This window comes from Mesoplodon bidens (assembly GCF_964165515.1).
Source record: "Mesoplodon bidens genome assembly, contig: HAP1_SCAFFOLD_227, whole genome shotgun sequence".
Taxonomy (NCBI): domain Eukaryota; kingdom Metazoa; phylum Chordata; class Mammalia; order Artiodactyla; family Ziphiidae; genus Mesoplodon; species Mesoplodon bidens.
The window spans coordinates 657,050-729,138 of NW_027671685.1; the positions used below are offsets into that span (position 1 = coordinate 657,050).

The window sequence follows — 72,089 nt, forward strand, 5'->3', positions numbered from 1 at the left end:
GATACTCTATATAGAAAACCATAAAGACTCCACACAAATGCTATTAGAACTGATAAATGAATTCAGCAAGGTAGCAGGATATAAGATTAACATACAGAAACCTGTTGCACTTCTTTACAGTAATAATGACATATCAGAAAGAGTAAGTAAAAAAACAATTCATTTTATAATCACATCAAAAACAAAAAACAAAAAACCTAGGAATAAACCTGACCAAGGAGGTGAAAAACGTATTTGCTGAGAACTGTGAAACATTGATAAAAGAAACTGAAGATGACTCAAAGAAATGGAAAGATATCCCATGTTCTCAAAGTGGAAGAATTAACATTGTTCAAATGTCCATACTACCCAAACCAATCTACAGATTTAATGTGAGCCCTATCAAATTACCCATGACAGTTTTCACAGAATTAGAATAAATAATCCTACAATTTATACAGAACCACAAAAGACCCAGATTTGCCAAAGCAATCCTGAGGAAAAAGAACAAAGCTGGAGGCATAACCCTCCCAGAATTCAGACAATACTACAAAAGCTACAGTAATCCAAACAGTGTGGTATGGGCAAAAAAAACGACATGGATCGATGGAACAGAATACAGAGCCCAGAAATAAACGCACCCTCTTATGGTCAATTAATCTTCGACAAAGGAGGCAAGAATATACAATGGAGAAAAGGCAGTCTCTTCAGCAAGTGGTGTTGGGAAAGCTGGACAGTCAGCTGCATGTAAATCAATGAAGTTAGAACACTCCCTCACACTATACAAAAAAATAAACTCAAAATAGCTTAAAGACTTAAATATAAGACATGACACCATAAAACTCCTACAAGAGAACATAGGCAAAACATTCTCTGACATAAATCATAGCAATGTTTTCTTAGGACAGCCTCCCAAGGCAAAAGAAATAAAACCAAAAATAAACAAATGGGACCTCATCAAACTTATAAGCTTTTGCACAGCAAAGGAAACCATAAACAAAACAAAACTACAACCTATGGACTAGGAGAAAATATTTGCAAATGATGTGACCAACAAGGGCTTAATTTTCAAAATATACAAACAGCTCGTACAACTCAATAACAAAAAACCCAACTACCCAATCAAAAAATGGACCTACATAGACATTTCTCCAAAGAAGACATCCAGATGGCCAACAGACACACACAAAGATGCTCAGCATTGCTAATTATTAGAGAAACGCAAATCAAAACTACTGAGGTATCACCTCCACCAGTCAGAATTGCCATCATCAAAAAGTTTACAAAAAATAAATGCTGGAGAGGGTGTGGAGAAAAGGGAACCCTCCTACACTGTTGGTGGGAACATAATTTGGTGCAACCACTATGGAAATCAGCATGGAGGTTTCTCAAAAAACTAAACTAGAACTACCATATGATCCAGCAATCCCACTCCTGGGCATATACCCAGAAAAGATGAAAATGAATTCTAATTTGAAAGGATACATGCACCCCAATGTTCATAGCATCACTATTTACAATAGCCAAGACATGGAAGCAACCAAAGTGTCCATCGACAGATGAGTGGATACACACAGACACACACACACAGACACACACACACACACTAGAATATTACTCAGCCATGAAAAAGGAATGAAAAATGGCATTTGCAGCAACATGGATGGACCTAGAGGTTATCATACTCAGTGAATAAGTCAAAGAAAAATATCTTGATATCACTTATATGTGGAATCTAAAAAGATGATACAAATGAACTTATGTACAAAACAGAAATAGACTTACAGACATAGAAAATAAATGGTTACCAAAGGGGAAGTGGGGTAGGGATAAATTAGGAGTTTGGGATTCACAGATACACACTACTATATATAAAATAAATGACAAAGACCTACTGTATAGCACTGCGAACTATATTCAATATCTTGTAGTAACCTATAATGGAAAAGAATCTGAAAAGGAATATATATATATATATATATATATATATATATATATATACACATATATATGTATATATATATATATATATATATATATATATACACATATATATGTGTATATATATTACTGAATCACTTTGCTGTATACTTGAAACTAATACTTCAATAAAAATAAAATTCAAACCTCATGATAAAAAAAGGAGCACTGTTTTTTTTAAGTTAAAAAACCTTAATTTTCATTTATATCTGTAATGGGAAACATTTTAAGCCACTGGGAGGAAGGGGTGCATGGGAACTCCTCCAAATCTACAATTAATCTTTAATCTCATTACATGTAACTGCTGTTGATAGTATCTAAAGAACTGGACCTATGAGGTGTCTGCTCCTTTGGGATATTTAGGATTTAGGATTAAATATCCCAAAGGGACAACAAAGTGTCCCTTTACAATTAAATCTATGCTAAAGTCTTTTAATTATATATAACTTCTCCCCAGACTTGCAACATTTAAAAACAAACTAAAACCAGGAAAGGAGTGAATATAAGAAAATATATCTGAATAGTTGACCATTCTTGATTGGTTAAAAAAAGAAAAATTCTTTGAAAATTCTTTGAAAATTCTATTCCCCCTTTCAGTTTCAGTGAAATGTCACAATAAAAACTGCTATGATAGAGAGTCAAAAGTAGAATTCTTGGGCTTCCCTGGCGGTGCAGTGGTTGAGAGTCCACCTGTCGATGCAGGGGACGTGGGTTTGTGCCCCAGTCCAGGAAGATCCCACATGCCGTGGAGCGGCTAGGCCCGTGAGCCATGGCCACTGAGCCTGTGTGTCCGGAGCCTGTGCTCTGCAACGGGAGAGGCCACAACAGTGAGAGGCCCGCGTACCACAAAAAAAAAAGAGAAAAAAAAAGTAGAATTCTTGATAGTTTTGTAATTCCTGGTGCCCTAAAGAGGAACAACCAACATTACTGGGAAAATTAAAACAACATGAAGTCACCTGGGTTAAAGCATTTATAGAAAGCAAAGTAACTGCTATTTACTAGGGGTTAAAGCATTTATAGAAAACAAAGTACATAACTGCTATTTACTAGTGGGTCAACTAAAAGCCAGGTAATCTGCTAGATTAAAAAAAATTTAAATTTTTGGCTGTGTTGGGTCTTTGTTGCTGAGTGCGTGCTTTCTCTAGTTGTGGTGCACGGGCTTCTCACTGTTGTGGCTTCTCTTGTTGCAGAGCACGGCCTCTAGGTGCATGGGCTTCAGTAGTTGCAGTGCGTGGGCTCAGTAGTTGTGGCGTACGGCCTTAGTTGCTCCGTGGCATGTGGGATTTTCCCAGACCAGGGATTGAAACTGTGTCCCCTGCATTGGCTATTAGATAACAGATATTATCCCTCAGTAATTCCAAGTAAGGAAATACAGTTACTTTAAAGTAACTTACTCCTCCAAACACAGAGAAGACCTAGGACTAAAGTTGAAACCATGCTAGTAAGAAGTCTGAGCTCTTTTAATTCATTGACCTGCTACCGCAAAGAATTTACAGACAGGTAAGAAATGAACAAAAAGAATCGGGATGCTTCTTTGTATTTCAATTTCAATCTACAGGCTTGACTAGATCCAAGTTCATTTTTTTTTTGTTTTAAAGGCAGTGATACCCCACAGGTGCTGTGTATTTCCTATTGCACCACCTCAGACGCATATCAACACATCTATCTGGTTGCCAACCTGAGGTTCAGCCTGATCCCTTCATTTTAAAGTTCTCCATCAGTTTTCCCCTCATGGTTTTAGCATCCACTGATGATTGGTGCCCAAATATAGTATTTCATAAAGAGTAGCAACACAGTGTATTTCTAACATCCCTTCTGTATTTATCAGAAGGAATACTATAAAAAAACTTCACTATCAGTTTACAGGATAAGTGGGGACTAGAGGAAAGGACACCACTCCAATGAAATATTGAATATGGGAAATTCTCTAAAGACAAATGACCAAGTTTCAATTAGCAAAGAAATAAATAGAGGAGAAAAAGGCACATAGTGATTAAGAGATCTGAGACAAATTAGCTATGTGTGGACCCTGACTCGGTACTGATTCAAACTAACTTAAAATAACTCTTTAGACAATCATAAAACTTTATAGACCCTACCAGATAAGGAATTATTTTGTTAGGTGTGATACTCGCATTAGAAACTCATGGTAAAAGATATACAGTACAGAAATATGGATGAAATGGTAAATGACATTTGTACTTAAATGCAACAGGAAAATAAGTTGGGGAACTGATGAAACAAAATTTGCAAAATGCTTTTGATTTTTTAAGCTGGGCTATATATATTTAGAGGTTCATTATTCAACTTTTGCATTTTATTTTTAAAAATCACTAACATAAAACTGGCCACAAAGGCTAGACTGGCCAAGGAGTTGTAAAGCCAACCCGACTTAAAACTTTACCTTCCCTCTATGAAAATATGGAAAAAATAAAACCAATTAACCAACTAATTGGATCAACTCTTTTAAAAATTAAAATTGTTTCTACCTATATATTTGCAAACGTGCAATCTACTAAGCCAACAATTACTGATGCTATTAATACTGTTAGTGACTCATGAATTCTTCTGTTCTATTTGGAAAGGTTGCCTTTTTTTGTTGTTGGCTGCTTGGCATGTGGGATCTTAGTTCCCTGACCAGTGATTGAACAAGTGCCCCCTGCAGTGGAAGCAGAGTCATAATCACTGGACCACTAGGGAATTCCCTGAAAATGCAGCTTGTTAAACAATGTACTAGATGTTCACATTTACAAATTTTTTAAAACTTATTTATTTTTGGCTGTGTTGGGTCTTCATTGCTGCGTGTGGGCTTTCTCTAGTTGCGGTGAGTGGGGGCTACTCTTCGTTGTGGTGCGCAGGATTCTCATTGCGGTGGCTTCTCTTGAGGAGCACAGGCTCTAGGCATGCGGTCTTCAGGACTTGCAGCACATGGGCATGCGGTCTTCAGTACTTGCAGCACATAGGCTCAGTAGTTGTGGCTCTCGGGCTCTAGAGCTCAGGCTCAGCAGTTGTGGCACACTAACTTAGGTGCTTCTGCCATGTGGAATCTTCGTGGACTGGGGCTCAAACCTGCGTCATCTGCATTGGCAGGTGGATTCTTAACCACTGCACCACCCTGGAAGTCCCTGGATGTTTAAATTTAAAATACCTTACTTGCACCAAATTTTGTGGGAATCAGAAATTTCAAACTGGAAATGAGTTAAAAAGCCAGGCCACTAACTGACAAAGTGTTTCTTCATTCCAGGATGTCAAGGTAAGTTTAAATATAGGTTATCTGCCTATCTACTTAAAATAGAGTATATTTTCAAATTATCATACCATTTTAACCATTTTGATGGTTGAAGCTATGTATCAACTACTAAAGAAAAACATGAGAAAAATGGAATCCAAGTAATTAAACTATTAGCCATTACATTCATTTCATCCCATTTCACAGAACCATGAACAAGAATCAAACTGAAGTTTTTAACTCAGTAAGGTGTATTATCACAAGAAGGCACAATGCTAGAATCTAGGATACCTGAGTTTAAGTCACAATTCAGCCGCAATTATTAGGAGTCGTGGCTGAGTCATTTCTAATTTCTCTAGCATCAAGCCCTTCAAGATTATTCAGAGGAATAGTTTTCAGCTGTACGAACTACAAAACTCCACTGCGTATTTTTCTACTGTCAACTGCATAAGTGAATTTTATTCGTCTACTCCAAAAATTTTGATGAATGCATGGATGAGAACACCTGAGCAAATAAGCAGTAGCAGAAAACACTGGAAATAACCTATTTAGCTGCACTTTTAAAACTAGGTTTGACGTCAATGGAATTTCTAGAAATAGTAAACTATGAGACATCAAATCATGAAGGAAAATACCCAGTTACAAATGATCCATATTTATACACTGGCCATTCTAAACCTTTCCTGTTAGTGCTGTAGCTCCCAACACTGTCAAATAAAAACCTGGTGCTTTCAGAAATTGAGTCCAGAAGTACAAGGAAAAAGGCAAATAAGAGTAGGAACCTGAGAGTTCACAGAAGATGGGAAGGAAGGTTAGCAGGAGACACTCATATGATACCAGAGGTACCATCCTCACCACTAAACTTTTCTTCTATCCTACCTAATTCACTGAAGTTTCACTTTAATTCCTAAACTTCCATGAATTGGGCCTGGGAACTAGCAAATGCCCTTAGTGAAGAATGTAAATACTTTTCAGCAGGGAAAGGGGTTAGCAATCATTAACTTCTTAGTAAGAAAGAGTGTGGATAGTTTTCTTTCCTCCTATATCCTGAGATCAGCTACTCCAAAGGAATGAGTTTCTGATGGGGGAGAAAGTAAACATTAATTTGGGAACCTGGAGCACTTGTAGGGAAAGGTCAGGAGGCTTCGGTACTACAGTGGCACTAGCAGTATGGAAATGGAGAGGAAAATAAAGGATGGCTGACTTCTTAATCTCTATAACGAGATTGCTGTGTTAAGGAAAAACCTTTTCTTTACATCAAATGCTCCTTTAAAAAAAAACCTTATAACATATAACATAGTTGAACTATATGTGGACTGCATCAGAGGCCTAAGAATAATTTAGGCAGTGATTCTATGGCAAAACTTATTTCAGCTTTCTTAAATTCCTAGTCAACGTCAGGAACATAGCTTTACTATATGTGCAAATGCTACCAGCGGATCATGTAGAGAAACCCACTTGGTATCACCATTTGTCATACCAAAAAATTACATGCATCTTATGTTCAGAATGCAGATGAAACTCAAATTTTTGGTAATGCACTTCAGAAATGGGAGTACTTTTAACAAAAAACTTTATCGGGATAAGCATTCATGAATTCTACAACAAAAAATATTTTTACCTGGCAGACTGATCAATAGTTTTCGGGTTTTTTTTACTAAATTAACATTTACCATGTAGTTTTGTTTGTTTGTTTGTTTTTTGTTTTTTGTGGTACACGGGCCTCTCACTGTTGTGGCCTCTCCCGTTGCGGAGCACAGGCTTCAGACGCGCAGGCTCAGAGGTCATGGCTCACAGGCCTAGCCGCTCCACGGCATATGGGATCTTCCTGGACCGGCGCACGAACCCGTGTCCCCTGCATCGGCAGGCGGACTCTCAACCACTGTGCCACTAGGGAAGCCCCTACCACTTAGTTTTTCATGTGTAAATAGGTAAGCAGAAAAAAATACCTACAGACAAACAAAAAGTTCATTATGTTAACCAATCAGGGTCTGGAAACTTCTGCAGTTTTCTTCCCAAGTGTTCTCCGATCAAATCATCTTTTTTTTTTGTTTTCCAGAAAACAGTAACATAAATACAAATTGTTTAATAATAACCATAAAGTCTCAAAGGCTGAGGTTTAAGTATTTATACTTCATATGGTAAGGAGACAGATATTGGACAATTTCTAGACTCCTGAAGATTTGGCATTAAAAACAAAAACCTCAGTCATCAGAATTCCTATTTCTACGTTTGTGACTAACTACATAAATAACCATTGGAAAACAGGACTTTCCAAGCTAACTTTCCAGTTAGACTTTAATCTTAAACGAAGTGTGTATGTGGTTTTATTAATCTATTACGATGCACAAGTTGGATGTCTTTCCACGAATGCTACTTACCACCACTGACATCAACCAATGAAACAGAACACAATACTTACAATTTATTGAAATTCCAACAGCAAACAGTTCCTATGGGTTTTGGTTTCTAATACCTGCCTACCTAAAGTTAATAATACTTATTACCTGTTCAACAATTACAGAAAAGTCTTTTAAAGTTAAGGAAAGTTTGAGGTAAATAAAGAATATTCATTTAAGAATGAAGTAGTCAAGATTTCCTTTTACTCAAAAAAAACAAAAAACAAAACACAAAAATCACTTCCAAGAGTCAACCTCCATGTACAAAAAAGCAAGATCAATCACTAGACGCAAAGGATATTCCAAAGGTCTTTAAAAATGGTAATTAATCTCAAAAAAGGAAAATTAATTTTAGCTTTTATATTTCATTCATTATCAAGACCATATTTGCTTAACAAGATAATTATGCAATTGATACAAAACATACAGCATTTATACTTAACTGTACAAAATAATTTAAGGTTTATAAAAATATTAGAATGTTTAGAGTTGACTGACACAGTCTTAAATAATCTCTTCTAGAGAAGTATAGTAAAACCACTGATTTCCATTTTATTTCTTTTTTAATAAGTCAAAGAAAGGATGCTGCAATGCTTCATCCAAGGTAATTCTTTTCACTGGATCATATTCTAACATTCTTTGAATCAGGTCAAACAGTTTCTCATGTTCTTCATCATGACAGAGCATAAATTCCTGAGGGGAGAAATGACTTTGTTTAAGAAAGACAATAAAAAATAGTTAAAACAGGTTTTTTTGAGGTTTTTTTGTTTTACCTTTAATGGTTTGCAGTGTCTCGTAACATATCTACCAGCAGAAGTATGTTCCTCCCAATCTAGCTGATTATGATGAAAATACTTCTGTTTCCTATAGGAAAGAGAAGTCTGGATTAAATTTTAAGAAAAAAAGAAACCCCAAACCCACATTCTTACCCTGCCCCAAACAGGGGATTGGGGGAAAATATGGAACCATAGACATCTCTCTATATATACATAAACATACAATTTCTAAAAATCTCAGCAATAATTATATTGGATACCTTATATGGTATTTTTCCTAATCTTGTACCCTCTGAAGTTTTAGTATCCCACCTAAGTTGTACCATATGTGAAACAATGCCAGCTTCAAAAACAGAGGTTCCTAGATCCATTCCTGTAAATTCTGATTTCACTAGATCTGGAATGGGGCTAGAAATCGTTAACAATTCCCTGGATGACTTCTGCGGTGAAGCTATGTTTTGAAACCACTTATAGTATTCTTGTCCAAAGACGTACATGTGGTTTGCAACAGTCTGGAATTCAAATTTAGATAGGACTCCAAAATCAAGCTCGTTTTACTACTCTATGTATTATTTTTAAATCAACCTAGGAAAACATTTATGCAAAGGTTAACCTGAGTATAAAAACACCACTTTATTTACTGGATCACAAAGTAAATATTGCATTACTTTTCAAAAACTTGACTTCATGAAAAATAATTCAAAATCTACAGTCTTTGGAATAAGCAATAACAACAAAGATGGGTTTTCTATAGTTTGAATATAGGCCACTGCATGTACACAATAAGGACTTTAATCTTAAAAAGCATACCTTGTTTTCTGAATCATGTGTGTTGGTATGGGTCCTAATATACGTTCCATCATTGCCAGGTGTTCTTTATCATCATTAGTCTAAAAAAATAGGAAAAAGAAACTTAGCACTTTCCATTTCCCTACATGCACATAAAAGGATAACACAAGAAAACAGTGTGTCCGGGACTTCCCTGGTGGTCCAGTGGTAGAGAATACACCTTCCAATGCGGGGGACGTGGGTTCGCTCCCTGGTCGGGGAACTAAGATCCCACACGCTGCGGGGCAACTAAGCCTGCCCACCACAAGAGAGCCCACGAGCCACAAACTACAGAGCCCACACACTCTGGAACCCACACACCACAAGTGGAGAGAGAAAACCCACGTACCGCAACAAGAGAGAAGCCCACGTGCTGGAATGAAGACCCAATGTAAACCCCCCAAAAAAGTAAATAAATAAATGTTAAGAAAAAAAAAATAGTGTTTCCATAAAAGGACTAGATTAGACATCTGTACAATTTATATTACACTCTACTTCAAAGATGGAATAAAACTGAATGAGCTACACTGATTGTCTGATTTCTGAAATGAATTGGTAAGGTTTGTATAGCTGATTGAGGAACAACTTTTTAAGTATATTTTACTGAAGTACAGTTGATTTACAATGTTCGAATAAGTTGTTTAATGTAAAACAGAACAGTTTTTCCTTATTTGTATTACTTGCACTGTTTAACTGAGGGATGACTGGGAAGATTACCAAAAACCTGGCTACTCATTTTATCGGTTGCTTAACTAACCTCCATTACCCAATGGATAGCAACTTTGTAACACTAATCCTAGACAATAAAAATACAGTCCCAATAATTCTTACAACAACCTTGAGCTAGGAATGTGGGAACATAACTTTCAAAGAGGTTAAGATACTAGCTCAAGCTCATATAGCTCATCAATGAGGAAACCTGAGCTGTGAACCCAACTCAAAACTCATATTCTTAAATTACACAGTAACAGAGCTTTGGCTAAAGTAGAATAAATTGTTAAACTAAATGGTAGACTCCTAAGCGGAGGCTGGAAAGCTTCTTCTATAAAGGACCAGATAGTAAATATTTTAGGATTGGATGGTCACAGATGGTCTCCACCATATATTCTTTTTCATTTTTTTATTTTTATTTTTATTTTTATTTTTTATTTTTTATTTTTTTTAATTTTTTTAATTAGTTTCTGCTGTATAACAAAGTGAGTCAGTCATACATATACATCTGTTCCCACATCCCTTCCCTCATGCATCTCCCTCCCTCCCACCCTCCCCATCCCACCCCTCCAGGCGCTCACAAAGCACCGAGCTGATCTCCCTGTGCTCTGTGGCTGCTTCCCACTATCTATCTACCTTACGTTTGGTAGTGTATATATGTCCATGCCTCTCTTTCACTTTGTCACAGCTTACCCTTCCCCCTCCCCATATCCTCAAGTCCATTCTCAAGTAGGTCTGTGTCTTTATTCCCGTTTTGCGCCTAGGTCCTTCATGACTTTTTTTTTTTTAAATTCCGTATATATGTGTTAGCATACGGTATTTGTCTTTCTCTTTCTGACTTACTTCACTCTGTATGACAGACTCTAGGTCTATCCACCTCATTACAAATAGCTCAGCTTCGTTTCTTTTTATGGCTGAGTAATATTCCATTGTATATATGTGCCATATCTTCTTTATCCATTCATCCGATGATGGACACTTAGGTTGTTTCCAGCTCCGGGCTATTGTGAATAGAGCTGCAATGAACATTTTGGTACATGTCTCTTTTGGAATTATGGTTTTCTCAGGGTATATGCCTAGTAGTGGGATTGCTGGGTCATATGGTAGTTCTATTTTTAGTTTTTTAAGGAACCTCCATACTGCTCTCCATAGTGCCTGTACCAATTCACATTCCCACCAGCAGTGCAAGAGTGTTCCCTTTTTTCCACACCCTCTCCAGCATTTATTGTTTCTAGATTTCTTGATGATGGCCATTCTGACTGGTGTGAGATGATATCTCATTGTAGTTTTGATTTGCATTTCTCTAATGATTAATGATGTTGAGCATTCTTTCATGTGTTTGTTGGCAGTCTGTATATCTTCTTTGGAGAAATGCCTATTTAAGTCTTCTGCCCATTTTTGGATTGGGTTGTTTGTTTTTTTGCTATTGAGCTGCATGAGCTGTTTATAAATTTTGGAGATGAATCCTTTGTCAGTTGCTTCATTTGCAAATATTTTCTCCCATTCTGAGGGTTGTCTTTTGGTCTTGTTTATGGTTTCCTTTGCTGTGCAAAAGCTTTGAAGTTTCATTAGGTCCCATTTGTTTATCTTTGTTTTTATTTCCATTTCTCTAGGAGGTGGGTCCAAAAGGATCTTGCTGTGATTTATGTCATAGAGTGTTCTACCTATGTTTTCCTCTAAGAGTTTGATAGTTTCTGGCCTTACATTTAAGTCTTTAATCCATTTTGAGCTTATTTTTGTGTATGGTGTTAGGGAATGATCTAATCTCAAACTTTGACATGTACCTGTCCAGTTTTCGCAGCACCACTTATTGAAGAGGCTGTCCTTTCTCCACTGTACATTCCTGCCTCCTTTATCAAAGATAAGTTGGCCATATGTGCGTGGGTTTAACTCTGGGCTTTCTATCCTGATCCACTGATCTATCTTTCTGTTTTTATGCCAGTACCACACTGTCTTGATTACTGTAGCTTTGTAGTATAGTCTGAAGTCAGGGAGCCTGATTCCTCCAGCTTCGTTTTTCGTTCTCAAGATTGCTTTGGCTATTCGGGGTCTTTTGTTTTTCCAAACAAATTTTGAAATTTTTTGTTCTAGTTCTGTGAAAAATGCCAGTGGTAGTTTGATAGGGATTGCATTGAATCTGTAGATTGCTTTGGGTAGTAGAGTCATTTTCACAATATTGATTCTTCCAATCCAGGAGCATGGTATATCTCTCCATCTATTTGTATCATCTTTTATTTCTTTCATCAGTGTCTTATAATTTTCTGCATACAGGTCTTTTGTCTCCTTAGGTAGGTTTATTCCTAGATATTTTATTCTTTTTGTTGCAATGGTAAATGGGAGTGTTTTCTTGATTTCATTTTCAGATTTTTCATCATTAGTGTACAGGAATGCCAGAGATTTCTGTACATTAATTTTGTATCCTGCTACTTTACCAAGTTCATTGATTAGTTCTAGTAGTTTTTCGGTAGCATCTTTAGGATTCTCTATGTATAGTATCATGTCATCTGCAAACAGTGACAGCTTTACTTCTTCTTTTCCAATTTGGATTCCTTTTATTTCCTTTTCTTCTCTGATTGCTGTGGCTAAAACTTCCAAAACTATGTTGAATAAGAGTGGTGAGAGTGGGCAGCCTTGTCTTGTTCCTGATCTTAGTGGAAATGGTTTCAGTTTTTCACCATTGAGGACAATGTTGGCTGTTGGTTTGTCATATATGGCCTTTATTATGTTGAGGAAAGTTCACTCTATGCCTACTTTCTGCAGGGTTTTTATCATAAATGGGTGTTGAATTTTGTCAAAAGCTTTCTCTGCATCTATTGAGATGATCATATGGTTATTCTCCTTCAACTTGTTAATATGGTGTATCACATTGATTGATTTGCGTATATTGAAGAATCCTTGCATTCCTGGAATAAACCCCACTTGATCATGGTGTATGATCCTTTTAATGTGCTGTTGGATTCTGTTTGCTAGTATTTTGTTGAGGATTTTTGCATCTATGTTCATCAGTGATATTGGCCTGTAGTTTTCTTTCTTTGTGACATCCTTGCCTGGTTTTGGTATCAACGTGATGGTGGCCTCGTAGAATGAGTTTGGGAGTGTTCCTTCCTCTGATATTGTTTGGAAGAGTTTGAGAAGGATGGGTGTTAGCTCTTCTCTAAATGTTTGATAGAATTCGCCTGTGAAGCCATCTGGTCCTGGGCTTTTGTTTGATGGAAGATTTTAAATCACAGTTTCAATTTCAGTGCTTGTGATTGGTCTATACGTATTTTCTATTTCTTCCTGAGTCAGTCTTGGCAGGTTGTGCATTTCTAAGAATTTGTCCATCTCTGCCAGGTTGTCCATTTTATGGGCATAGAGTTGCTTGTAGTAATCTCTCATGATCTTTTGTATTTCTGCAGTGTCAGTTGTTACTTCTCCTTTTTCATTTCTAATTCTATTGATTTGAGTCTTCTCCCTTCTTTTCTTGATGAGTCTGGCTAATGGTTTATCAATTTTGTTTATCTTCTCAAAGAACCAGCTTTTAGTTTTATTGATCTTTGCTATCATTTCCTTCATTTCTTTTTCATTTATTTCTGATCTGATTTTTATGATTTCTTTCCTTCTGCTAACTTTGCGGTGTTTTTGTTCTTCTTTCTCTAATTGCTTTAGGTGCAAGGTTAGGTTGTTTATTCGAGATGTTTCCTGTTTCTTAAGGTGGGATTGTATTGCTATAAACTTCCCTCTTAGAACTGCTTTTGCTGCATCCCATAGGTTTTGGGTCGTCGTGTCTCCATTGTCATTTGTTTCTAGGTATTTTTTAATTTCCTCTTTGATTTCTTCAGTGATCACTTCATTATTAAGTAGTGTATTGTTTAGCCTCCATGTGTTTGTATTTTTTACAGCTCTTTTCCTGTAATTGATATCTAGCCTCATAGCATTGTGGTCAGAAAAGACACTTGATACAATTTCAATTTTCTTCAATTTACCAAGGCTTGATTTGTGACCCAAGATATGATCTATCCTGGAGAATGTTCCATGAGCACTTGAGAAAAATGTGTATTCTGTTGTTTTTGGATGGAATGTCCTATAAATATCAATTAAGTCCATCTTGTTTAATGTATCATTTAAAGCTTGTGTTTCCTTATTTATTTTCATTTTGGAAGATCTGTCCATTGGAGAAAGTGGGGTGTTAAAGTCCCCTACTATGATTGTGTTACTGTCGATTTCTCCTTTTATGGCTGTTAGTATTTGCCTTATGTATTGAGGTGCTCCTATGTTTGGTGCATAAATATTTACAATTGTTATATCTTCTTCTTGGATCGATCCCTTGATCATTATGTAGTGTCCTTCTTTGTCTCTTCTAGTAGTCTTTATTTTAAAGTCTATTTTGTCTGATATGAGAATTGCTACTCCAGCTTTCTTTTGGTTTCCATTTGCATGGAATATCTTTTTCCATCCCCTTACTTTCAGTCTGTATGTGTCTCTAGGTCTGAAGTGGGTCTCTTGTAGACAGCATATATATGGGTCTTGTTTTTGTATCCATTCGGCCAATCTGTGTCTTTTGGTGGGAGCATTTAGTCCATTTACATTTAAGGTAATTATCGATATGTATGTTCCTATTCCCATTTTCTTAATTGTTTTGGGTTTGTTATTGTAGGTCTTTTCCTTCTGTTGTGTTTCTTGCCTAGAGAAGTTCCTTTAGCATTTGTTGTAAAGCTGGTTTGGTGGTGCTGAACTCTCTCAGCTTTTGCTTGTCTGTAAACGTTTTAATTTCTCCATCAAATCTGAATGAGATCCTTGCTGGGTAGAGTAATCTTGGTTGCAGGTTTTTCTCCTTCATCACTTTAATTATGTCCTGCCACTCCCTTCTGACTTGTAGAGTTTCTGCTGAGAGATCAGCTGTTATCCTGATGGGGATTCCCTTGTGTGTTATTTGTTGTTTTGGCCTTGCTGCTTTTAATATGATTTATTTGTGTTTAATTTTTGACAGTTTGATTAATATGTGTCTTGGCGTATTTCTCCTTGGATTTATTCTGTATGGGGCTCTCTGTGCCTCCTGGACTTGATTAACTATTTCCTTTCCCATATTAGGGAAGTTTTCAACTATAATCTCTTCAAATATTTTCTCAGTCCCTTTCTTTTTCTCTTCTTCTTCTGGAACCCCTATAATTCGAATGTTGGTGCGTTTAATGTTGTCCCAGAGGTCTCTGAGACTGTCCTCTGTTCTTTTCATTCTTTTTTCTTTATTTTGCTCTGCAGCAGTTATTTCCACTATTTTATCTTCCACCTCACTTATCCGTTCTTCTGCCTCAGTTATTCTGCTATTGATCCCATCCAGAGTATTTTTTATTTCATGTATTGTGTTTTTAATCGATGCTTGATTCATCTTTAGTTCTTCTAGGTCCTTGTTAACTGTTTCTTGCATTTTGTCTATTCTATTTCCAAGATTTTGGATCTGGGAAATAGAATCTTGGATCATCTTTACCATCATTATTCTGAATTCTTTTTCAGGTAGACTGCCTATTACGTCTTCATTTGTTAGGTCTGGTGGGTTTTTATCTTGTTCCTTCTCCTGCTGTGTGTTTTTCTGTCTTCTCATTTTGCTTATGTTACTGTGTTTGGGGTCTCCTTTTTGCAGGCTGCAGGTTCGTAGTTCCCGTTGTTTTTGGTGTCTGTCCCCAGTGGCTAAGGTTGGTTTAGTGGGTTGTGTAGGCTTCCTGGTGGAAGGTAGTAGTGCCTGTGTTTTGGTGAATGAGGCTGGATCTTGTCTTTCTTGTGGCATGTCCACGTCTGGTGGTGTGTTTTGGGGTGTCTGCGGACTTTTTATGATTTTAGGCCACCTCTCTGCTAATGGGTGGCGTTGTGTTCCTGTCTTGCTAGTTGTTTGGCATAGGGTGTCCAGAACTGTAGCTTGCTGGTCGTTGAGTGAAGCTGGGTGCTGGTGTTGAGATGGAGATCTCTGGAAGATTTTCGCCGTTTGATATTATGTGGAGCTGGGAGGTCTCTTGTGGACCAGTGTCCTGAAGTTGGCTCTCCCACCTCAGAGGCACAGCACTGACTCCTGGCTCCTCAATTTGGGATGATGTGTTGTCTATTCATGTATTCCACAGATGCAGGGTACATCAAGTTGATTGTGGAGCTTTAATCCGCTGCTTCTGAGGCTGCTGGGAGAGGTTTCCCTTTCTCTTCTTTGTTCTCACAGCTCCTGGGTCTCAGCTTTGGATTTGGCCCCGCCTCTGCGTGTAGGTCGCCGGAGGACGTCTGTTCTTCGCTCAGACAGGACAGGGTTAAAGGAGCAGCCTCTTCGGGGACTCTGGCTCACTCAGGCCGGGCCCGAGGGAGGGGCACGTAGTGCGGGGCGAGCCTGCAGCGGCAGAGTTCGGCGTGACGTTGCACCAGCCCGAGGCGCGCCGTGCGTTCTCCCAGGGAAGCTGCCCCTGGATCCCGGGACCCCGGCAGTGGCGGGCTGCACAGGCTCCCGGAAGGGCGGTGTGGACAGTGACCTGCGCTCGCACACAGGCTTCTTGGCGGCGGCAGCAGCAGCCCCAGCGTCCCACGCCCGTCACTGGGCTCCGCGCTTTCAGTCGTGACTCGCGCCCGTCTGTGGAGCCCCTTTAAGCAGCGCTCCTCTCCTCGCGCACCAGGAAACCAAGAGGGAAGAAAAAGTCTCTTGCCTCTTCGGCAGCTCCAGAGTTTTCCCGGACTCCCTGCCGGCTAGCTGTGGCACATTAGCCCCCTTCAGGCTGAGTTCGGGCCGCCAGCCGCAGTCCTTTCCCTGCGCTCTGACCGAAGCCCGAGCCTCAGCTTCCAGCGCCGCCCGCCCTGGCGGGCGAGCAGACAAGCCTCTCGGGCGGGTGAGTGCCACTCGGCACCGATCCTCTGTGCGGGAATCTCTCCGCTTTGCCCTACCCAGGTATGTGGGGAGTTTCTTGCCTTTTGGGAGGTCTGGGGTCTTCTACCAGCGTTCAGTAGGTGTTCTGTAGGAATTGTTCCACGTGTAGCTGTATTTCTGGTGTATCCGTGGGGAGGAAGGTGATCTCCGCGTCCCTTTTTCATTTTTTAAAGCAGGCATCAGATAGGATATAGTTTGCCAATCCTTGCTCTGAAGAGCAGAGTCTATGTGCAATGCTTTTTAAATCCATTAACTACTGTGCCTAGCACACTGCTTTCAAAATGTTCTTAAGTCATGACAGGAATAAATAATACAAGCTCCATTATCTTCAAAAAGTTCCTTAGTTGAAGACTATTTTGGAGGGTGTAATTAGAATATAAACCACATCTCACACCAAAGTTAATAATCGACGCTTAAGATCTCAGAATGATTTACAATCATAAAACCATCTGAAGGATTTTATATGTGTCAGAATGAAGAAAGCATGCACTGTGCTCAACTTTTTCCTTGACCCTATAGCTTACTACCACAAAACCAGACACCACCCCCGAGAAATGTCCGACAGCTATGTTCTAGATATCAAACTTGTCTACAAACTCAGAGTACTTTTAACAGATCTCTACGGAGTAGACAGAAGTTTGGTGAGGTGCCCCATAGCAGTGAACACATATATTCTGCAACAGCCACCTAAGTGACTTATAATTCATCACAGCTTCCTCCCTCCTCATCCTGCATTGCCATAACCTCAAAGCAACCTTGACAGTATTAGCCAGGAACTTCCTAACCACCCTCACAACATCCAACAACACACCTTGATCAAATCACAACCCTCTTAAAGTTCTCCAATGGTTACACCACTTGAAGCTTTCAAGACTTTTAGTTTTCCGACATAAGCAAAATTATGAGCAAAACAAGTAGAGACCTAAATAATATTTTCTCCTTTTTGTTCTGCCAAGTAAGCCAATAACTATTATCATTTCATAGAAAGAACATTTTAATACCAAAAAAAAAGAGGAGAGATAATTTCTAAATGAAAGCCAGAACGGCAACCCTACAAAATCATTTTCATTTTAGACCGGTCTACATTTGGAAACCACTGACTCCTAGGATAAAACAAATACCTTTCTATGGCAAACAAGTCCACTATGAATCAGTACTTGCCTACTGACACCATTTTCCTATTTATCCAAGACACTCCGGCAGCACTATTCATCCTTCCTCAACTAGAGTAGCTTCCTTTATGCCTCTTGCATTTATGAATACCATTTCTTCCTGATATGGCCATCACACACTCTAGTTTTCTGACAAACTCTTACTCTTCCTTATAGCTTGGATTAAACTCCCTATTCCTCAGTGATGCCTTCTCGAAGGAAATTTAACCGTTCACCTTTTCTGGGTTCCCTTCTACATTGTTCCATTATAGCAAGTATCACATTGTACTGTACGTTTTCCCATGTCTATCCTGTGTATGTCTTCCTTGAGGAGAGAGATGCTGTCTTTTCATTTTTATACACACAGTGCTTAGAAATGTGCCTAGGGTGTCATACATGCTTAATACAACTTACTGTTTCTGAATTCTTTTAATAAAAGTGCAACATAACCAGAGCTGAATTAAAACTGACCATAGTAACACTAATGTAAATTTATGAAGGAGCATCACAATAAAATGGATCATATGAAGTCAATATGAACCACGTGTTTAAAAGCTCCACATGCAGAATGAATTATGACCATTCACTGAGAGTATTTCATTCGACTATGGTTTTAGAGAAGGATGACTATTTTGCACATGGAAGTTTACATCTTAAGAATAATGACACTATGGCAACTTTCCAATATGGAAACAAAAACTTTAACATGCCTTTAACATTAAAGCTCATTATGAATCAGTAAGTAACATTTACTAAATACATACCTGAAAGACTGTGAAACCAAGGTAATATTCAATAAGAATGCAACCTATGCTCCAAACATCACATGGCTGAGACCAACCTAAAGCTATTTAAAAACAAAACCAAACATTTTATTATGCAACCATTTTTAATTGCCAATACACAATATCTTTTCCTATGTGGGTGCTCTCTTTATATAGCCCATTTAGGAGAATATGATAGTAAATTCAGGGTTTACATTTTTAGTTTTATACCAAACATTATTCAGTATGCTTTCAGAGTCCTCCATATCCTTGTATCAACTTACAGTATTTTAACCTGGGGGAGGAGGCATTTTATGGAAAGTAAGAGGGGTTAGCAAATATTCCATAGTCTCTGAATTGCTTGTGCAATGAGGAGCACTGTTATACCCACTTAACGGTTGTTCTATGAAATTTTACATTTTATTAGTGCAAACATAGGTCAATAATTATCCTCAGAGTGTAATTACTAACCCCTTATCAATTACCATCAGCTTGATATCTGAGTTTATTTCTTCCATTAAAAGAAATAGTAGTGTCACATAAATTATGTAAGAATTATAATGGATATTATAAGCAGTGTCACCCATAAGCAGAATTATACAGATATTTAAAGTTCACATAGAGAGGTATCTATATATGTACTTTCAGGTTGTCTATACATGATCATATATTTTCTCCTTCAGAATTCTCAATAGTAACATTATTCAGAAAAGAAAAAAACACCTAGCCTTAAGTCTCTATCTATTTAGAAAGGAAAAGAGTAAACCTAAACCATACAGATGTTTTAACCTTTTATAGATTAAGTTTTTAATAAAAAAATAATGTACAAATAAAACCTACTTTAAAAGACATTTCAATTACTTTCAGTAACATTACTGAATTTAAAGACAAAGGAAGAAACAATATATTCAAGGAACTTGACTATGATTTAGCCATTTTTGTTAACCCTCATGGTACTTATCACTTGAACAAAAGGATAATGGAGCATGGTTTCTACTTACAGTAACACATACAAAATCTGCAAATGATAGAGCTTGGATCTAAGATGAAAGTTTTCTTTTCCAGCTACTCCTGTCTCCCAGTCCAGCTTTCTCCCAAGTGACTGTAAACTACCTCATTCTCTTATGGCTCAGCTCTCATACTCTTTGGAATTTCACATCATTCACTTTTACCAACTTCTGTTTACTACCAACACCCAAGACATGAGACCAACTGCCCTCCTCAGTGGTGGCACCTGACAACATCTTCCTCTTCAACCTAATTCTGCCTTAATCCTCAGGAGTAACACTTCACAAACACACAAAGAACCCTTCTAATCTTCCCATCTGTTCATTTCTCTTCCTAAACACCAATAACCCCAATTTCAGATTTATATCAACTATCCCCAGCCTGGCCACACATGGGACTGTATTATTACTAGGAATCACTGTATCTTACACAATCTAGGAGGAGGCCATTAACTAACTGTAAGATACACCACTGTTTTATGAACCAATAACCAAGAAAAAATGCCGTTTTGTCTTATGTTTCCTCACATGTTAAAATGTGGAGAAAAATCTTCTTCTTAAAATTGATAAAACACAGCAAGTTATCTCTTTTTAAGCTCTGAAAATACCTATCTGTCCACAATCTCCTCCCACACTCTTTTCTTTTACCTTCATTGCAGGCTTAAGTCCTCAACCATGAATACACTTTCTAAACTACTGCAACACAGCAGCTTCTTTCAGACCATACTAAGCAGAAATCCTAGTAACATCACTCTCAAAGATGAGCTCCAAACCTGTGCTATCCTATGTGGTAGCCACTAGCCACATGTGGTTATTTAAATCGAAAAGTTTAATTAATTTAAAATTCAGTTCCTCAGTCACACTGGCTATACTGAAAGTACACAGTAGTCTACGTGTGGCTACTAATGGCTACCATGTTGGATAGTGCAGATATACAACATTTCTATCATCATGGAAAGTTCTACTAGCCAGCACTACAAACTATTCTTAATTTCCTGTCCCTTTTACTAATTCTTTACTCTAGGTAAACATCATTAGTTTGCTCTCACACTCATATTCTCAACTACCAAGTCCTCTTAGACAAAAGGTAAAAAGTGGAAAAGACTGATTCCACAAAGATGTTTTACTATCAACCTCGGTTGAAACTTACTTTTGGCAAAGTAATATGCTTATACCATTTAACTATCTCCCAATATCACCTGATCTGAATTTTTCCCACTGTCTCCAAGCCCCCAAATCCATCCCTGACTTCCTTGCTCTATCAACATGACTCGGTCTCGAACTTTTAAATTTTGAGGCACAAGATGTTCTCTCCCTCACTGAGTTCCCTTTTATTAATATTGAAAAGCCCTGCACCTTAACTAATTTTCCTTTCCATGCTTTCCCATGTCAAAGATGATCAAAGAAGCTCTCCTCTTAGACTAGCCCCTCTTTCTTCTCCTCTTAACCTCCATCCACCCTACATCTAGACGTCTGCCAGCCAAATCTTTAGCATTTTCCCCAGCACCATGCTTTGTGATGAGACGAAAAGAGGTGCCCACATCGCTTCAAAATCACACTGCTGTCATGGACTTAGCCAATACAGCTTGTTCTCTTATGATCTTGTAAGACTGACTTGTTCAAAAAGAACCACCACCTGGAATATCTTTACAGATGATATCACATTTTTCCCACTCAGGAAAAATATTTATAGCAATGTCCAGACAGCTTTTATGAAAACAGAAAACATTTTCTGTACACTGCTAAGAAAATTACAGCTATCTCCCAACTACCTGCCCCCCAATAAAAGCTATAGAGAACAAAAAATCTCTTTTTCAATTAAAATATCAGGAAGTCTGGTATCTACTAACCCAAAATGACCTCTGGAGCTCTGTAATGCCGTGTAGATACCAAAGTGCTATGATGTTCATCATCGTACGTTGCACTTCCTAAGTCAATAATTTTGATATCTGTGTTTTGCAGTGTGCGTTCATCACGTTTCTAGAGATACAGTTAAGTAAACACAAAGATCAATAAAGATATGAAATATTTTATAGCACTATCCAAAAGGCTTGCACATGAATTCTCTTTTTGATTTTCAAAATAACCCCATGAGAAAGGCAAAGGATTACCCTTTTTGGGTTAAACGTCAGGATATAATAAGCCTCAAAGGTAACATTCCTCATCCAAGGATCACCAAGTTAAATTAATTTTAAAGACAACTACCAAAATTAAAACAAGTGTAACTTACCATTTTTGAATTATACTTGACTACATAGTCAGACTCCACAAATAAAATATTTTCAGGCTTCAGATCTGTATGGGTTAATTTATTATGATGCAAAACTACAAAAGAACAAAAAGACATTATTAGTTTCACTTACAAATTTAATCTGTACCGGGGGAAAGGAGAATTAGTAGTAGAGGTAGGGATCAAAAGTGGTTTCATCTTTACTTGCAACGTGCATTTTTAGTGACAATGGTTTGATATGTTGTTTGTCCAATAAAACCTTTAATTTACTGGTATTTAAAAATTTAACAAGTATACTTACAATTTATTGACTGACAGATCTGATATGCCATTTGCCTGATATGGTCAATTTGAAATGGCAGAAAGCTATTTTCTTCAATGAAATCATAGGTACTAAGTCCCAGGAGTTCGAACACAATACAAATATGACCATGATGATCAAACCATTCTAGCATCTGGACACATCGGCTGAAACAGATCAGAATACAAATAATTCAGTTCACAGAATTCTGATTATTTCATGTAACATAATGGATCACAGTTCCAAGTTTCTTACTTACAAGACATTATTGGGATCAGTACTATTTAAATGTTCCAATACTTCGATTTCTGAATGAGCTGCTTCACGATATTGTCCCACATTTTTTATGATTTTCATTGCGACATGTATGCCACCCCTTAAAAACAAAATGAAAATGGTAAATGTACAGAAGCGCGTTGAAGACATGTATCCTCTAGAGCAGCTGTCACCAACCTTTTTGGCACCAGGGACCGGTTAAATGGAAGACAATTTTTCCATGGTTGAGGGGAGGGTGTGATGGTTCAGGTGGTAATGCAAGCTATGGTGAGCAGCAGATGAAGTTTCACTCACTCGCCCACTGCTCACCTCCTGCTGTTAGGCCCAGTTCCTACCAGTCCACGGCCCAGGGGTTGGGGACCCCTGCTCTAAAGCATCATCTTGTTAAGTACCAATCACTCTATGCTATTTTCCTAAAATAATCTTTCAGGGTATATTATAGCAGATCTATAAACATTTTTTTCAAAACATTTTGACAAAATATACATTATACAGAGTGATGATTTCTCTTAATACTTATGAACGTTAATGTTTGTTTCCAAAAGTTAAAATTTACCTAGATTTTATAAGTATTTTTTTTAAAAAAAAAGGATAAAAATATAAACCTTGAACATACTACTGCTGAAAACATTCACTCATTCGCCAGGCTAGACCGAATGTGCCAGATGTTGCATTGGAATCACTGTTAGAAAGAGCTTGTTCCATGTACCTCACAGACTAATGGAAAAGACAGACACTTGAACAACTTATCATTAGGTTAGAAGTGCCTGGTATAAGGAATAGAGAGAAGAAAGAACCTAACCATCAGAGTTAGGGGAGCTCAGACTTCTTCAGAGAAGAAAGACAACTATCAGTTTGTTAGATAATTCTGGCAAAGGAGACACCAGCAATAAGTCATCAAGCCAAAAAAATGTTTAGTGCATTCACGGATGCGAATAGGTATAAATAGCAACAATGTAGGGTAGCGTGTTTTAGACCGGGGCATCTGTAGTACTTCCTAAAAAGTACAGAGGGAATTCCCTGGTGGTCCAGTGGCTTAAGACATGAGCTTTCACTGCCGTGGGCCCAGGTTCAATCCCTGGTCGAGGAGCTGAGATCCCGCAAGCCATGTGGCGCGGCCAAAAGAATAAAGCCGTAAATGATTTTGAGGAAAAGGATTTCCAAATCTTCAGCTTCCTTCGGTCCTCTTTTCTAAACCTGATCTTCTTGAATACAAGCCAGCAGTCAACCCTGCATTTTTCACTATGGCCTTCCCACATTACAAAAGAGAACCCCATGCACGTGAAATTAATATGGCAAGGTTTGTGCACCAGGCTGTTTATAAAAAAGAAAGAAAAAATTCTTTGAGGCAAAAATTTTTCTAGTTGCTGGATAGCAAACCGATTCCAAACTCATTTCTTTTGACAAGGTCCCAATGAAGTTGTGGGCTGATATATAATCATCAAAATAAATTTTTAATGATTTATCTCCCTATGATGTATAGCATATATGTCCAGACTTAAAAGAATTATATAAAACTGCTGTGACAAAACTTCTTCTAGTCTCATCTATTTCATCATATGGACAAGTTTTCTAACTGCTAATAAGCTATAAAAATGAACAGTGCTAATAGCTATAAAAATGAAAAATGGATAATGGTGTTAGCTAATGCTACTATAGTAATCATATTGCAGTATATAAATGTTCAAACCAACCTTATACACCTTAAACATATAAGCTTTCATATTACTTGTCAATTAAAAAAAAGAAAAATGGAAACTTAATGTTAAAACAGTAAGATTTATCTATGGACACAGGAACTCATTTTTCAAAGGCCCCAACCATCTCAATAAAAGATATATTTTCAATTACATTGTATATTTTAGGTCTAATAAGTATCAAAATTTGTAACAGATTTTTACTTGATCAATTGAATACTATTCATTGGAATATCTCAAATACTCAAGTCTTGGAACTTCAAGAAATTTTTAAAAGACCTAAATGGGACAACTAGTGAAATGTGAACCAGGTTGTAGATAAGCTGGCAAAACTTGAAAATGCATATAACATGTAAATATAGAGAATGATTAAACACTGTAAAATGTTAACATTTGTGGAATCTGGGTGAAGAATATATGGGAATTCTTAGCAACTTTCCTAAGTCAAAGTATTTCAAAATATCTTAAAATTTTACTTTATGGTCACATTTTTGTCATAGAGAGGAAAGGGTGATAATAAAAGACACTTAGGATAATATTCTTTATGAAAAGAGAAGTAAAATTTAAGTTCAAGATAAAGCATTTCTAAGTATTCAAGAAAAGTTTGTTCATGGATGACAGGAGGTATCAAGCTACTGTATTTAGAGTCCCCCAAACATATTTAGAAAGAGAGTTATGTTTTTTTTTTAAAAAATCTCCATTTACAATAAGCTGGAAATTACATCCTCAACTATTTTATGATGAAAAGTTGAGATGTCAATTTAGAAATGTGCAGTTTCCACTAAACTGTTGTAAGACGTTCACTTACAAAAAAATTTGCAACTGCAGAATAGAGATCCTAGAGGAAAACGTGAAAATGAAGCAGAGAGGGTCAAATAACAAAAAGTTTAGTATAACTCGTTAAAGAATCTGGACTTTATTCTGTAGGCTTCAAGTAATATAATTTATTTATAGTTTGAGAAGCTAACCCTAACGTGCAAATATTATCCTTTGGAAATAAAAGTTTTTGAACCAAGAAGATTAGACATGCTAATTTATTGTCTCTGCAATTCAAAAGTAGGGTAAAGCACTCCAAATCTCTTATAGAAAGCTAAGGACCTAAGTTCTGGGAAAGTCTTCACTTGAACACAGACATTAATTTCAATGAACTCCATCTGATAAAAATTTTCAACATTCTTGGTCAAAATCCATACTTATGGTAAATAAATCATACACAGTCCAAGAACTTTTGAATACTTATACCTCCCAGGAAAACACATAGCTACCACTTAAATTCCATTTCATCTAAATTATGGATCCTTCTCCACCAAAAATATCAGAATCTTCAAAAAAGAAAAACAACAAACTTACATGCCATGATCAATGCACTCTACAACTCTGCCAAAGGTCCCTTCTCCCAAAGTGTTCACGATTTCATCTAAAGTGAGGGGGGAGAAAGAAGTGTAAGTACATGAGTACAAATTATCAGTTATTCAAATAATGAATGCTTAAGTGTGGAATTTTTTCAAATGCTCTCTATTAAAGCATAATTAAGGTTCCAGCACTCAAATTATTTTATTTTCAGCTGCTACAAAAATAATTTAGATAGAGCTATCTTTCTTGCTCTAATCTCAAATTCCACTGATTATTTTGGAACTTTAGAGTAGAAATATTTAAACTCTATAGAAAAGAAGAAATACAAAAGAACAACAAACAAACCCACAAAAAAAAACAAAAAAAACAATGAAGAGTTCTTTAGCCCCCCGCTGACAAACTATTCATAAAAAGATTATTCTGTCTGCAAAGTTTAAAAAGTGTTGAAAAATATTCTATACATCTTGCTTTTAGAACGTCTCCACTTTGACAGATAAGGTAACCCTCTTCATCATCTTCTATACTCCTGGATCTTTTCCTTTGGTGGCTCTTCTGGAACGGCAAGTGGGCAGCACCAAGATCGTCCTGCCAATCAATATAGCAGAGTGAATTCAGGGCAGAATACGCAATTCATTCAGCGGGGAGATATTCAGGCATTCAGATAAGAACCAGGCCACGAACAGTTGGCAGGAGCAATTTCAAATTCAGTCCCCAGAAATTCACAGGACACAGTTTATGTTACAGAAGAAAAACATGGCAAGATTTTCAGATAAGTTACTTAAAGTGGCAATAGAAAAAACAACACAATTGTCTCTAAAATACTGACTTAATTGAAGTCTGAAATTTAAAGAATGCAATGTCATGATCTATTAATCTCGTTATAAAATAGCCTATGCTGTGAGTTGAAATGTCTAGTTTGGCAGGAAAATGTTTTAAAATGTCAAGATTAGTACAAATTGATACTTAGCAATATTTTTAAACATACTTATTTAAATAAAAGGGGAAAATAAAGGCTAATGTCAATGTTTGATCTAATCAATGATAGTTCTACTGAAGAAAACTTGGGGAGGAAAATAATAATTCATAGTTTACTGCAAACAAGTGAAGATTCATGAGTGTAAAAAAAAAGGGCAGGCTTTCTGGACAATAATTTCCCCTTCAGCACCCACTTTCAGAACTCCAATGGAACTAATTGCAGATTGTGCTATACACAGGGTAAGTATCCACCAGTGCAACTTTCTACATTTGTCTCCAAGTACTGGAAAAGGGGTTTCTTTTAAAGTAAAAAATGTTTAAGATGAAAGAAAAGATGGGTGCTTCATCTTTTCATATGATTATGTTATAAAAGATAAAAATATTTTTAACATTAAAATCAAGAACCTCATGATCTGGTCTGCAGAAAATGAGTAAATGTGGGCAAATGAGGACTTACTAATAAATGCAGATAAGTTGTAAGAATTTGGAAGTTTCCTTTAAGGATTCAAGTAATATAAACACAATTATATTCATATAGTATTATAAACTTTTTCAAACTTATTGGCTCAGTAAGAGCTTTTACACACAAATAAGTATCCACCCAAAATAAAAACAAAATCAATCATACCGAAAGTGACTGATTACTTGAACAGTGTCTATTACACTTCCTTTTAGGACTGCTTCTCCAGCTTCGGACTGAAGATTTACTGCAGTGAATTCGATAACTGCTTTCAACATCTGTGTGATAACGTCTAGGAACATATCCTTTGCAGTAGTCATTTCTGTATTCATCAATGTTAGGAACGTATCCTTTGCAGCAGTCACTTCTGTATTCATCAATGTTAGGAACGTATCCTTTGCAGCAGTCACTTCTGTATTCATCAATGTTAGGAACGTATCCTTTGCAGCAGTCACTTCTGTATTCATCAATGTTAGGAACGTATCCTTTGCAGCAGTCACTTCTGTATTCATCAATGTTAGGAACGTATCCTTTGCAGCAGTCACTTCTGTATTCATCAATGTTAGGAACGTATCCTTTGCAGCAGTCACTTCTGTATTCATCAATGTTAGGAACGTATCCTTTGCAGCAGTCACTTCTGTATTCATCAATGTTAGGAACGTATCCTTTGCAGCAGTCACTTCTGTATTCATCAATGTTAGGAACGTATCCTTTGCAGCAGTCACTTCTGTATTCATCAATGTTAGGAACGTATCCTTTGCAGCAGTCACTTCTGTATTCATCAATGTTAGGAACGTATCCTTTGCAGCAGTCACTTCTGTATTCATCAATGTTAGGAACGTATCCTTTGCAGCAGTCACTTCTGTATTCATCAATGTTAGGAACGTATCCTTTGCAGCAGTCACTTCTGTATTCATCAATGTTAGGAACGTATCCTTTGCAGCAGTCACTTCTGTATTCATCAATGTTAGGAACGTATCCTTTGCAGCAGTCACTTCTGTATTCATCAATGTTAGGAACGTATCCTTTGCAGCAGTCACTTCTGTATTCATCAATGTTAGGAACGTATCCTTTGCAGCAGTCACTTCTGTATTCATCAATGTTAGGAACGTATCCTTTGCAGCAGTCACTTCTGTATTCATCAATGTTAGGAACGTATCCTTTGCAGCAGTCACTTCTGTATTCATCAATGTTAGGAACGTATCCTTTGCAGCAGTCACTTCTGTATTCATCAATGTTAGGAACGTATCCTTTGCAGCAGTCACTTCTGTATTCATCAATGTTAGGAACGTATCCTTTGCAGCAGTCACTTCTGTATTCATCAATGTTAGGAACGTATCCTTTGCAGCAGTCACTTCTGTATTCATCAATGTTAAGAACATATCTTTTGCAGTAGTCATTTCTGTATTCATCAATGTATCTCCGGTCCCGATAATATCTCTCAATCAAGAACCTTGCTTCTAAATAATGACTGCAAACACATTAAAGGATTTAAAATTACTCTTTTCATTCTAGAATGCTTTAACGTTTAACCACATTTTAACGTGGTTAAAATAAAACATTCTCTCAAGAATTCCTGGTTTCAACAGCTAACTCAATAAAAGAAAAAAATACAAATTGATGAATTAGAATTTATACTTAACTCACAAAACTTAAATAATTTTACTTTAACCAACAAGCAAATGGGTACATATATCTCTATTAATATATACTGCTATGAAGGAACAAACCTTGGGTCAAATCATTCAACATATTCAGTGTTTACTTGATTAAGTGTCCCTTTACCTTCTGGTGAAAGTTAAGACCAAAAATTCACAAAACTGCTCTTCTGAAATTCATCAATCTTATGATATATGCATCTGTAACTAAGCTCTCTTCCTTTTTGCAGAGCCACACACAACATGAGGCAGGCAAAACAGGATTCCTTTCCTTCTTAATGTAAGTTAGGTATCTCTGGCACACAGAGTTCTTTCACAAAAGGTGTATTAGAGCTAAAAGGAATCTTAAATATATTTCAGGCCTTTCATTTTACAGATGACTACACTGAGATCCCTAGAAGGAAAACGATTTGCCATGGTTGTAGAGCACATTCTAAATCCTATTGTATGTGCCAGTATTATTATACACACCACCTATTCCATCTCCTCTCCTCTATTTCGAGCTTCCTGTATCTTTCTGAGAAATAGGCAACACAGTTTTTGAAGGCTGCTTCATGTGCCAAAAATATCCAAAATATATGCCCCTCAAATGAGAAAAGGTTCTTGTCATTGTTTGCTTAGGATTTCCCAACCCCCTACTTCCCTTTGCATTTTGAATTTCCTGTCACTCCTGCTTGTGAAATAAACAAGAATTCAGGGAAAACAGCATCATCTGGTGCCATAGTGCTTACCTTCTTCTTTTATTTTTTTTAATTTTTTTGCGGTACGCAGGCCTCTCACAGTTGTGGCCTCTCCCGTTGTGGAGCACAGGCTCCGGATGCGCAGGCCCAGCATCCATGGCTCATGGGCCTAGCCGCTCCGTGGCATGTGGGATCCTCCCGGACCGGGACACGAACCTGTGTCCCCTGCATCAGCAGGCGGACTGTCAACCACTGCACCACCAGGTAAGCCCCATAGTGCTTAACTGCTGAATCTACAGATCCCTTTGAAAATCTAATTGAGAGGTATGGACCCTCTTCCCTAAGAAACACACAAATGCGTAAACAAAACTTGGCAAGGAATTTCAGAGATCATGGACCTCAGGAAGTCAATGGATTCCAGTTAAGCAGCCTTGATTTGATGGAAAGAAAAAGACAGAGTCAACTGACCCAGTTTCCTGTACCCCTCTCTACCTGGGATGAGTATCCTTTCCAACAGTGGGAAGCTTCAAGAGGGATGCACGTGGAGCACTGAGGGAGAGAGGGGACACCTGCCCACTCAGACATACCAGCTAAAATAATCCTGACAAGCAATGGAGTGACAGATGTTAACTAGACTGCCCTCACTAACCTCGTTCTTTTTCCCAAAATATGTTGTCATTCTTTTCTCTCAGGAGGCTGGTTTATGCAAAAATAAAGGAGAAGCATCTCTAAAACTGCTACTCAACAGGTCTGGCATCAAATCCAGGCTGGGGAGATGCAGAAACCCCCTTTCCCCAGTGTCAGCCTTAAGTTCTAGCCATTGGAGAAACAACTCAGGATATTAGGGTCTAAATCTGGGTCTAAGTCAGGGATCTGATGAGTTGCTTGGAACCGTTAAGGGAGAGATCTACAATACGTCAAACTAGAAATTACCATACTCTAAAGGGCATGTGTTTAATTCTGTAAGGCATCCTTCCCATAAAAGTCTAAAATGTATCGGAAAACTCTAACACTAATAATCCTTAGCGGGACTAGTGCATGAAATTAGAGCTGCTGATAATCCATAAATAATTCATAGAATAACAAACATGGAGTGAAGTAATACTATGAGGATAAACTAAAAAGATGAGGACCTCTTCAGCCTACAACAACCGAGCCTTAGAGATTATATAAACAAAGTCTACAGAATTATAAAGGCTATATGGACAGAGTGAATAGGATGAACAGACTGATTGAATTTCTAAAAATAGTCACTGAATGTCCAGTGAATATTTCACTGTAGTTCTTTAAAACAGCCAAGACTAATGAGGCTATGGACATTCGTTTCTATTTCCACACAGGTCCTGTGGAAGATAAAAAATATATGAGGCAAAATCCCTGCCAACAAATAACTGTTCAATTTGAGATTACTCACACAAAAATAAAACAAAACTCAACCATGCAGGAAATGCCGAAAGCCTGGATATGAGTGCTTAGGAGAAAAAGCTCATAATGCTTAAAATGGTCAGGGAAGATTTCGTGAAAAAGAAGGGAAGAGTTGCATCTTATAGGGACATCAGGATTTGGATAAAGTAGGAAGTAGAAGAAGTGCCAGGAAAGAAAAATGGCATATGACCATCTTACATTTATAGAGTACTTTTAGCCAGAATGGTTTAGAGATGAGTTTGTCTACATGTTACTTAGGAAATAGTAAGTAGACAATTTCAGCAAGAGCAATTTTCACATAGGGGAACATAGGCAAATAAATAAGCTGGGAACAGATCATCCAAAATCTTGCATGCCAGGCTAAAGGGCTTAAAACAGTGTTTCTCAAAGGGTGGTCTGTTTATTAACAATATCGAAATACTGAATTTTTAAAAATGAAGATCCCTGGACCCCAGGTCAGACTCACTGAATAATCTGGTAATATGCATTTTAAACATACCTCCAAAGTGATTCTATTCACACTAAAGTTTGAGAATCACTGGTTTAAGGCTTGATACTCTATGTTACAACAAGACATTTAAGGATATAAAATGTGTTCACAGTGTTCACAGCCACATCAGTCTTCCTGTGTAGAATTAATTGATTAAGCTTGTAGGAAGGGAGCAATTCACAGGCTACTTACAAATCAGAAAGAAAAGACACTCTGAAATATATAGGAAAAAAGGTAAGATAATTGATATACAATAAAAGCGCTGATAAATCATAAGAAAAATATGCTTTAATAGAAAAAATAGGCTAAGAATACAAAAATAATGTTCACAATCAACTAGACTTCAATTAAAAAAATATTCAAGTGTTCAATAAGCACATGACAGAGGACAAATTCAGCAGAAATTTAAACATTCAAATGAAAAGAAAACACTATTCTTGGCATTTCAAAATACACAAGACTAGTGACAGCATGTCGTAGGGAGTGTAACTTGGTACAAACTTTCTAGAAAAATATGTGGAAAAATATGTGAATATGTAGCAAGAGCCTTATAAGAGGTCACACCCTTTCACTTGAAACTGTCCCTTCTTAGAACCTATTTTCAGGAAATATTCAGAGGCAAAGATTTGTATACAAAGATATTTTTCAGAAGAAATAACTTTACATCCAAATGAGGGACTAGCATCCTACCAAGAGTACCTTCTTTATATGCTTCTGTATTTTTCATTTTTTTTCCAATAATTTTACAAAAGAAAAACTCTTATGAAGATTTGAATCTTGAAAAAGACTATTAGATTACTCCAGATTACGGAGAGCAATTACCACCAGACATCTCTGGTGCCAATATCAAAGAAGAAACTATTGGCCTAGTGGTTATTGCACTGACTCAGTATCATCTTGATGTGGTTAATTGTGAATATGAATAACTGTTCATCATTCATATCACTTCCTTGCGACACATACAATGCATAATAAATCCATGAATGGTTAGTACTATATGTTAAGGCTTACAGAGTATTTTGTAGTTATCATAATATAGGGTACAGATATTCTTGTATAATACATTAATTAGCTCAGGTCATTGAAATCCTGGCATAGATTCTCCCTCTTCCCTCCATATGATAGTGTGTGAAGAATGATTAGTCTGCACTGATTAACAACAAGCTCACTGTTCTACAGAACAAGTCTGTTTTGGCATGGAGAAGGAAAAAAATTGCATACTGTTTTTTAAATAACGCCAGTTGGCTAATTTAGAAAGCAATCTGGCAAACAGTCCCAGTGGAACATCTGCACAAAACAAGGAGAAAACATAGAACCACCAAAAACAAATGAGAAAGGGAAATTAACGGAGGACAGAATGAAAGAAACTCTATTCACCTAGGCTTTGTTTAATCATTTAGGAACTTGAAAAATTCCTTCAATTCTATATAAACGTAGTACCTCCAAATTTTACACTGGTAAGAATACAACAGAACAGGACACATGCCATTGGAAATTTTTAATGAGGTCCTTCTTACAACAGCCAAGCTTCTAAAAATCCCAAACATATCCACTGGCCTTATCTACAAATATAACCTGTAGAATACAGTATAAGCAACTAATCCCCAACACACTTTAACATTCTCACACACCACATGCTATTTTTCCATCTAGATGAACTCCTCCCGACCCTTCATTAGCTCTCATTTGTGGAACCCTAAATAAGTGCCCCAATGTACAGCTCTCCCTACTACATACAAGTTAAAGGCACTCACTGGTCCTTTAATCACTTACTTAACTTTCGTGTGTCTCATTTCCCACAACTATATTACTGGCAGCTGGGACTCCAGCAACTGTTTCCTACAGCTCCCAAATGTACACACATATGTGAGAGTAGGAACTCTGTTCTATTCACAGCAGTGTCTAGCATATAAGAGGCACTCAGTAAATATTTTCTGAATGAGTATTTGTTGACTGATTTATAAAACAATCTGACAGATGAAAGCTATATAAGCTAATGACAAGTCATTACAACTATTAGTGTTAAAATGGTACTAGTTCAAGCGTAATTTACCAATAAGATTCTTTAAGCTGGTGATGTGGTTTACAATGTCTGTTCTCTTGTGTACTACTGTGGGATCTCCTTTTCCGTTTGTGACTTCCACTGTAGCTTTCATGTCCCCAGCTTTCTCTGTTATCCCAGTCAGGGCAGTGAGTTCTTCTGGAATGCCTCATCTGTTAATGGAAATGAAAAGTGAGTTGTGGAATTTACAGATGGTTATATTTAGTAAATAAAATATTTCACATTAATATTAATTAAATAGAAAAAAACCAGCACATGGGGTCATACAGGTTCTAAAATCTTCATAGGTAATGGTTCCCAAGGCATGGAGGCACTATCCCACTGGTATGTCAGATGATTCTAAGTGGCATACACACCTAGTACTAAATGATAACACTGTGAGACCTTAATGCATTTTCTTTTCATTCTTCTGGATAAATTCTCAGCTTGGTGCATATCTTCAACTAACACTTGCTAACTGCCATTTTTAAAAAAAGAGTCAGGATTCAGGCTTACAGCCTTCAGTAGACAACAATATCTAGCTAGAAATTAATAACTTTTTTGGTTTTATTTTTATCATTACCTTCTTTCTATGGTAAATTATTACTAATCTCTTAAGTTATTGATATAGTCAAATTATTAAGTTATTGATGTTAACTTTAAATGTGAACTAATTTAAAACAAATATCGCAAGTGTCATGCAGCTTTGTTGAAATACTGTGATACAAATAACTGAAGTCAGAGAAACACTTAGGGATAGAATATAGGAGATGACTGTTTATTTTCAGATCATCCTGCAACCATTCTTAAAATTAAACATATTTGTTGTAGATCTGGGGTGACTGAAGAAATGAACCTATAAGGATGAATATGGTCACACTGAAATCAGATAATTGTGACAATTCCTTGGCTCCAGCTACATCCTCACAGGTTCCATTCAGGATCAGGATCTGTGTTCTAACAATGTCATCCCATTCTGCCTCTTCAAATCTTAATTCTTTCACAAAGCAGTCAAGTTTTTAACAGTGATGTCCAAACTGTTGAAGAGGGTGAGGTTCACAACTCAGCAAGGAGCTGAAAACAGGTAAAATGGAGCAAAACCAACTTAGTTAACCTCCTTCAGTTAGCCCAAATGACTCAGTAACAAGCAAACAAATTCAAGTAAAAAATTTAAAAGATTTCAAATGAATTAAAAGACTTTAAAATGAGGCATCTCCTGGGAGGTATTCCCTAAGAAAATGTAGGTATCATGCCATCAGGGACCGAAGCCACCAAATATTTAGATCTTTTAACTCACTTCTCTTGTTGATTCTTAGGTCCAACAAAAATCCTAAAACTCTAGTCAGGGTTCTCACTGGAAATTGATAAGTGAGCATTCTGATTTACATAGTCATTTGAATATGGGAAACTGAAATAAATGACATTACAAATTAACCTGAGCCAAAAGACCATCAGAAAAGCCATCAAAAAAATTATATTTCTAGTGGAATTCTTCTAACCCTTCAATTACCCAAATTATATTTTAACCACATAGGAACTCTTTAAAAATGTTTAGTTAAGCATTCTTAAATCATAGCAAGCAAAATTACAACATCTGATGACTGAGGTTTATTACTATGATTATTATAATGCATTTCTTGCAAAACACGTGTGTCTGCTTCAGTTTTGTTTTTTTCCTTCTACTATCAGTAGGCCATAACTAGCTCACCAAGGCAGAATTCTTAAATAACCACAGTTATCAATATGCAAGTATTAAAATAAGCATCTTAGGAGAGCCAAAGGTTTTTATTTCTCTAGCCAAGTTCATTACTTTAAATTTAATTCAGCTGTTAGGAAGCTGTCCCCCCACCACCACCACTACTGTTCAGAGATATTTTCTCAGGGGGCCAAGAGAAGAATCCCAGATCCAGGTTATACAGATTAGGTTCCTTCGCATACAAAAAAAGAAAAACTATCTAGAATTATCACACTATTTCTTATTAACAAAGAATCCTACATGTTAGAATCATTGGACGTCCTTCAATAAAAACATCAGATACAATAAACATCAGATGTTTATATCCATCTTAGAAACCTGATTCTCTACTGCCCTTTAACATCCTATATTACCCAACAATTTGACGTTATCTATATAAAAATATCTATATAGGTTAAAGTTATGATTAGATGGCTCCAAGAGTACTGTATGTAATGGATAACAAGAAGCCTGTGGGTGTATGTATGGAGCACAATCATACAAAGATACCTATAAAATAAGACCAGGTGGTTGACGTGGTCAGTTTGGAGCGCTGTTTCCTAAGAATAGTATAAGCATTTCATGGTTACTTAAGTAATCAAGGACAGGGTGATCCAAAAGTATCAGAAATGCACATCTGATGCAACAATACTATGCTCCACTTTAGGAAAAAAACAGTTTGCACAAAAGATGAGCCTCTCCGTATTGACCTCTCACAAGCACGAGCTAAATTCCACCACCTGGACTTGCAAACTAGCAGTTCCTCGGACGCCCAGTCCCCACCCCCTGCCTCTCCACCAGGGCACCTGGCCAGGGCCTTTGGCGCACTCAGAGGCAGAAGTCTGACCTCGGAAAATCCCAGAATGCTACAAACGACCGAGGCCAGGGACCCAGAGTAAGGCTTGATCTAGGACAACACTTGCCCCAGGAGGCTCTTGCAGGGTCTCACTCTGATCGGCGGGACGGGTCATGGGCCTAAGGAGCCGTGATATGAGTGGCCTGGCCTCTCTGAGACGAGTCAACGGCAGAGCCGAGGCCTTTCCGCCCTTGGATTTTAAATCTACCATGACACCGGGGCAACTTTAGGTTTCAAATGCCACGAGCAGAGCTGTGCCCCGAAGAAACCCCGGTCGCCGAGGGCCCGAATCCCGTCGTTTTTCTGACACCTAGCTTTCGAAACCTAAAAGACTGGGAAACCGCCCAGCCCAGAACACCCTATCCGAAACCTTACCTCCTCAAAAGCAAAAGGCCCTTTGGTAAACTGTCACCAAACCGCCGTCTTCTCTCCCTGTCGCTGCAACAAACACCCTACAAAATGGCGGCAAAACCATCTCCCCAAAACCCCACCGTCGGCCTCTAGCGCCACTTATATAGGACGAAGGCGCCTAAGTAACAGAGCTCCCGCGCTCACGCCCCTCCCCTAAGGGGCGGGGCCAAGTGTGACGTCAGGGCCGCACCCGGCCCTCCACCGCGCTGCTGCGTGGGCAGAGCAGTCCCGGCCCCGAGATGTGCTGTGGCTGAGGCGACTCCTTAGATTGTTTTCGTTGCAGGAGAACCTGGGTGAAGTCAGGAGGAGACGACTTAAGCCTGTGGCAGGTGTCTGCTGCTACTCGAGGAGTTATTCTGAGTGCAGCACCTCTCAGCAGAGCCAACCTTAGCTCCTTTCCCTGCTCTCCCGCCCCAGTGGGCTGCAGCACGGCTGAACTGTCAGGCAGAGCCACCGTGCAATAGACAAACCCCTAACCGGCTCGGTGCTAGGCCCAGGCTGGTGCTGGGGTTAGCTCAGTGAACGCGATTGTGTAGTCCAGCCCGCTTGGAACGTCCTGTCTAAAAATGGATTCTGATAAATAAGATGTCTTAGGAAACAAGCTCAGAGGTGCTTATCTTTTTAAGGCCTGTGTTCCTGATAAAAACAAAAAAATAAGTTTCAGTTGAGACTCCTTACAAAATTTTTCCTGTTGTGGTCCCTGCCTCCTGGGCAGATTCGGTAGCTGGAAGTTTCCCTAACAAACTTTTCCCCATTATTTATTCCTGTGAGTCAGTTTTATTTAACCAATGCAGAGTAATGTCTGAGAGCTAGTGAGCCCCGTTAAGGGGCTTGCTTACCTCAAATAAGGTATTTCACAGTTCTAAGGATCCCCAGACAGTTTCCCTTTGTGAGCGTGTAGAGTGAGAAGAGAGAAGAGGGCCAAAATCTGAGCCCTGGGGAGCACTTAAGGGACAGAGGAAAAGAGCCTGAGAAGGAATGATCAGAAGGAGAGGAGAACCAAGAGTTTGGTGTCAGAGTAAGCGAGAGAAGGGTTTAAATGAGGGAAAGGCTGACAGTGACAAATGCTGGGAAGGAGTCAGGTAGGGTTGGTCCTGAAAAGTGTCAAGGGGATTTTGTGTTCTGACAAACATTCAATGGATAAAAGAGAAAGTCAGAAATCAGATTTGGGAGGGCACGGTTGGACTCTTGCAGGCATAAATCCAATAGCATGTGGGTTTGTACCTTGTACCTTGTTAGGTGAAAGGAGGGCCCTGTCATTTCATGATCTAATATTGTAGAAAACTTGTGCCACCTACTTTGGATAAATTGAATTGTTATGGAGATTGTACCCCATGTTAAGAAGTGAAGAAGTGAAGTTGAAAAGATAATTGGAAAATTGGAAGTGAAAATCCTTTATGCTGTAAATGAAACAGACGTTATTCTCCTCACCTGGAATAGCCACCATTTATGCATCTACAATTGTAAATCTTACCCATCCTTTGAGGTCTGTCTCTAAGATGCTATCTCTGACTACATGAGTTCCCACCCATCTCCCTGCTCTTGACTACTCTGGTTAGAGATGAGGTCCTTAATCAGTTGGCCAAGGCACACTGGTGTGCCTGGAACCACCAAAATATGATGACCAATTTTGCCCATAGTGTGAAATGTATTGGTTCTACAATTGATTACACCTACTATTTCAGGGACATCTATCAGTTGGAATGTTTATCTGAGTAGACTGGGCCATCTTGCGAGGTAAAGTGGGACTCAGCTTGAGGCATATAGAGGCATAAATTAAGCTGGCAGCAAAGAAAAGTTCCCCGTTTTTCCTGGCACATGAAGGATCTTTGTCTTGTGAGGCTAAAAGAGAATGTGTTCAGGACAGTGCACAGTTTTGCTCTAACCACAATATAAAGTTAAAAGACAGCCAAGTGGAAAGGCCCCCTACAGAGGGATTTATAGACATCACAAAACAACGTTACCCAGTAGTGGAGTCTGCTTTGTAGTTGCTGCTATCTTATTTTAGTGTCATTTTGAATATTCAAGTTTGTCTGCCACTTAAATATTAAGGTCTAATATTTGAAAGTGTGTCATGATCAGGAGGAGGTCGACATGTATGGTGCTCCTATTTACTCTCTGTGGCTTATGTGCTTTGACTGGAGACAAGGACTTGATTTATACTCTCTTTGGTATCTCAGTGGTACAACCCAGTACATATTTTTAGGTTGTTTATGGAAGCTGCTTTTGGTTGTTTTGCTCAGTTGGGTTAAGTTGGATTAAATCAAAGGTTGAAATTTACTCCCAGAATCCCTGGGCCAGTTGGCTTAATAATCTTACCTGGCACCTTAACCCTTTCTATTAAGTCAGTTACCTGGAAAATGAATACCTTGTATCAGAGGATTTAATAAAAAGTCTGTCTAATTTCTCAGAATCTACTACTAACACCCTAAAAACTGTCTAATCTGGTAACTTTGTCTTAACACAAGAACAAGTATGTCTAAGAAATCCTTAAGTTAAACCATATATAAAGAAAATCTTAGCTTTGAAGAGCAACCAGAGGAATATTCTTATCATATATTCTAGCCCAGACATTCTACAAGTTTAACTTCAGATATAGGAAACAGTCATCTCTGAAAGCAGAGTTCCAGAGTAAAAGTCTAAATTGTTGTGTAAATTACGTTTAACAAAAGACTGTCAGCTATATGGAGAAATCTTTACAAAGGTATAAACCTTTATGGGTTTATAATTTCTAAGTTGCTATTACTGATAATTACCAATCTGTATTTAATTAGATTTTTTGTGTTTTTAGCTATCAATTAAATACTCATGATGTGCTAACTACTTTGTATACATGATCTCATTTAATAATCTAAACAACACTGTAAAGTGATCATTGGTTACTTGCTTGCAGTCAAGTTATCAAGTACCAGAACCGAGATTCAATCTCAGGACTTACTTGCTCCAAAGCTCTTGTGTTTAACCCGTTCTACTGGCTGCTTCAACTCATACAGCAAAGTACAAAGCAACTTACTTTACTTAGTCATTAGGGAAACCAGGCTGAGTTCATCTTTCAGCAAGATCAAAGGAGTTCGTCTTAAAAAAAGCACTTTTCAAGGTGATATATCATCAAGGGCTCCTCATGATGAAACAATGACTCAGTTTATCTCCAGCACACCAAGGTCATCAAAGGTCCCAGGGTGCCTTATTCACTGTTCAACAGCAAGTCACAAAGGGTCTCCCATGCATCCCATGCTGCCTAAGATGGATAACATCCCAGGTTTCTCCAATATTTCCTGAGACTGGTTGTGAGGAGAGTCACACAGCACACCATGAAGCAGGATCTAATCATCAAACAGTGCCAGAAACATTCCCTGATACACAGTGCACTTTGCAGTGTATCAAAGGTGGGGAATGGAGGGGTGCCAGGAGTGATTTAATTCAGAGGTTCTTTTGGGAATAGGATAAGCTGATCTTTCCAATCTCCTTGTCAATTTTCACTACCTCTAGTGAAAGGGCTTTGGAACTAGGTTAATAAATTAGTTTCTCAACACCTGCTACCAATAGTCTCAACTACCAGCCATCCAGTGAAACCACTGAAGGGAAAATATATTTGCCTAAGTAAATTCCTAAGTTCTAAATTTCCTATGAATATTGTAGAATCCTACATAAGCATATGAAAACATGTAATATATATTTGTCTCCAAATCTTCTGGGGTTACCTTTTATTTTAATGTATAAATATCAAGCTCCTATTTCATGTAATTGTAGGAAGTACAGTATCCTTCAGAGTATTCTGATGATTTCTATAGAGGTGTTAACTTCTCTGGTGGCTTCCTGTCACCTCTCACTCTAAATTCCCATTCCTGGCTCTATCCCTCAGTTCCCTTATACCATCTCATCTGCAGTTGCTGTCCTTGCTTCATAACATTTTGTACCAAGTATTGACACAGTCTTCTCCTTGATTCTCCAAAGACTAGGTACCTTTTATGAGGAATAGGCTTAAAATTTTGAGAATACCAGAGGGTGGGTACAGCACAGAAACAAAAAGAACTGAAATTTTGTATCAGAATTCACAATTCTGAAGGTCCCAATCATTTCTTATCACAGATAATTTCTTACTGGCTTTCATCTCCTTAGGACTCAACTAGGGGAATGGATATAAGTAAAATGGATATATACTACACATTAGTTAAAAGCAATGAACAATTTTGCTAAATTTATGCTAAATTGACATATAGCAATATAAATAGACCTAAAAAGTTAATGCTGAATGAAGAAGAAAATGTGATTTATAAAACAATATCATTTAGGCAGATATTTAAAAACTGCAACTACACCACATGTTTTCGAGGATACGTATATATTTAAATAAATGTTAGAGAGTGGATTGGAAAGACAATATATTAAATACACTAGAGACGTGCTTCTCAGAGTTCTGAACTTTAGCCTAGGAGACCATTTAGGCTATGCACTCAGTTTACTTTGTAGCTTTGTTGCCCTGGGTCTAATTTTCAACACAGTCTTCCCTGTGGCTACAGGAGACAGCTGAGTCAATAGTGTGCCTTAAGTTGACAGCTGGCTGACCTGATCTTCTCAGTTTCCATTTTCAGAGCTTTTAAAACAACTGACCAAAGGCAGACAACTCAATAACTCTTACAACTGCAATTGTCCCCATACTATTCAAGTGCCTCCAGCTATTGCATAAGCTGATGTTTCACCTCCATCTGAACCTCATCCCAGTTCACCACCAGTGAGGGTTTTTTCCTGGACCCAAAGGGCTATGTTCTTTATTCTGTTTCACCACCTTCTCTCTCTTAGAAGCAACAATAAGGGACATCCTTGCCTTATTCCTGTTTGTAAAGGGAATGCTTCTAAAGTTTTAGTTAAGTTTCATGTTGTAACTTTTCTTCTAAATGTATTGTGGAAATAGGTCATGCCAATTAATACTTATATATAACCAATCCTCATTATTGATGGATTCAGCTACTCATTAAAATTTATTTGTAACCCCCCAAATCAATACTCATAGTGCCTTCATGCTTATTCATGGGCATGAGCAAAGCAGCAAAAAATTTCTCAATGTGTACATTCCCAGCTGAAGTCAAGCAAGGCAATGCTCTGCCTTCTTTTCCAGTTCTCATACTGAAAAGAAGTGCCTTTTTCACAGTCTATTTAATAGTACATTTTTGTGCTTTTTATTGGTGACTTCCCTGTTTAAAATGGCCCCTAAGTGTGGTGCTGAAGTGCTATGTAGTGTTTCTAAAAGCAAGAAAGTTATCATGCACCTTATGGAGAAAATATGAATGTTAGATAAGCTTCATTCAGACATGAGTAATAGTGCTTTTGGTCATGAGGTGAATGTTAATGAATCAACAAGGTTTATTAGATAAGGTTTGTTTGTTTGTTTGTTTGTGTTTGCGGTACGCCGGCCTCTCACTGTTGTGGCCGCTCCCGTTGCAGAGCACAGGCTCCGGACGCGCAGACACAGCGGCCACGGCTCACGGGCCCAGCCGCTCCACAGCATGTGGGATCCTCCTGGACCGGGGCATGAACCCGTGTCCCCAGCATCGGCAGGCGGACTCTCAACCACTACGCCACCAGGGAAGCCCTAGATGAGGTATTTGTAAACAGAAAACCACATTTCAAAAATTATGGGCTGATTGGCTGATGAAAGTATTGTGAACCAGAGGCTCACAGAAACCCAACCTTATTTCTCCTAGGAGTGATGAGTAACTAGTCACCAATTCAGTGTTTTCAGCAACGTTATAAAACCTAATTCCTGCAAATAACGAGAATCAACTACATATATTAAAATAAAAGAAACATTACATGGGACATACTTCTACTACAAAATAATTTATTGTTTATCTGAAACAAACTCTACATATCTAAATTACATCTCTTTAATTATGTTTCCCTGATGGTTTGGATCTCAACAGTTCCTGGTTTTGTAGAATTTGCTTAGACATTTAATGCAGTTATAATCTGTGTTCCATTTAAATTGTACATAAACTTTCATTTTTTTAAAGTTTTTTTAATGTGGACTATTTTTAAAGTCTTTATTGAATTTGTTACAATACTGCTTCTGTTTTTGTTTTTTTTTTGGCTGCAAGGCATGTGGGATCATAGCTCCCCGACCAAGGATTGAACTTGCAACCCCTGAATAGCAAGGGGAAGTCTTAACCACTGGACGGCCAGGGAAGTCCCTTATTTCATTCTTTTGTCCACTACTATTCTTTAGTGAAAAAAGACTCTCATAATCAGCATTATGACCCACTATAGTGAACATGTGTTGGCATAAAATTGATAACTGAGAATTGACCTTCCAATTTGATTTGTTGAAGTGCATAATACTATCTATAAATTCTTCAGTATTACTTAGCATCTCTTCATCAAACTCTAGGTAAAGAAAAAGTTTTTCAAGTAATAAAATCCATTTCAAAAGATAGTCATGGCAATTTCATAAAAAATACCTACGTCAAATGATAAATCCTTTTCCATTTTTATGAGGTCCCTCTTAAAAAGTGTCTTGACACTTAACTCTCTAACACCATACACAAAAGTAAGCTCAAAATGGATTAAAGTTCTAAATGTAAGGCCAGAAACTATCAAACTCGTAGAGGAAAACATAGGCAGAACACTCTAAGACATAAATCACAGCAAGATCCTTTTTGAACCAGCTCCTAGAGAAATGGAAATAAAAACAAAAATAAACAAATGGGACCTAATGGAACTTCAAAGCTTTTGCAGAGCAAAGGAAACCATAAACAAGACCAAAAGACAACCCTCAGAATGGGAGAAAATATTTGCAAATGAAGCAACTGACAAAGGATTAATCTCCAAAATTTATAAGCAGCTCATGCAGCTCAATAACAAAAAAACAAACAACCCCATCAAAAAATGGGCAGAAGACCTAAATAGACATTTATCCAAAGAAGATATACAGACTGCCAACAAACACATGAAAGAATGCTCTACATCATTAATCATTAGAGAAATGCAAGTCAAAAGTACAATGAGATATCATCTCACACCAGTCAGAATGGCCATCATCAAAACATCTAGAAACAATAAATGCTGGAGAGGGTGTGGAGAAGAGGGAACACTCTTGCACTGCTGGTGGGAATGTGAATTGGTAAAGCCACTATGGAGAACAGTATGGAGGTTCCTTAAAAAACTACAAGTAGAACTACCATATGACCCAGCAATCCCACTACTGGGCATATACCCTGAGAAAACCATAATTCAAAAAGAGTCATGCACCAAAATGTTCATTGCAGCTCTATTTACAGTAGCCCAGAGATGGATACAACCTAAGGGTCCATCATCCAATGAATGGATAAAGAAGATGTGGTACATATATACAATGGGATATTACTCAGCCATAAAAAGAAATGAAATTGAGCTATTTGCAATGAGGTGGATAGACCTAGAGTCTGTCATACAGAGTAAAGTAAGTCATAAAGAGAAAGACAAATACCGTATGCTAACACATATATATGGAATTTAAGAAAAAAATGTCATGAAGAACCTAGGAGTAAGACAGGAATAAAGACACAGACCTACTTGAGAACTGACTTGAGGATATGGGGAGGGGGAAGTGTAAGCTGGGACAAAGCAAGAGAGTGGCATGGACATATATACACTACCAAACGTAAGGTAGATAGCTAGTGGGAAGCAGCCACATAGCACAGGGAGATCAGCTCCGTGCCTTGTGACCACCTGGAGGGGTGGGATAGGGAGGTTGGGAGGGAGGGAGATGCAAGAGGGAAGGGATATGGGAACATATGTATATGTATAACTGATTCACTTTGTTATAAAGCAGAATCTAATGCACCATTGTGAAGCAATTATACTCCAATAAAGTTGTAATAAATTTGTAAAAAAAAAAAAGAATTCCTGATTGGAACGTATGCCTAATTTGTTTATTGATAATTTTCACTTGAGGTAATCAGTTAGATATCCTATCTTCACTAGGTGACTAGACTCTGTAGGAAACTTCTGCCTGACCTCTCCTGAAACCAAGTTTCTACAAGCACATGTACATCAGCACAAATAACAGCAGTTTCATTCAGAGATGATGAATCATGTCTTCAGGCAAATAAGGACATTGGGAAGCTTGTTCCTAGATGTTTCTTTGAATTATCTTGCTCCTGTTGTCTTATATTATTTGCCTTTATTAAAAGCGTTATATGATTATGTTCAAAAAATTAGAAATAAATATATTTTAAAAATAAAATTAAAAAATAAAATTAAAAGATAAAAAAAAATTAAAATGTAAAAATTTCCCTGGTGCCTCCGCTATTATTGTCCTTGCCCCCACAGAGAGCTACAGTCAACCCCTGACTCCCCAGGAGGCCCTGAAAGACCTCTAGGTAGGTCTCTGGACCTGCTTTGTCGGACCCACCTCTGCGTGTGTTCCTCTCACCAGCTTCTGCTCCTGAAGCTGGCCTGGAGCATGTGTGCTAGTGTAAGCCATCTGGGGTGCAGGCTCCCATGGGCATGGCCACAGGGGCGGCACAACCCACTGAGACCTGCATGGCCAAAGGAGGCTTTGGAGGGGGATGGCTCACAGCCCACTGGGGCCTGCATGGCCAAAGGAGGCTTTGTCGGGGGCAGCACGCAGGTCACCAGGACCTGTGCTGCCTGGCGGAGGCTTTGACTGAGGTGGGGGTGGGGTGTTCCTGTTATTTGTTTTGGATATATCTCATATCTTTTTTTGTGCCTCTGTCCTCTTTTACTTTCTTCTTTTGTGTTAAACAGATATTTTCAAGTGAGGAATAAAATATGCATTTTAAGTTAAAAAACAATTTCAGATTAATGTTAACTTAATTCCAATATTACACAGAAACTGTTCAAATATGTTTCTCTTCCTACTCCCCCCTTTGTGCTATTTTCATGTAAAGTATATCTTTAACATTATGAGCCCAACAATGTTTTATAATCGTTTCAGGATACGTGCTGCTGAAGTGAGCACTATAATTATTGTTTTATGCAGTTGTTTTTAAAATTATTTGAGGAGAAAAGGGTATGCATCATATCAATAGAATAAAGGATAAAAACCACTTAATCATTTCAGTAGACACAGGCATTTGACAAAATTCAATGTGATAAAAGCACTCAAGAATCTATGAATACAGCTTCCATTGTGGTGCAGTGGTTAAAAATCTGCCTGCCAATGCAGGAGATATGGGTTCCAGTCCTGGTCCAGGAAGATCCCACATGCTGTGGAGCAACTAAGCTCATGCACCATAACTATTGAGCCTGCGTTCTAGAGCCCGTGAGCCACAACTACTGAAGGTCATGTGCCTAGAGCCCATGCTCCACAACAAGAGAAGACACCACAATGAGAAGCCTGCACACCACAGCGAAGAGTAGCCCCTACTCGCCACAACTAGAGAAAGCCCATGAGCAGCAATGAAGAACAAATGCAGCCATAAATAAATAAATAAATAAATAAATAAATAAATAAATAAATAAATAGAAGGAAACTACGAATACAGGGAAACATCCTCAGCCTGATAAAGAGCACCTATGAAAATTCATGGTTAACATGATCCTGAATGGTAAATGACTGGATGATTTCTACCTAATGTCAGGAACAAGACAAGGATGTCTGTGCACATCATTTTCCTTCAACATTGTACTGAATGTTCTAGTCAGGGCAATTTAGACAGGGAAAAGTTATAAAAGGCATCTGTATTGAATAAGAAGAAGTAGAACTATATCCATTCACAGATGACATGAAATTATGTACAGAAAATCTCAAGGAATCCAATAAAGCGTTATTAAAACTAATAAATGAGTCCAGCAAGGTCATAGGATACAAGATCAATAAATAAAAATCAATTGTATTTCTATACACGTTAAATGAATAATCTAACAATGAAAATAAGAAAACAATTCAATTTATGATAACATTGAAAGGAATCAAATTCTTAGGTGCAAATTGCACAGTTTTTGTGGAAGACTTGTATACTGAAAATAACAAAATATCATTGAAAGAAATTAGAGGGTCTAAATAAATGGAAAAATATCCCATGTTCATCAGAAGATGAACAGTATTGTTAAGATGACAGTACTCCCCAAATTAATCTAATGATGCAATGGAATCCGCATCAAAATCCCAGCTGGCTTCTTTGTAGAAACTGACAGGCTGATCCTATAATTCATGTAGAATTGCAAGGGACCTTGAATAGCCAAAACAAGCCTGAAAAAAAAGTTGGAGGATCCATATTTCTCCATATAAAACTTACTACAAAGCAATGGTAATGAAGATGGGGGAAGGGTAAAGGCATACAGGTAGATATCTAAAACAGTAGAATAGAACTGAGCATTCAGAAACTCATAGGTCCATACTCAACTGATTTTTGACAAGGGCATCAAGGCCATTCAATAGAGAAAGAGTAATTTTTTCAATAAGTGATGTTGGAACAACTAGATTACCACATGTAAAAGAATAAAATTGGACCTTTACCTCATAACTTATACAAAAATTAACACAAAATGTATCAAAGACCTAAATGCTAAGAGCTAAATCTATAACACTCTTAAAAGAAAACATGGGGGTATATCTTCAGGATCTCAGATTTGGCATTATATCCTTAGACATGATATCAAAAGAATAAGCAATAAAAGAAAATAAATTGGGCTTCATCAAACCTAAAAGCATTTGTGCTTCAAAGGACACTATCAAGAAAGTGAAAAGGCAATCTCAGAATGGAAGAAGATATTGGTAGATCATATATCTGATAAGGGCATTGTATATAGAATATGTAAAGAACTCTTACAACTCAATAATAAAAAGGCAAATAACCCAATTAAAAAATGGGTGAAGGATCTGAATAGACATTTTTTCCAAGGAAGATATACAAATGACTGAGAAGCACATCAAAAGATACTCCACACACTTTCAAGATTCTCTCTTTGTCCTTTGGCAGTCTGACAGTGATGTGTCAAAGTGTTGTAACATTGATTATATCCTCTTTGAATTTCATTGACTCTTGGGTGTGTAGATTAATGTTTTTCATCAGATTGAGAAATTACAACCACTATTTCTTCAAATATTTTTTCTGCCCTTTTTTCTCTTGCTTCTCCTCTGGGACTTTCATTACACGTTGGTTGATATGCTGAATGGTATCCTACAAGTCTCTGAGACTCCATTCATTATTTTTTTTTCATCCCTTAACTTTCTGTTCTTTAGACTGAATAATCTACATTGATCTACACCAAATTCAGCTGATCCTTTCTTCTGCAGCCTCAATTGTGCTGTTGAGCCCCTCTAGTAAAATTTTCATTTCAGTTATTTTACTTCTCAACTCCAGAATTTCTATTTGGTCGTGTGTGTGTGTGTGAATTTTTTGTCAAGCTTTCATTTAACTCTTTAAATATGGTTTCACTTAAACATATTTCTAATACTTATTTGATGTCTCTATGAATTGTACCCAATATCTGGGCTTCCTTAGGGACAGTTTCTATTGACTGCCTTTTTATCCTGTGTATAGCCACACTTTCCAGTTTATCTGCACGTCTTATTTTTGTTGTTGACAACTGGACATTTTAGATAATATATTGTTCTGATACCACCTCCTGGGGTTGTTGTCATTTCTGGCTTCCTAGGGATTACCTTGGGTCAGCATAGCTTAGTAGTCAGTCAGATTGAATGCTGCTGAAACCACACTCCTTCTTGAATGTGACTTGAACTCAACCAAAACTCAGATAGGGACTTGAACCCATGAGGAGAGGACTCAAACCCACTGTCTTTTAATTGAAACTGCTCACCTGGTGTCAGGACTTATTGAAGCTCAGGTTCTTTTTTCTCAATGCAGAAAGAATTCAGTGTGAGGCAAAATGTTTGGCAAAGAGTGAGCTTATTAGCATAGGATGCTTGACAAATGGGCAGGCAAGGGAGCACAGCAGCCCCAAGAACAAAGCAGGCTATGTTTTTATAATCAAAGAAAAAGTGGGGAGGGGAGAAGACCACCTTCTTCCTCATTTTGTGGTAGCTATCAAGGCTTACATCATTAGTTCCTCCTTTGGCCCTATATGGTCTAAATGGGACTGTCATGGTACTAGTTAAACATATGTATATTAGCAGAGGGGTGGTGACATATACTAAAATATGGTACTTCATATCAGGTTTCAGTATAATGTCCCCTTTCACCTAGTTTTTTTTCCCCTTTCACCTATATTCCTGCCTTGGCTACATGCAGAAATGCTACTCTTCAAGAACGATTAACTCCCTGAATTCATGTAACAAGATTCAGAACCCATATCTACTGTCTTGCTTTTTAATTATCAGGACTTGTGGCTTGAATGTGCCTGGTGCTTGAATGTGCCTGGTCTTCCTTCAAGGAGTGTAGATTGTTGCTAGGTTACTGGATTCTTTTCTTGCATGGTCATTAGCTTACAACAGTCTTGCAGACTCCCTTAAAATTCTCTCTCTGTCTTCAATCCTCCAGTGGGATATTCAAATTAACCATTTAATTACCCTACTCTATCACTTTGAGTTGGTTAGGCTTCCATTCTGTGCAAAGGTGATCTATGTATGGGTTAGGAAATGCATTCAAAATTCAGGGAGTTAACAAGTCTGCCTGGGCTTTCACTTCTTGCTTGCACAGGGTCTAAATGTCAGTCAGATATGAACAGTAGACTGGGGTCCTCTCTGGTGTTTCCTGTGTGTAAATGTAGGGCCTACCCATGTGCACAGCGTTCCAAATCAGCAGGAAAAAGTCAGAGTTTTCATATCCTTATTTCAACTGTCTTATTCCCTCCATTTTAAAGGTTTGGCTGGTCTCTTGCTTGCCTCAATTGTTATTACAGCCTTAGGCAGCTTCCATGTTGGCCTTTGACTGTTTGCTACCAAGCACTATTGTTTTGAACAGAGCTGTGGACATGGAGATTTTCCTTGGAACTCCAAATCATATCAATCCCTTCTGGCACCAGCAAGGCCTATAATACCATGTTGCGGAGTCGGGGAAAGTGAGGATGGAACAAGTTCCAAGTTAAAATGTCACAGAACCTATTGTTCTTACCGAGGCTCAGTAGTTTTTCTTGAATAAATGTTTCTCAACTTGTATACCTTTAGTTAATTTCCAGAGTTCTGAAAAGGTTGTTTCTAGTAATTCATCAGTTTTTTTTAATAACAAATTTAATCAGTTATACATATACATATGTTTCCATATCCCCTCCCTTTTGTGTCTCCCTCCCACCCTCCCTATCCCACCCCTCCAGGCGGTCACAAAGCACCGAGCTGATCTCCCTGTGCTATGCGGCTGCTTCCCACTAGCTATATACCTTACGTTTGGTAGTGTATATATGTCCATGCCGCGCTTTCACTTTGTCACAGCTTACCCTTCCCCCTCCCCATATCCTCAAGTCCATTCTCTAGTAGGTCTGTGTCTTTATTCCTGTCTTACCCCTATGTTCTTCATGACATTTTTTTATCTTAAATTCCATATACATGTGTTAGCATACAGTATTTGTCTTTCTCTTTCTGACTTACTTCACTCTGTATGACAGACTCTAGGTCTATCCACCTCATTACAAATAGCTCAATTTCATTTCTTTATATGGCTGAGTAATATTCCATTGTATATATGTGCCTCATCTTCTTTATCCATTCATCCGATGATGGACACTTAGGTTGTTTCCATCTCCGGGCTATTGTAAATAGGGCTGCTATGAACATTTTGGTACATGTCTCCTTTTGAATTATGGTCTTCTCAGGGTATATGCCCAGTAGTGGGATTGCTGGGTCATATGGTAGTTCTATTTGTAGTTTTTTAAGGAACCTCCATACCGTTCTCCATAGCGGCTGTACCAATTCACATTCCCACCAGCAGTGCAAGAGTGTTCCCTTTTTTCCACACCCTCTCCAGCATTTATTGTTTCTAGATTTTTTGATGATGGCCATTCTGACTGGTGTGAGATGATATCTCATTGTAGTTTTGATTTGCATTTCTCTAATGAGTAAAGATGTTGAGCATCCTTTCATGTGTTTGTTGGCAGTCTGTATATCTTCTGTGGAGAAATGTCTATTTAGGTCTTCTGCCCATTTTTGGATGGGGTTGTTTGTTTTTTTGTTATTGAGCTGCATGAGCTGCTTATAAATTTTGGAGATTAATCCTTTGTCAGTTGCTTCATTTGCAAATATTTTCTCCCATTCTGAGGGTTGTCTTTTGGTCTTGTTTATGGTTTCCTTTGCTGTGCAAAAGCTTTTAAGTTTCATTAGGTCCCATGTGTTTATTTTTGTCTTTATTTCCTTTTCTCTAGGAGGTGGGTATTAAAGGATCTTGCTGTGATTTATGTCATAGAGTGTTCTGCCTATGTTTTCCTCTAAGAGTTTGATAGTGTCTGGCCTTACATTTAGGTCTTTAATCCATTTTGAGCTTATTTTTGTGTATGGTGTTAGGGAGTGATCTAATCTCATACTTTTACATGTCCCTATCCAGTTTTCCCAGCACCACTTATTGAAGAGACTGTCCTTTCTCCACTGTACATTCCTGCCTCCTTTATCAAAGATAAGGTGACCATATGTCCGTGGGTTTAACTCTGGGCTTTCTATCTTGTTCCATTGATCTATCTTTCTGTTTTTGTGCCAGTACCACACTGTCTTGATTACTGTAGCTTTGTAGTATAGTCTGAAGTCAGGGAGCCTGATTCCTCCAGCTCCATTTTTCGTTCTCAAGATTGCTTTGGCTATTCGGGGTCTTTTGTGTTTCCATACAAATTGTGAATTTTTTTGTTCTAGTTCTGTGAAAAATGCCAGTGGTAGTTTGATAGGCATTGCATTGAATCTGTAGATTGCTTTGGGTAGTAGAGTCATTTTCACAATGTTGATTCTTCCAATCCAAGAACATGGTACATCTCTCCATCTATTTGTATCATCTTTAATTTCTTTCATCAGTGTCTTATAATTTTCTGCATACAGGTCTTTTGTCTCCTTAGGTAGGCTTATTCCTAGATATTTTATTTTTTTGTTGCAATGGTAAATGGGAGTGTTTCCTTGATTTCACTTTCAGATTTTTCATCATTAGTATATAGGAATGCCAGAGATTTCTGTGCATTAATTTTGTATCCTGCAACTTTACCAAATTCATTGATTAACTGTCAAAAATTAAACACAAAGAAATCATATTAAAAGCAGCAAGGCAAAAACAACAAATAACACACAAGGGAATCCCCATCAGGATAACAGCTGATCTCTCAGCAGAAACTCTACATGCCAGAAGGGAGTGGCAGGACATAATTCAAGTGAAGAAGGTGAAAAACCTGCAACCAAGATTACTCTACCCAGCAAGGATCTCATTCAGATTTGATGGAGAAATTAAAACGTTTACAGACAAGCAAAAGCTGAGAGAGTTCAGCACCAGCAAACCAGCTTTACAACAAATGCTAAAGGAACTTCTCTAGGCAAGAAACACAACAGAAGGAAAAGACCTACAATAACGAACCCAAAACAATTAAGAAAATGGGAACAGGAACATACATATCGATAATTACCTTAAATGTAAATGGACTAAATGCTCCCACCAAAAGATACAGATTGGCTGAATGGATACAAAAACAAGACCCATATATATGCTGTCTACAAGAGACCCACGTCAGACCTAGAGACACATACAGACTGAAAGTAAGGGGATGGAAAAAGATATTCCATGCAAATGGAAACCAAAAGAAAGCTGGAGTAGCAATTCTCATATCAGACAAAATAGACTTTAAAATAAAGACTACTAGAAGAGACAAAGAAGGACACTACATAATGATCAAGGGATCGATCCAAGAAGAAGATATAACAATTGTAAATATTTATGCACCCAACATAGGAGCACCTCAATACATAAGGCAAATACTAACAGCCATAAAAGGAGAAATCGACAGTAACACACTCATAGTAGGGGACTTTAACACCCCACTTTCACCAATGGACAGATCATCCAAAATGAAACTAAATAAAAAAAAACACAAGCTTTAAATGATACATTAAACAAGATGGACTTAATTGATATTTATAGGACATTCCATCCAAAAACAACAGAATACACATTTTTCTCAAGTGCTCATGGAACATTCTCCAGGATAGATCATATCTTGGGTCACAAATCAAGCCTTGGTAAATTGAAGAAAATTGAAATTGTATCAAGTATCTTTTCCGACCACAATGCTATGAGACTAGATATCAATTACAGGAAAAGAGCTGTAAAAAATACAGACACATGGAGGCTAAACAATACACTACTTAATAACGAAGTGATCACTGAAGAAATCAAAGAGGAAATTAAAAAATACCTAGAAACAAATGACAATGGAGACACGACGACCCAAAACCTATGGGATGCAGCAAAAGCAGTTCTAAGAGGGAAGTTTATAGCAATACAATCCCACCTTAAGAAACAGGAAACATCTCGAATAAACAACCTAACCTTGCACCTAAAGCAATTAGAGAAAGAAGAACAAAAACATCCCAAAGTTAGCAGAAGGAAAGAAATCATAAAAATCAGATCAGAAATAAATGAAAAAGAAATGAAGGAAACGATAGCAAAGATCAGTAAAACTAAAAGCTGGTTCTTTGAGAAGATAAACAAAATTGATAAACCATTAGCCAGACTCATCAAAAAAAAAGGGAGAAGACTCAAATCAATAGAATTAGAAATGAAAAAGGAGAAGTAACAACTGACACTGCAGAAATACAAAAGATCATGAGAGATTACTATAAGCAACTCTATGCCAATAAAATGGACAACCTGGAAGATATGGACAAAGTCTTAGAAATGCACAACCTGCCAAGACTGAATCAGGAAGAAATAGAAAATATGAACAGACCAATCACAAGCACTGAAATTGAAACTGTGATAAAAAATCTTCCAACAAACAAAAGCCCAGGACCAGATGGCTTCACAGGCGAATTCTATCAAGCATTTAGAGAAGAGCTAACACCTATCCTTCTGAAACTCTTCCTAAATATAGCAGAGGGAGGAACACTCCCAAACTCATTCTACGAGGCCACCATCACGTTGATACCAAAACCAGGCAAGGATGTCACAAAGAAAGAAAACTACAGGCCAATATCACTGATGAACATAGATGCAAAAATCCTCAACAAAATACTAGCAAACAGAATCCAACAGCACATTAAAAGGATCATACACCATGATCAAGTGGGGTTTATTCCAGGAATGCAAGGATTCTTCAATATATGCAAATCAATCAACATGATACACCATATTAACAAATTGAAGGAGAAAAACCACATGATCATCTCAATAGATGCAGAGAAAGCTTTCGACAAAATTCAACACCCATTTATGATAAAAACCCTGCAGAAAGTAGGCCTAGAGGGAACTTTCCTCAACATAATAAAGGCCATATATGACAAACCCACAGCCAGCATCGTCCTCAATGGTGAAAAACTGAAACCATTTCCACTAAGATCAGGAACAAGACAAGGTTGCCCACTCTCACCACTCTTATTCAACCTAGTTTTGGAAGTTTTAGCCACAGCAATCAGAGAAGAAAGGGAAATAAAAGGAATCCAAATAGGAAAAGAAGAAGTAAGGCTGTCACTGTTTGCAGATGACATGATACTATACATAGAGAATCCTAAAGATGCTACCAGAAAACTACTAGAGCTAATCAATCAATTTGGTAAAGTTGCAGGATACAAAATTGATGCACAGAAATCTCTGGCATTCCTATATACAAATGATGAAGAATCTGAAAGTGAAATCAAGGAAACACTCCCATTTACCATTGCAACAAAAAGAATAAACTATCTAGGAATAAACTTACCTAAGGAGACAAAAGACCTGTATGCAGAAAATTATAAGACACTGATGAAAGAAATTAAAGATGACACAAATAGATGGAGAGAGGTACCATGTTCTTGGATTGGAAGAATCAACATTGTGAAAATGACTCTACTACCCAAAGCAACCTACAGATTCAATGCAATGCCTATCATACTACTACTGGCATTTTTCACAGAACTAGAACAAAAAATTTCACAATTTGTATGGAAACACAAAAGACCCCGAATAGCCAAAGCAATCTTGAGAACGAAAAATGGAGCTGGAGGAATCAGGCTCCCTGACTTCAGACTATACTACAAAGCTACAGTAATCAAGACAGTATGGTACTGGCACAAAAACAGAAAGATAGATCAATGGAACAGGATAGGAAGCCCAGAGTTAAACACACGGACATATGGTCACCTTATCTTTGATAAAGGAGGCAGGAATGTACAGTGGAGAAAGGACAGTCTCTTCAATAAGTGGTGCTGGGAAAACTGGATAGGGACATGTAAAAGTATGAGATTAGATCACTCCCTAACACCATACACAAAAATAAGCTCAAAATGGATTAAAGACCTAAATGTAAGGCCAGACACTATCAAACTCTTAGAGGAAAACATAGGCAGAACACTCTATGACATAAATCACAGCAAGATCCTTTAATACCCACCTCCTAGAGAAAAGGAAATAAAGACAAAAATAAACACATGGGACCTAATGAAACTTAAAAGCTTTTGCACAGCAAAGGAAACCATAAACAAGACCAAAAGACAACCCTCAGAATGGGAGAAAATATTTGCAAATGAAGCAACTGACAAAGGATTAATCTCCAAAATTTATAAGCAGCTCATGCAGCTCAATAACAAAAAAACAAACAACCCCATCCAAAAATGGGCAGAAGACCTAAATAGACATTTCTCCACAGAAGATATACAGACTGCCAACAAACACATGAAAGGATGCTCAACATCTTTACTCATTAGAGAAATGCAAATCGAAACTACAATGAGATATCATCTTACACCAGTCAGAATGGCCATCATCAAAAAATCTAGAAACAGTAAATGCTGGAGAGGGTGTGGAAAAAAGGGAACACTCTTGCACTGCTGGTGGGCATGTGAATTGGTACAGCCGCTATGGAGAACGGTATGGAGGTTCCTTAAAAAACTACAAATAGAACTACCATATGACCCAGCAATCCCACTACTAGGCATATACCCAGAGAAAACCATAATTCAAAAGGAGACATGTACCAAAATGTTCATAGCAGCCCTATTTACAATAGCCCGGAGATGGAAACAACCTAAGTGTCCATCATCGGATGAATGGATAAAGAAGATGTGGCACATATATACAATGGAATATCACTCAGCCATATAAAGAAATGAAATTGAGCTCTTTGTAATGAGGTGGATAGACCTAGAGTCTGTCATACAGAGTGAAGTAAGTCAGAAAGAGAAAGACAAATACTGTATGCTAACACATATATATGGAATTTAAGGAAAAAAATGTCATGAAGAACATAGGGGTAAGACAGGAATAAAGACACAGACCTACTAGAGAATGGACTTGAGGATATGGGGAGGGGGATGGGTAAGCTGTGACAATGTGAAAGAGTGGCATGGACATATATACACTACCAAACGTAAGGTAGATAGCTAGTGGGAAGCAGCCGCATAGCATAGGGAGATCAGCTCGGTGCTTTGTGACCGCCTGGAGGGGTGGGATAGGGAGGGTGGGAGGGAGACGCAAAAGGGAGGGGATATGGAAGCATATGTATATGTAGAACTGATTAAATTTGTTATAAAGCAAAAAAAAAACAAGAAGTAAAGAGACATAATCTTAAGGGGCTTTTCTTGGCACATTCCGTTCTAATTTACAACCTACAACACAACTTCCATTACGGCTCTGTTTCCCTAGTAAGCAGATTTGGTAAGGAGAAGTGCTGCCGCCTTCTGGTCGTTTCACACAACAGCGGTAATGGTCACTTAATATTCAAAATAATGGCAGGCCTGTAAATGACACCTGCCATTAAAAATAAAAAATCCTGGGGTGGTAAATGGACCAGAAAATTCAAAAGACGTCAACATTTCAAGAAGACCATTTCAAGAGTCATATATTATGCACATTTTGTCTTTTCTTTTATTTTTCCTTTAAAATAAAAGGGGATAGAAAAATGTGCAACATCAGCAATTAATTAAGCCGTGCAAATCCAATTACAGAAACGTTCACCTCACAGCCGTCAGAATGATCTTCAGCAAAAAGTCTACAAAGAGTAAATGCTGAAGGGATTTCAGAGAACTGTGTACCCTCTAGCTGCTGGGGGATGTAAACTGCTAACAGCCAGTAGTGAGAATATAATGGAGGTGTGTTTAAGGGTAAATTTGAGCTACTATGTGATCTGGTAGGTCCTTTGATGTGCCTATCAGCTGAGCAGAGCAGAAAGGAGAAGACACGGGCTGGCAATCCTGCACTGCGGGAACTTTTTATTTTTGGTGGTAAGTGGACCTCTCACTGTTGTCTGCTCTCCCGTTGTGGAGCACTGTATCGGGACGCGCAGGCTCAATGGCCATGGCTCATGCATGTAGCCGCTCGGCGGCATGTGGGATCTTCCCGGACCGGGGCCGGAACCCGTGTCCCCTGCATCGGCAGGCGGTCTCTTAACCACTGCACCACCAGGGAAGCCCTGCAGGAATATTTAACATAGCCAAGACTTGGAAGAAACCAAAATGCCCATCAACAGAAAAATGCACAAAGAGGAAGTGGTCCATGTAAACAATGGAATACTAGACATGGAATACAGTGAAACAGTGCCGTTTGCACCACCATATAAGGACCTAGAGATAATCACCCAACTTGAAGTAAGAAAGAAAGTGAAAGACAGGTATCCTATGCCATCACTTATAGGTGTTACCTAAAAATTGATACTCATGAACTTATTTCCAAGAGAAGGAAAAGCATGGATTAAGAGAAAAAATTTACATTTAACCAAAAGGAAAAGTGTAAGGAATGTATGAATTACGATATCGGGGTTAACAGACATGTACTACTACATATGAAATATATAATCACAAAACACCAATGGAATATCAAGACAGGTATACTCAACGCTCTCTAATAACCTACACGGTAAAGGATCCAAAGATAAATAGGCAGATACATTGATATAATGAACCAGATTCTGTACACCGGGGAGAAACAAAATAGTTTTATCAAATTTGCTCTGATAATTAATAAAAATTAAATTGAAAAAACAAACAAGAAATAAGGAGATAGAAGCTCTTGGGGATGTGCCCTGGCACTTTCCACTCTAATTTGCAGCCTACTAACACGATTTCCAGGAAGGCTCTGCTGCCCAAAAACGCAGAGTTGGAAACCTAGAAATGCTGCCGCCTTGTGGCCGTTTCCCGCAAGAGCGGCTTTAAGCTCACAGCTAAAGGTCTCTTAACATTCCAAAGGACTCAGGGCTTTAAAGGCCACCTGCCCTAAACAATTGAGCTGAGTTAGGGAATGGACAAGAAAATTCAAAACTGGCCAAATTTTCAAGAAGATACTATGAAGAGGTAAGTTTGACTGACTCTCTTTTTTAAAGAAAACAGGAAAATGGGTAAAAGCTCATCCTCAGGAATTATTAGAATCAGGCAAATCTAATCTGCAAAAAGGTTTCAACTCACACAGGTCAACTGACCATCAACAAAAAGCTTACAAATAAAGAATGCTGAAGTGGTTTTTGAGAACTGTGTACCCTCTAGCTGTTGGTGAGATGTAAAGTGGTAACAGCCAATAATGAGAGCAGAAAGGAGCTGCGTTTAAATGTAAAAGTTGAGGTACCGTTCGATGCAGCAGGCCCACCGCTGTGCCTCTCACCTGAGAAGACCAGAATCCAGAAGACAGACGCTGCCAAAGCTGCACTGCAGCCTTATTCACAATAGCCAAGACATGGAAGCAACCTAAATGCCCATCAAAAGATGAATCGATAAAGAAGAAGTGGTCCACGTACACAATGGAATATTAGCCATGGGAAACAATGGAACACTGCTCTTTGAGGTACCACAGATGAGCCTAGAGGTAATCACAGAATATGAGGTAAGTTGGAAAGCAAAACACGTATCTCCTATGATATCACTTACAGGTGTTACCTAACAACTGACAAAAATGGACATATTTCCACAGAGAAAGACACACACAGACTTCAAAAACAAACTATGCGTATCTAAAAGGAAAGGTGGTGGCAATGGATAAATTAAGATTAGATTTACCATACCTATACAAATGCAGATTAAGCACATATATCAGAAAGCCTGAGCACATAGCAAGGGAGGTGTGCAGAACACTCTGGAATCCTTTACACGGGAAAAAGATGTGTACATGTATAGATATATATGATGTACGAATGAACCAGTTTGTGTACACCTAGGACAAACAGTATTCTAATCATTACCCTTGTTAAAACAATTAAAACAATGAACAAGAAGTAATGAGACATAAACTCCAGGGGCTTTTTCCTGGCACATTCCATTCTAATTTACAACCTAGTAACAGGACTTCCAGAAAGGCTCTGCTGTCCTAGTAACCAGATTTGGGAATGGAGAAATGCTGCCGCCTTGTGGCCATTTCCCACGATACCTGCTTTAAACCGAGTTCTAATGGTCACTAAATATTCACAATCACTGCAGGCATGTAAATGACACCTGCTCTCAAAAAAAATTCTGGGGTCGAAAAACGACCACAAAATTCAAAAGAGGGCAACCTTCCAAGAAGACAGTTTCAACAGGTATATTGTACTTACACTATTTTTTTCTCTAAATAAAAGGGAAACGTTTGGGGAAATGATGAATATTAGGAATTATTAAAGACATGCAAATCCAAATTACAAAAACCTAATAGCTCACACCAGTCAGAATGGCCATGAGCAAATATTCTGCAAACAAAAAATGCTGAAGGGGTTGTGGGAAAACGCACACACTCGGTGTTAATAGGGATGTGGTAAGAACCGCTAATGAACACACAATGCAGGTGCTTAGAAAAGGTAAACATTGAGCTACCAGTCAATGAATCACACCCACTGTTGGGTCTATCACCTGAGAAAATGAGAATCAAAAGTCACGGGCTGGCAACACTGCACTCCAGCAATATTTACCATAGGCAACACTTAGAAGAAACGAAAATGTCCATCAACAGAGGACTGCACATAGAAGAAGTGGTCTATATAGAGAATGGAATATTGCTCCACTAAAAACTATGAATTAAATTGAAAAAACAAACATAAGTAAGGAGATGTTAGCTTTTGGGTGTATATCAGGGCACATTGCACTCTAATTTATAACTGAGGAGCACCACTGGCAGGAAGATCTCTTTCCCTAGGTGCCAGAGTGGGGAACGTAGAAATGCTGCCGTCCTCTGGCCGATATCCGCAACAGCAGCTTTGAAATCTGTGTTAATGGGCACTTCATATGCTCAAGTACTGCAGGGCTGCAAATGAAACCTGCCCTTAAAAATGTCTTGATGCAGGTAAAGGCCAAAACATTGCAAAATGTGGCACATACTTCAAGAAAACAATTTGAAGAAGTCAGCTGTAATAACAGTTTGAAAACTCAAAGGACATGCCTGAAAGCTCAATTTCAAGGGAGTATGAGACACAGGCAAACCCAACCACAAAGAAGTACCAGCTTACACCACTCAGAATAACCATCAGCAAAAAAAAAAAAAAAAAAAAAAAAAAAAAAAAACTACAAGTGATCAATGCTGAAGAGGTTTTGGAGAAATGCATACCCTCAATTGGTAGTGGGACGTAACCTGCTAAGAGCCACTAATGGGAACAGAATGGAGGTGCCTTTAAAAGGTAAACCTTGAGCTACTATATGATCCAGCAGGCCCACTTCCCGGGCTAAATCCTAAGAAGACAGAATTGGAAAGACACAGGAAGGCAAATCTGCACTGTGGAAGTATTACAATAGCCAACACATGGAAGCAACCGAAACGTCCATCAAGAGATGAGTGGACACAGAAGAAATGGTACGTGTACAGATGGAATATTAGCCAAGGCAAAAAATGAAACAATGCCGTTTGCAGGACCATAGAGGAGTGTAGAGGTAATCATTGCAACTTGTAGTAAGTGAGAAAGCGAAAGACACATATCCTATCATATCACTTATGGGTGTTACCTAAAACTTGATACCAATGAAGATATTTCCAGAGAGAAAGGCAATCACAGATTCATTAAACCAACTTATGGTTCACCAAATGGAAAGCTGTGAGGATTGGATACATCACGATATTGGGGTTTTCAGAGATATACAAACACATGTGAAATATATAATCACCAAAAACCTACGGCATACCAAGGGAAGACTGCACAACGTCGTGTCCTAACCTACATGAGAAAAGGATCTGAAGAAGAATAGATATAAGTATATGTGTAAAAGAACCACATCTTGCACGCCTACAGCAACCAAACATTGTACTCTAATTTGCTGTGATAAATAATAAAAATTAAATTTAAAAAGCAAACAAGAAGTAATGAGACATAATCTAAGGGGCTTTTCTTGGCACATTCCGTTCTAATTTACAACCTACAACGCAAATTCCATTATGGCTCTGTTGCACTAGTAAGCAGATTTGGTAAGGAGAAGTGCTGCCGCCTTCTGGTCGTTTCACACAACAGCGGTAATGGTCACTTAATATTCAAAATAATGGCAGACCTGTAAATGACACCTGCCATTAAAAAAAAAAAAAAAACAAAACATCCTGGGGTCTTAAGTGGACCAGAACATTCAAAAGACATCAACATTTCAAGAAGACCATTTCAAGAGGCATATCTTATGCACATTTTGTCTTTTCTTTTTTTTCTTTAAAATAAAAGGGAATAGAAAAATGTGCAACATCAGCAATTAATAAAGCCTTTCAAATCCAATTACAGAAACATTCACCTCCCAGCCGTCAGAATGCTCTTCAGCAAAAAGTCTACAAAGAATAAATGCTGAAGGTGTTTCAGAGAACTGTGTACCCTCTAGCTGCTGGGGGATGTAAACTGCTAACAGCCAGTAGTGAGAACATAATGGAGGTGCGTTTAAGGGTAAAAATTGAGCTACTATGTGAACTGGTAGGTCCTTTGATGCGCCTATCAGCTGAGCAGAGCAGAATGGAGCAGACAGAGTCTGGCAATCCTGTACTGCAGGAACATTTTTTTTTTTTTTTGCGGTACATGAGCCTCTCACTTTTGTGGTCTCTCCCGTTGTGGAGCACTGGTTCTGGACGTGAAGGCTCAATGGCCATCGCTCATGGGTCTAGGTGCTCTGCGGCATGTGGTATCCTTGCCGCACCGGGGCACGAACCCGTGTCACCTTCACCGGCAGGTGGGCTCTCAACCACTGAACCACCAGGGAAGCCCTGCAGGAACATTTAACATTGCCAAGACTTGGAAGAAACCAAAATGCCCATCAACAGAAAAATGCACAAAGAGGAAGTGGTCCATGTAAACAATGGAATACTAGCCATGGAAAACAGTGAAACAGTGCCGTTTGCACCATCATATAATGACCTAGAGATAATCACCCAACTTGAAGTAAGAAAGAAAGTGAAAGACAGGTATCCTATGCCATCACTTATACGTGTTACGTAAAAATTGATACTCATGAACTTATTTCCAAGAGAAGGAAAAGCATGGATTAAGAGAAAAAAATTACGTTTAACCAAATGGAAAAGTGTAAGGAATGTATGAATTACGATATGGGGGTTAATAGACATGTACTAATACATATGAAATATATAATCACAAAATACCTATGGAATACCAAGACAGGTCTACTCAACACTCTGTAATAAGCTACACGGTAAAGGATCCAAAGATAAATAGACAGATACATTGATATAATGAACCAGATTCTGTACACCTAGGAGAAACAAAAGTTTCATCAAATTTGCTCTGATAATTAATAAAATTTAAATTGAAAAAAAAAACAAGAATTAAGGAGATAGAAGCTCTTGGGGATGTGCCCTGACACTTTCCACTCTAATTTGCAGCCTACTAACACGATTTCCAGGAAGGCTCTGCTGCCCAAAAACGCAGAGTTGGAAATGTAGAAATGCTGCCTCCTTGTGGCCGTTTCCCGCAAGAGTGGCTTTAAGCCCACAGCTAATGGTCTCTTAACATTCCCAAGGACTCAGGGCTATAAAGGACACCTGCCCTAAACAATTGAGCTGAGTTAGGGAATGGACAAGAAAATTCAAATCTGGCCAAATTTTCAAGAAGATACTATGAAGAGGTACGTTTGACTGACTCTCTTTAAAAAAACAATACAGGAAAATGGGTAAAAGCTCATCCTCAGGAATTATTAGAATCAGGCAAATCTAATCTGCAAAAAGGTTTCAACTCACACAGGTCAACTGACCATCAACAAAAAGCCTACAAATAAAGAATGCTGAAGTGGTTTTTGAGAACTGTGTACCCTCTAGGTGCTGGTGAGATGTAAAGTAGTAACAGCCAATAATGAGAGCAGAAAGGAGCTGCGTTTAAAAGTAAAAATTGAGGTACCGTTCGATGCAGCAGGCCCACCGCTGTGCCTCTCACCTGAGAAGACCAGAATCCAGAAGACAGACACTGCCAAAGCTGCACTGCAGCCTTATTGACAATAGCCAAGACATGGAAGCAACCTAAATGCCCATCAACAGATGAATGGATAAAAAGATGTGGTCCACATACACAAAGGAATATCAGCCATGGGAAACAACAGAACACTGCTCTTTGAGGTACCACAGATGAAGCTAGAGGTAATCACAGAATATGAGGTAAGTTGGAAAGCAAAAGACGTATATCCTATGATATCACTTACACGTGTTACCTAACAACTGACAAAAATGGACCAGGGAAGCCCCACTGGACCCATTGTGACATCAACTTGGGTCAAAACTCCATTCTCTCCTGACTCCATGAGCTCACATTCTGAGCACAGTTATACTTAGCATCCCCAGGGATTAGGCTTAGCACAGAGCCAGTGTCCAATAATACTCTAAATGGCTGTCCTTTCCACACTGCACAGCTACTCTTGTAAATGTTCGCATGTTCTCCTGGGAATCATCTCTGCATTTTAAAAATACATTCTTCACAATGCACCACGAATGCATGTGTGCTTCTAATGGGGGAGCTGGCCCATCCTCCACACCATCCTCTGCTTTCTGGACTTTTCCTTAGACCCTCCTTCCCCTCAGAGCCTTAGCCTCTGGTGCTTTGAATTTCTTCCTGTGCTAGCCTGTGAGTGGGCCACACAGGCTACTTCTAAGGAAATTACCAGACAACAGGCCACCTCCAGCCTAATATGTCATGAAAATCATGACCTCATAGGGAAGGCAGCTTGGCTGCATTCATCCTATTTCTCAAGGCAGGACTAAACAAAAATGTAAAATAACAGTGGATCAGGGCAGAATACGGCTTTGGTGGATCAGGAAGGAAACCCCAGGGCCACCCAAGAGAAAAGGGCTTTACCATGCTGCCTGCTGACAATCTACAAGGCAGCAGAGGGAACCCCAAGTTCAAGGGCTCCCGGAGGAGCCAGGAGTTGCTCTTTCTCAATCTTTGAGCAGAAGGTTCGCTGGGGGATCCTGGCACTAAATGAACCAAGAGACTAAGCAGAAATGACACTCTTTTCTGCAGAGGAGGCACCAAAAGGAAAGGGCTGGGCTTGCTTACTAAGTACCCTCCCCCCGCACCCATAATAAAGATCTGTGTCTGACTCTCACCTCCTGAGGACCACAGACCACTTTCCTTAGGGATAAATGAACAGATATTACAAGATGCCTATGGTGTGCCAAGCACTTCCACTTGTCTCAGAGTATCCTCAAAACAAACCCCCGAGGTACATAATGTTTTCCCATTTTACACACAAGGAGATGGAGAGTTGAAAGAATCAGGTCACTTGCCCAAGCTCACAGAGCCAGTGGGCGGCCACAGTTGGCATTCACTGCCAAGTCCACCTGTATTAAATCCAGACTCCCCTCCCCTACACTGTGCAGCATCCTGGCACCTGTGGGGGAGGTGCTCTTCCCTCTCAGCCCTGCCCTGGAAGCCACCGGCAGAGGAATGGGCACAGGGGTCAGACCTGCCCAGTAGGGCTCTCTCTCCTGAGACCCTGAACCTCAGGCAGAATGACACACCGAAAAACAGTTGGTGCAGACACATCCAAGAGACCTCTAACTCCCCGGGGGACTGCCCCTCCGTTCCTGCTGCCTAGATTCCTGGAACTGCCCCGTATCCTATCCTTTCCCAGCCTCCTTCCTCAGCATGCATTTCGTTTCTGTGAACTCCCTATTCATCTCCTTTGCCCGTTCTTCCTCTAAAGTATTTGACTTTTCCTTATTCTTTTGCAAAAGCACTTTATATCTCATGGATATTAACCATGTGCTTGTTATATAGGCTAAGTTTTCAGTTTGCCATTAATCTTTAAACTTTAAGGTGGAATTTTCTTTCTAGACAGAAAATTTAAGCTTTTAAGCTTAAATCATTTAAGAAAACATTTATTCTATAGCAGAGTTTTTCAACATAGGCACCATTGACAGTTATATTTTGGGGGATCTCCAGTACATTGTAGAATGTTTAGTAGCATCCCTGGCCTCTACCCACCAGATGCCAGTAGCACCCCACCCCTCAAGTTGAGACAAGTCAAAAATGTCTCCACACATTGTCAAAGTCCCCACAAGGCAAAATCATCCCTGGTTGAGAACTGCTGTGTTATGGTTTCTGACTTCAGTACCAAGCTTAAAAAGTCTATTTCTACCTATAATTTTAAAAAGTGACCTGTTGTATTTTTGTCTTGCCTTCCATGGTTTTATTTTTCACATTTAAATCTTCAATCTATGTGGAATATACTTTGGCATAAGAAGAGAGCTAAGAAACAAAATATTATGACGGCATTGAACTTACCCCTGGGAAGAGGCGGTCCCACCATGTGAGTAGCTCTTGATAGGCGAGACATTTAATAATCCCAATGTACAAAGTTACGTGACACCTCACGGGGTGAAGAGTTGCACCTGTCATCCAACGGCTGGCATAGAGTTGGCCAAGATGGGATCTTCCCACAGCTTTGGGGAGTCTCTACTGGGTCTAAACCAGATGTGCTCAATAAATTTTGGGTGAGTGGGAATGTGTTTGCTAGTTGCTATTTTACCCTTTGCATAATCAACACCACCTTCTGAAACAAACAACACACCACTCTATTCTGGAGTCATCTGGAAAATTCTCAGTGATCTGTTTTAGTAGAAAAAACAACAGAGTGAAAGGCTAACTTTGTATTTCATTGCCCTTGGTTTGAACTTTTGTGTACTTTCTAATAAATATTTTAATATTAATTATCATTTTTAAAAATCCCATGAGATTTCTACAGAATTTAATGAATTTAATGAATATAGTGGGCTCCCTCTAGTGGTCACAAGAAAATCTCCAATTCCCAAAAGTCAATACATAACCTCTTGTAAGTATGTAATTTACATTCAGACTTCAATGCAAATTTTTGTGAACTTCCCCTTGCCAAAAGTTTACATGTAAGATTGGGAATAAAGTTTATATATCAGTGCTAATAACTTCCTAATATGCAAATGGACATATGATAGCTATAAAACACAAAAACTTATCTGAAAGCAACTAATTTTGTTCTTCATGTTTTTTTCCTTAAAGTTCACTGAGAATGGCATGTGTATAAGTGGCTTAATTTGTGTATCTAAGCATGTCAATATGTCTTCTTAATAAATATTCTGTATTGAAACAAACAAACAAACAAAAAACCCAAAACGTCTTGAGTGCCCCCAAGACGTTTATTTACAGGACACAGTACATTTTACAATGAATATGTTCAGAGTGGCTAGATGATGCCTTAAGAGAAGACTTCTAATTATTTTCTTCCATTCATCAGTTGGTCTACAAATTGGTTCATAAGGCCACTGTCCAAAACTATGCTTATCATCTTCCCTTCTAAATCCCTCTTTGGGGATTTCCTGTTTCTGTTCAGGATATCACCCTCCCCCGGGCTTCCAGCTTCGGGCACCTCTGTCCCCTCCCGTGCCCATCCATCCTGTTTGTGAGTTTTGTCCACCACATGGCCCAGTGCCTCTCACAGCTGTTCCCTGCCATCAATTCTCATGGCCCTCATTCAAGTTCTCATGACCTCTCCTCCAGGGCAGGCATTCAGCAAATATTTATCATCCCTTCTCCACATGCCCAGCACTGTTCTAGGCTCAGGGGATGCATCGGGGAACAAGACAAGATTGTCCACATGCAGAGCACCCTCTCAGTGGGCTTCTCTGCTGAAGCAAACTTGTGATCCAGTCCATCCTCCATGCTGTTTCTAGAGTCCTCCTCTTAAACCTGAACTCTACTCACATACCTTTCAACTGTGTCCCATGGAATGAAGCTCACATCCCTCCATAATCAAGACCCACCCTCACCTCTCATTATCACCTTCCAACGAAACAGAGCTCCCTGACATTCCCAGAGCTCCCCTCTGCCTCTGTTCAGTATGCCAGTTCTTGTGGAATGTGTCCCCCATCCCAGCTGGCTAAGATGCCAACCAGTCTTCAAAACCCTGCCCAACTGTCATCTTCCCCCACCCAGGCCTCCTTGATCTGAGGTGATCTCTCCCTCCTTTCAATTTCTGTGGGACCTTTTTTTTAGGATTCTTCCCATTCTCTATATATCATGGCTCCTGTATGTGTGCCATCATGCTCTAACAACTGGGTACGCAATTCCTCTAACAATCTTAGTCAATGTCACCCACAGGAGAAGCACAAAATAGGGTAGAGAGAGATGAATGTATGAATGAATGAATGAATTCTCCAGAGAATTCTGGTCAAAAAAATCAGACACACAAATTATCTTCTTCAACTTTGTACAGTCTGACATAATGGGATAAACTGCCATTAAGCTACTTAGTTTTACCATGAACGCAAGTCACCTAGCATTTAACACATTAAAAAAAGTATCAGGGCTTCCCTGGTGGCACAGTGGTTGAGAGTCCGCCTGCCGATGCAGGGGACATGGGTTCGTGCCCTGGTCCGGGAGGATCTCACATGCCGCGGAGCGGCTTGGCCCGTGAGCCATGGCCGCTGAGCCCGCACGTCCGGAGCCTGTGCTCCGCAATGGGAGAGGCCACAGCAGTGAGAGGCCTGCATACCGCAAAAAAAAAAAAAAAAAAAAAAGTATCATTAAAAAAATCCACAAATAAGAAATAACTCAAAGTAGGATAACCATTTTTTGCTTCAACGTAGTAAGAAAGTACCCCAACCCCCACCCTGCTGCCCTAAGCAAATTCCTAAACCTACAAATACAGTAAACAGGCTGAATAGAGTAACTGACCATTTCTGTTCCACTCTGCGACATTTGCCATAAACTGTCACTGAAATGTATCAGGTTCTGTATCATTTCCACATTGTACTTCATGTCCTCCTACTGCAGAGTTTCACTCCTCTGCTCAAACTTCCAAACATTTTCACAGAGCAGCGAACTTCTAACTATGATAAATCTGTTTATTAATTTCTGGAAAGTCACCCTACACTGCAAGCACAGTCCCTATCATTTGGAAACCACACGCCATGCCTCTGGGATATTATGCAAGAACACAAAAAGGCACAGAAAGGAAATGAAAAGTATTACTGTTTTTCTGAAAAGTTCTTCATACTCTCCAGGGCAGGTTGAGCCCAGTTAGAAACCAGTGCAAACTGTGCAAAAGGGCGGAGCCGCAGGCTTTGCATGATGAGGCCTTCCGGATGCTGTTAGTGGATGACGAGAGTTCACAGGCCACACGTTTTCTTTTCCTTTCCGGTTCCCTCACTTCTGGGCTCTGTCACCAGCATTTTCTCACCCACATCCCAGAAGAACATGCCATGGAAGTCTGTCAGGCCTTTGCTCGTTCCCTCCATGATATTCCCAGCCAACCGCCAACTCTGAATCGCCTCGTCCCTACCTCTCTGGCAGCCCTGGCAACAATCAGGAAGGTAAGAGGCTGCACACAGTGAGTCTGGACTGGCCTGGGGGCAAAGGATCTGGGTTCCTGGTAACCACTAACTCACTTTCAGGAAGCAGTGCCAGGCCCTGTTACAAACTCTCTACAAGCTCATTCAATCCTCGCACGATTCTATGAGGTGGGAACTATTAGAAATCCCGCTTCACAGATGAGAAACTGAGGCACAGGGAGGATAAGTTCGAGGTCATGGAGTTGGTAAGGGACAAAGAATTTGTTTTTTGTTTTTTAATTTATTTATTTAATTTATTTTTGGCTGCATTAGGTTTTCATTGCTGCATGTGGGCTTTCTCTAGTTGCAGCGAGCAGGGGCTACATTTCGTTCAGGTGTGCAGGCTTCTCATTGAAGTGGCTTCTCTTGTTGCAGAGCATAGGCTCTATGCGCACAGGCTTGAGTAGCTGTGGCACACGGGCTCAGTAGTTGTGGCCCGTGGGCTCTAGAGCACAGGCTCAGGAGTTGTGGTGCACGGGCTTAGTTGCTCCGTGGCATGTGGGATCTTCCTGGGCCAGGGACCGAACCTGTGTCCCTGTATTGGCAAGCAGATTCCCAACCACTGTGCCACCAAGGAAATCTGGGACAAAGAATTTGAATCAGGCAGTCTGGATCCAAAATTCAAGTGCTTAATCACTGAGCTGCACTGTCTGTTGGACCAGCTCAACAGAGGGAAGAGACTTAGGTGCTTGAAGTGGAGGCAAGCCTCTGGTCAAACTCAGGGTCTGTCTGTAGTCCCCGCTTAGGATTACCTGGACATGTCTGGACAGCTGCCCCTGGAGCCGGACTGAAGTGGTCATCTATTATTTATGTCTGCCCAGCTGCATCCCTTTTCTCTTTTTCTGGGAATAGCACCCTACTTTTTTTGAGGTAAACACCCTCCCCCACTCTCAGTCTACATGATTCTGGTAGTGTCAACCCTCCCCCACAATGGCCTCCCTCCGTGTCCAAGACCATTCACATGACCCACACCTGGCCAATCAATGTGTCCCATCCTCCAGGAACAGCAATTTGTACAGGGAGAAGCATCTGCCACAAGACAGGCAAATCAGGGTCAATGCTGGGACTTCTTTCTTCAACCACAGTAAAATACAGACAAAATTTAAATACCATTTTCACCATTTAAAAGTGCAGAATTTCATGGCATTTAGTACCTTCACAATGTTGTATAACCATCGTCACTATCCATTTTCCAGAACTTTCCCATCTTTCCAAACAGAAACTCTGTACCCAGCAACAATAACTCTCTGTATTCGTCTGCTTGGCCTGCCAAAACTAAGTACCATAGTTTGGGTAGCTTAAACAACAGAAATCTATTTTCTCACAATTCTGGAGGTTATAAGTCAGAGATCAAGGTGTCAGCAGGGTTGGTTTCTTCTGAGGCCTCTCCCCCTGGCTTCATGTCATCTTCCCTCTGTGTGTGTCTGTGTCCTAATCTCTTCTTATAAGGACACCAGTCATAGTGGATGAGGGCCCACCCTAATGGCCTCACTTTACCTTATTTACCTCTTTAAAGACCCTGTCTCAAATACAGTCACATTCTGAGGTACTAGGTGGGGGTTAAGACTTCAACATATGAACTTGGAGGGGGATACAATTCAGCCCATAACACTCCCCATTCCCTAATGCTGACACCTTTGAGAAAGGGGAGTTCTCTATCTGCTGTGGTTGCTGGGAAGGTCTGATATACTGCTGGGGCTGTTGGTGGCCACTTTCCCACCCCAAGGAGACAGTGTCTGAAAATGACTCAGGGAAGAGCTGAGAGGCAGAGAGACCCCTGAGCCCAGACATACCTGAAACTGGCTGTACCTCTGACCTCTCTATTCCAGTTGTGTAAGCTAATAAGTTTCCTTTTCATTTGTTTATTTTATTAACATAATTAAAAGACTTAGTTAACATAAGGAGCTTTTACACCAGAATGGCCCATATCTCCAGGATGTGCAGGATGTGCCCACTCGGCAGCTGTTTAAGCAGCAGAGTCAAATCCAAACCTCTCAGGCTCCAGGGTGCTGGCCCCGACCCATCCCTTGGGATGCTCACATGTTCACAGCACAGTGGGGACTGGGTCATGCCCGAGTCTCCAACAGAGCAGACTTCGGGGACACCCCCTGCAACATTCCAGAATTGTTGCTCTGGTGTGGTGCCCCAGACTGAGGGCTCCTATCCTTTCAGCCCAGTGACCCAAAGCCCTGCAGCAGTGCCTGCTTCATGATGGGCTTCAGTACAGAGCATGTGGAAGGCAGGGAACGGGGCAAGACAACAGTTCTCCTTCCCTCCAACAGTTCCCTGAAGGACAGTCTGTAAGAACACAGGATGGGAAACAATTCAAACGTCCCTGGGGTGGGGACTGGCCAGGTACCTCACAGGACAGCCCTACAGGATTTTGTCTTTTAACCCAAAACAAGGTAACACCTGCTTTCTGATACATGAAATGATTCAGACCATCTCAGAGGGAAACTGCAAACCGAGAAAGCAACACCGGGACAACAACATATACCATTTGTGTAAAACCAGGAAGGGAGCTTCTCAATGAAATGTAATTAAATGACCTCAAAAATCTCAAAAAACTGTCCTACACCATAGCCACCAGCCACACTTGGCAATTTAAATTAAGATTAAACAAATTTTTTTATTGAAGTGTAGTTGATTTACTAATTTGTGCCAATCTCTGCTGTAGAGCAGAGTGACTCAGTTATACAGCATACACTCTTTTTTTATATTCTTTTCCATTATGGTCTATCACAGGATATTGAATATAGTTCCCTGTGCTACACATTACGACCTTGCTGTTAATCCATTCTAAATTAAACAAAAATTTTAAATTCAGTTTGTCAGTTGCACTAGCCATGTTTCAGAGGCTCGGTAGCCCCACATGGCTAGTAGTGGCTGCTCGATTAGCAGAGAGATAGAATATTTCCATCATCACAGAAAGTTCTATTGGAAAGGACTCCTCAGAAGGACATCAGCAGAAGGGTAAAGGGCCCCTGGAAAGAGGAGCAGGAGAACCGGAGAAGAGGAGGGGAGGGGAATTAGTTTTCACATGTAATCTTCTGTAGAACTTGAATCTTTCATCACATATTATTTCCTATTCAAAAATAAACATTTTAAAACTTTAAACACATTTTAAAACAATAAGTACATATGTAATAAGAAAAAAAGACGCTGGAATTCCCAGGGACAAGGGTAAGCCACATGAATCTACAGACCTGAGTTCTCCGCTGAAGGAAGAGAAGTCTCCTTTGAGGCAGGTGTATGAGGAAGAGCAGCATGAGGGGGCTCCCAGGTGGAAGCCCCACACACGTGATTCAGACCTGGTGGTGTAGGAAGTTCCTATGTCCCCCAAATTTTGAGTATCACAGCAACCTTATAATTAGGGTGATTAATGGTCCCATTTATTTTAGTTTCCTAAGGCTGCCACAACAAATGACCACAAACTAGGTGACTTAACATGACAGAAACCTATTGTCTCACAATTCTGGAGGCCAGAAGTCCAAAACCAAGATGTTGGCAGGGCTCGTTCCTTCTGAAAGCTCTTAAGGAGAATCCCTTCCATGCCCCTCTTCAGCTTCGGTGGCTGCCGGCAATCCTGAGTGTTCTTAGGTTTATAGATGCATCACTCTGGCCTCTGCCTCTTTCTTCCCATGGCCTTCTCCTCTTGGTGTTTCTGTCTTTCAAATCTCTTACCTCTGACTCTTAGAAGGACACTCATCATTGGATTTAGGGCCTACCCTAAACCCTGGATGATCTCATCCCAAGATCCTTAAATTAATTATGTCTGCAGGGCTTCCCTGGTGGCGCAGTGGTTGAGAGTCCGCCTTCCGATGCAGGGGACGCAGGTTCGTGCGCTGGTCCTGGAAGATCCAACATGCGCATGGAGTGGCTGGACCCGTGAGTCATGGCCACTGAGCCTGCGCGTCTGGAGCCTGTGCTCCGCAATGGGAGAGGCCACAACAGTGAGAGGCCCACGTACCGCAAAAAAAAAAAAAAAAATGTCTGCAAAGACCCTATTTCCACATAAGGCCACATTTACAAATACC

At 39.0% G+C, this 72,089-nt stretch overlaps 1 protein-coding gene across 1 annotated transcript; it reads right to left on the minus strand.

Annotated features, from left to right (window-relative positions):
* Positions 1-8,129: 8,129 nt before the first annotated feature.
* LOC308611189 (dual specificity protein kinase CLK4-like) lies at positions 8,130-33,486 on the minus strand. Its single transcript, XM_081260068.1, has 13 exons — positions 33,294-33,486; positions 28,390-28,458; positions 27,156-27,309; positions 26,014-26,104; positions 25,550-25,616; positions 22,486-22,602; positions 22,227-22,393; positions 21,926-22,020; positions 21,546-21,675; positions 18,689-18,771; positions 9,174-9,253; positions 8,361-8,451; positions 8,130-8,280 (listed from the first exon to the last, which is right to left on the minus strand). Exons 1-13 carry the CDS (start codon positions 33,452-33,454, stop codon positions 8,140-8,142), a joined length of 1,446 nt encoding a protein of 481 aa, XP_081116194.1. The 5' UTR covers positions 33,455-33,486; the 3' UTR covers positions 8,130-8,139.
* Between the last annotated feature and the right edge of the window lie 38,603 nt (positions 33,487-72,089).

Excerpts from the sequence above, each read along its gene's own strand:
- LOC308611189 (XM_081260068.1), bottom strand. The coding sequence starts at position 33,454 with ATGAGGCATTCCAGAAGAACTCACTGCCCTGACTGGGATAACAGAGAA. Across the intron at positions 26,105-27,155 it reads CAAGTAATCAGTCACTTTCG|AAGAGCCACCAAAGGAAAAG; the intron begins GTATGATTGATT and ends TTGCCGTTCCAG. Across the intron at positions 22,394-22,485 it reads ACTGATCCCAATAATGTCTT|CCGATGTGTCCAGATGCTAG; the intron begins GTAAGTAAGAAA and ends GATCTGTTTCAG.